Here is a 57,500-nt window from a genome sequence, read left to right as displayed (position 1 = left end):
AATGGAGACGTCAAAGAAGAAAGATGTAGGTGGGAAGCGGTGTATTGCAGTTGCCTTTAGCACCGCAAACACAGCCGGTGTTTCCTTGTTTACATTCCCGAAGGTGAAGCTTTTACTATGGAACAGAGCGGTCGAGCGAACATGGTTCCCGACCACATGTCAACCGGCAGGTTTCGGTGAGAAAATTGTGGTAATAAGTCGGCTGTTACCGTAGATATGAGCGGAGTTTGCGGCCTGCTGCAGCTGCGGACTCTCTTACATCCACCAACCGGAGACACTGGCGGTCACCACACTCGTGGCCACACCCCACCGACATTCAGGTACCACAATAATCTCACTAAAACACTAATAACACAATAAGCAGATAAGGGATTTTCCAGAATTATCCTAGTAAATGTGTCTAATAACATCTGAATCGCTCTCACTGTGTCACCACCTGCTGCCACCTAGTGATTTGTATCCAGTTTTCCTTTCTTTGGTGCAGTTGACCTTTTGACCTCACTCCAGTTCTCTTTCCCCTGCAGTTCCTGCCTTTCTCTCGTGGGCGGAGCTGCGAGACGTGCACAGCTGTTTCCAATTCCATTTGAGGATATTTAACCTGCTCCTCGGCAGCTGGATGGCACTCGGCGATTCAACCACTCCGAGATCTTCCATGTACTTTGCTACGCGTATTCCTGGTCGCTCCTGGTGCCATCCAGCCTGCGTCTTAGTTTGATAGTTGCACGTCTTGCAAACTCCAGCCTAAGTTCAGTTCGAATTTGAGTTTACCTTTTGCTTCGTCGTCCTTAGTTCTCTCCTTTATGGAGCACCCTTAGTTGTAAGTACGTTTTGCTGAGTAAAGAGACTTTTCTACTCACCTTTTGTTCGTCTGCATCCTTGGGTTCCTCGTAATACTTATTGCACCAAGCCGTGACACACTGCCCTCGCCTTTTTTATTTTTTTTCCTCCCGAGTCCTTCACTCTCACTTTCCTCATCCAGAAATCTTTCACCCTCGCTCAAATTAATGGGGCAATCGTCGCTTTCTCGGTCCGAATCGCTCTAGCTGCTGGTGGCCATGATTGTAAACAATGTTCAGATGTGAGGAGCTCCACAACCCGTGACGTCACACGCACATCGTCTGCTACTTCCGGTACAGGCAAGACTTAAAGGATATTTAACCTGCTCCTCGGCAGCTGGGTGGCACTCGGCGATTCAACCACTCCGAGATCTTCCATGTACTTTGCTACGCGTATTCCTGATCGCTCCTGGTGCCATCCAGCCTCCGTCTTAGTTTGATAGTTGCACGTCTTGCAAACTCCAGCCTAAGTTCAGTTCGAATTTGAGTTTACCTTTTGCTTCGTCGTCCTTAGTTCTCTCCTTTATGGAGCACCCTTAGTTGTAAGTAAGTTTTGCTGAATAAAGAGACTTTTCTACTCACCTTTTGTTCGTCTGCATCCTTGGGTTCCTCGTAATACTTATTGCACCAAGCCGTGACACACTGCCCTCGCCTTTTTTTTTTTTTTATTCTCTCGAGTCCTTCACTCTCACTTTCCTCATCCAGAAATCTTTCATCCTCGCTCAAATTAATGGGGCAATCGTCGCTTTCTCGGTCCGAATCGCTCTTGCTGCTGGTGGCCATGATTGTAAACAATGTACAGATGTGAGGAGCTCCACAACTCGTGACGTCACACGCACATCGTCTGCTACTTCTGGTACAGGCAAGGCTTTTTTATTAGCGACCAAAAGTTGCAAACTTTATCATCGATGTTCTCTACTAAATCCTTTCAGCAAAAATATGGCAATATCGCGGAATGATGAAGTATGAAACATAGAATGGACCTGCTATCCCCGTTTAAATAAGAACATTTCTGTAGGCCTTTTAACAGATGTCATCAGTGTTTGGACCTGACGTAAACAATGGAAACAAGACGGGGTTAATTTTAAAGCGAGAGCTGAGAGATGAAGAGAGCGAGGAAACGATCATGCACATCCTCACAATCAGCCACAATCACAACAATCATTTGCTGCACTTCCTGTGCGACTCTGTCTCATCTGATTGTGCGTTTCTGCCCAGGACTTGAATACTCGGACACGGTGCGAGGAGTTCCTTCAGCCCGGAAAATCACATCAAAGTTAAGCAATTATTGCATTTTTATTCTCACCGAAGAACTGTACATAAAAACATTTATAGTATGCGACAATACAAAGTATATTTAAGAAATCCTAGTAAGGAAAAACAAATATATATATTTTTTAAAAACATATATAAAAAATAGAGTAAAAAAAAAGAATTGCTAGTAATAAAAGCAGTAGTGTGTTTTAGTACAAGTGTTGATGGACAACAATAATAATGACTCAGTAGTCATGACATTGATTGTGATCAGACACCTTTTGGCTGCACACCGTCGCCGAGGGGCTTGGCGGCGTGAGGTGGTTGGAGCTTATGGAACTGGACGCCGAGGACCTGGAGCACCGCCCGCAGCTCAGGAACGCTCCGCCGGCCGTCGTCAGGAGACCGGCGGCCCAGCTCACAAACACCGCCCTGCCAAACTCAAAACTGCACACAAAAACTCAGTTCAAAGTCCGCTTTTTAATGCTTGGAGTGTGTGTGTGTGTGTGTGTGTGTGTGTGTGTGTGTGTGTGTGTGTGTGTGTGTGTGTGTGTGTGTTGTTATATTTCTACCCTTCTTGAGACACCAAGAAGGAAAAGTAGCTTGTGAACAAGTGGTGACATAAATCATGGTCCCAATAACATTGCATCTAACAAAAAGCCAAATACTAGAGTCCGTGAACATTGCTCCAAAGTCAGGATTAAATAAGGGTGGTCCCACAAAGGAGGGCTTTTTCAAATTGACCGTGTGTCGCTTTTAAAAGTGCTACCCATCAACATACGAAATAACAAGTGTGTGTGAAAACATTTGAAGTGTGTTGTTATATTTCTACCCTTCTTGAGACACCAAGAAGGAAAAGTAGCTTCCATATGAGGAGGTGTGAACAAGTGATGACATAAATCATGGTCCCAATAACATTGCATCTAACAGAGAGCCAAATACTAGAGTCCGTGAACATCCAAAGTCAGGATTAAATGAGGGTGTCCCAATAATTGACCGTGTGTCGCTTTTAAAAGTGTTACCCCTCAACATACGAAATAACAAGTGTGTGTGAAAACATTTGAAGTGTGTTGTTATATTTCTACCCTTCTTGAGACACCAAGAAGGAAAAGTAGCTTCCATATAAGGAGGTGTGAACAAGTGGTGACATAAATCATGGTCCCAATAACATTACATCTAACAGAGAGCCAAATACTAGAGTCCGTGAACATTGCTCCAAAGTCAGGATTAAATGAGGGTGTCCCAATAATTGACCGTGTGTCGCTTTTAAAAGCGTTACCCCTCAACATACGAAATAACAAGTGTGTGTGAAAACATTTGAAGTGTGTTGATATATTTCTACCCTTCTTGAGACACCAAGAAGGAAAAGTAGCTTCCATATGAGGAGGTGTGAACAAGTTATGTCACCACTTGTTAGTGGTGACATAAATCATGGTCCCAATAACATTGCATCTAACAGAGAGCCAAATACTAGAGTCCGTGAACATTGCTCCAAAATCAGGATTAAATAAGGGTGGTCCCACAAAGGAGGGGTTTTTCAAATTGACCGTGTGTTGCTTTTAAAAGTGCTACCCATCAACATACGAAATAACAAGTGTGTGTGAAAAGATTTGAAGTGTGTTGTTATATTTCTACCCTTCTTGAGACACCACAAAGGAAAATTAGCTTCCATATGAGGAGGTGTGAACAAGTGGTGACATAAATCATGGTCCCAATAACATTGCATCTAACAGAAAGCCAAATACTAGAGTCCGTGAACATTGCTCCAAAGTCAGGATTAAATGAGGGTGGTCCCAAAAAGGAGGGATTTTTCAAATTGACCGTGTGTTGCCTTTAAAAGTGCTACCCCTCAACATACGAAATAACAAGTGTGTGTGAAAACTTTTGAAGTGTGTTGTTATATTTCTACCCTTCTTGAGACACCAAGAAGGAAAAGTAGCTTCCATATGAGGAGGTGTGAACAAGTAGTGACATAAATCATGGTCCCAATAACACTGCATCTAACAGAGAGCCAAATACTAGAGTCCGTGAACATTGCTCCAAAGTCAGGATTAAATGAGGGTGGTCCCAAAAAGGAGGGATTTTTCAAATTGACCGTGTGTCGCTTTTAAAAGTGCTACCCCTCAACATACGAAATAACAAGTGTGTGGGAAAACATTTGAAGTGTGTTGTTATATTTCTACCCTTCTTGAGACGCCAAGGAAAAGTAGCTTCCATATAAGGAGGTGTGAACAAGTAGTGACATAAATCATGGTCCCAATAACACTGCATCTAACAGAGAGCCAAATACTAGAGTCCGTGAACATTGCTCCAAAGTCAGGATTAAATGAGGGTGTCCCAATAATTGACCGTGTGTCGCTTTTAAAAGTGCTACCCCTCAACATATGAAATAACAAGTGTGTGTGAAAACATTTAAAGTGTGTTGTTATATTTCTACCCTTCTTGAGACACCAAGAAGGAAAAGTAGATTCCATAGGAGGAGGTGTGAACAAGTGGTGACATAAATCATGGTCCCAATAACATTGCATCTAACAGAGAGCCAAATACTAGAGTCCGTGAACATTGCTCCAAAGTCAGGATTAAATGAGGGTGTCCCAAAAAGGAGGGGTTTTTCAAATTGACCGTGTGTCGCTTTTAAAAGTGCTACCCCTCAACATACGAAATAACAAGTGTGTGTGAAAACATTTGAAGTGCTCCCCCTCTGGCCAACATATGAAATAACAAGTGTGTGTAAGAAACTGAAATGTGCCCCCTTTGGCCTAAATTTATATATATATATATATATATACATACATACACATATATAGAGACATACTGTAATAACTTGAAGTAAATAATGAAGATTAAAAACCAATTACGAACAAAACATGACAAATAAAAAAAAAAACTAAAAGCATTTTTTTTCTCACAATGTGTCGACTTTTTTCTTATCAAATTTGGAAAAATTTCTCATATTCTTTCTGTTTTATTGGAATATTTTCTCGTAAAATTATAACTTTTTTACGTTTGTACAATTATTATTTTTAATGCAAAATGATGACATTTGTCATATAAAATTCAGACTTTTATCACAATATTGCCAAATTTTTTGTTGTTCTTGTAAAACAGTGACAATTTTGTGTAAAATTATGACTTTCGTCATCATTTTGCAGAGCAAAATTCCGATTATTATAATATTGCCAGAAATGTTAAAGTTTTGTTATAAAATTGTGACTTTTGTCAAGTAAAATTACGACTCTTTTCATAAAATTGCCAATATTTTGTGACTGTTATTGAGTAAAATTCCAACTTTTATCATAACATTGCACAAATCTTCAGTTTTTCTTGTGAAATTTTGACTTGTGTTGAGTAAAATGACGACTTTTATTATAACACTGCCAAAATTCTAAATTTTTCTTATGAAATTGCGACCTTTGAAATTGTAAAATTTCTAATTTTTTACAACAAACTTTTTTATATTTGTACAGTATTTATACATTATTAATGTTTTCAAGGCAAATCTTTATTTATATAGAAAGGGTGGTCCTAAAGAGGTAGGCATTTTTCAATTTGACTGTTTGTCGCTTTTAAAAGTGCTCCACCTCTGGTCAACATATGAAATAACAAGTGTGTGTAAGAAATTGAAATGTGCTCCATTTGGCCAAAATTAATTTAAAAAAAATAATAATTATATATATACACGTATATAGAGACATACTGTAATAACTTGAAGTAAATAATCAAGATTAAAAAACAATTACAAACCAAAAAAATAAATAAATGAACTACAAGCAGTTTTTTTTCAGTGTCGACTTTTTTTCTTATAAAACCTCATATTCTTTCTGTTTTATTGCAATATTTTCTTGCAAAAGTATTACTTTTTTTATGTAAAATTATTACTTTTTATTGCGAAATGCTGACATTTGTCATATAAAATTCAGATTTTTATCACAATTTTGCCAATTTCTTTGTTGTTCTTGTAAAACAGTGACAATTTTGAGTAAAAGTATGACTTTTGTCATTATTTCGCCGAGCAAAATTCCAATTATTATAATATTGCCAGAAATGTTAACGTTTTCTTATAGAATTCTGACCTGTCGAGTAAAATTACGACTCTTTTCATAAAATTGCCAATATTTTGTGACTGTTAGTGAGTAAAATTTTAACTTTTATCATAAAATTGCACAAATGTTCAGTTTTTCTTGTGAAATTTTGACTTGCGTTGAGTAAAATGACAACTTTTATTATAACACTGCCAAAATTCAAAACTTTTCTTATGAAATTGTGACCTTTTTTCTGGTGGAATTGTAAAATTTTAATTTTTTTATATTTGCACAGTATTTATACATTATTAATGTTTTCAAGGCAAATCTTTATTTATATAGAAAGGGTGGTCCTAAAGAGGTAGGCATTTTTCAATTTGACTGTTTGTCGCTTTTAAAAGTGCTCCACCTCTGGTCAACATATGAAATAACAAGTGTGTGTAAGAAATTTAAATGTGCTCCCTTTGGCCAAAATTACTAATATATATATATATATATATATATATATATACATATATATATTTATACATACATACACATATATAGAGACATACTGTAATAACTTGAAGTAAATAATGAAGATTAAAAAACAATTACACACCAAAAAAATAAATAAATGAACTAAAAGCAGTTTTTTTCTCACAATGTGTCGACTTTTTTCTTATAAAACCTCATATTCTTTCTGTTTTATTGCAATATTTTCTTGCAAAAGTATTACTTTTTTTATGTAAAATTATTACTTTTTAATGCGAAATGGTGACATTTGTCATATAAAATTCATACTTTTATCACAACATTGCCATTTTTTTGTTGTTCTTGTAAAACAGTGACAATTTTGAGTAAAAGTATGACTTTTGTCATCATTTCGCCGAGCAAAATTCCAATTATTATTATAATATTGCCAGAAATGTTAAAGTTTTCTTATAGAATTGTGACCTGTCGAGTAAAATTACAACTCTTTTCATAAAATTGCCAACATTTTGTGACTGTTATGGAGTAAAATTCCGACTTTTATCATAACTTTGCACAATCTAATTTTTTACAACAAGCTTTTTAAAATTTGTACAGTATTTATACATTATTAATGTTTTCAAGGCAAATCTTTATTTACATAGAAAGGGTGGTCCTAAAGAGGTAGGCATTTTTAAATTTGACTGTTTGTCGCTTTTAAAAGTGCTCCACCTTTGGTCAACATATGAAATAACAAGTGTGTGTAAGAAATTGAAATGTGCTCCCTTTGGGCAAAATTAATAAAAAAAATAAAATAATTATATATATATATACACGTATATAGAGACATACTGTAATAACTTGAAGTAAATAATGAAGATTAAAAAACAATTACAAACCAAAAAAATAAATAAATGAACTAAAAGCAGTTTTTTTCTCACAATGTGTCGACTTTTTTCTTATAAAACCTCATATTCTTTCTGTTTTATTGCAATATTTTCTTGCAAAAGTGTTACTTTTTTATGTAGAATTATTACTTTTTAATGCGAAATGGTGACATTTGTCATATAACATTCAGACTTTTATCACAATTTTGCCAATTTCTTTGTTGTTCTTGTAAAACAATGACAATTCTGAGTAAAATTATGACTTTCGTCATCATTTTGCTAGGCAAAATTTTGATTATTAATATAATATTACCAGAAATGTTAAAGTTTTGTTGTAAAATTGTGACTTTTGTCAAGTAAAATTACGACTCTTTTCATAAAATTGCCAATATTTTCTGACTGTTATTGAGTAAAATTCCAACTTTTATCATAACATTGCACAAATGTTCAGTTTTTCTTGTGAAATTTGGACTTGCGTTGAGTAAAATGACGACTTTTATTATAACACTGCCAAAATTCTAAATTTTTCTTATGAAATTGTGACTTTTTTCTGGTGAAATTGTGAAATTTCAAATTTTTTACAACAAGCTTTTTTATATTTGCACAGTATTTATACATTATTAATGTTCTCAAAGCAAATCTTTATCTATAAAGAAAGGGTGGTCCTAAAGAGGTAGGCATTTTTCAATTTGACTGTTTGTCGCTTTTAAAAGTGCTCCACCTCTGGTCACCATATGAAATAACAAGTGTGTGTAAGAAATTGAAATGTGCTCCCTTTGGCCAAAATTAATTAAAAGAAATAAATAATTATATATATACACGTATATAGAGACATACTGTAATAACTTGAAGTAAATAATGAAGATTAAAAAATAATTACAAACCCCAAAAATAAATAAATGAACTAAAAGCAGTTTTTTTCTCACAATGTGTCGACTTTTTTCTTATAAAACCTCATATTCTTTCTGTTTTATTGCAATATTTTCTTGCAAAAGTATTACTTTTTTATGTAGAATTATTACTTTTTAATGCGAAATGGTGACATTTGTCATATAAAATTCAGACTTTTATCACAATTTTGCCAATTTCTTTGTTGTTCTTGTAAAACAGTGACAATTTTGAGTAAAAGTATGACTTTCGTCATCATTTTGCTAGGCAAAATTTTGATTATTAATATAATATTGCCAGAAATGTTAAAGTTTTGTTGTAAAATTGTGACTTTTGTCAAGTAAAATTACGACTCTTTTCATAAAATTGCCAATATTTTCTGACTGTTATTGAGTAAAATTCCAACTTTTATCATAACATTGCACAAATGTTCAGTTTTTCTTGTGAAATGTCTAATTTTTTACAACAAGCTTTTTTATATTTGCATAGTATGTATATATTATTAATGTTGTAAATACACATCTTTATATATCTAGAAAGGCTGGTCCTAAGAGGGAGGCATTTTTCTCAGGTCTCAAGAAGGTCAGAAATACACGAATGCATGTGTGTGTGTGTGTGTGTGTGTGTGTGTGTGTGTGTGTGTGTGTGTGTGTGTGTGTGTGTGTGTGTGTGTTACCTGTGCAGATGATGAGACTCATGGACCTTATGAACAATCTTCTTGACGAACCAGGAAGTAACGCTGAAAGTCAGAATACCTACACAAAGAAAAAAAACATTATTAAAAAAAATATATAAATAAACAAATAAAAAACCACCACCACCAAATTGCGGCTCTTAAAGGGCCGGTAGCACACAAACAGGTGCAAATGAGGACAGCAAATCTATAATCAAAGTCTAAAATCAATAAAGTTTGGTTGAGAAAGTCCACGGTGTCCCTCCTTGGGCTGTCTGCCTTTGAAATAAATGGCTGTAGTCTGTTCCAGAGTCAAACTGTGGCCATCACAACAACTTTGTGGAGCTCAGAGTAGCATTTCACCATTGGTGAGTATCATAGATTGCATCACAAAAGTAAAACTATTCACCCTCTGATGAGCGACAAACGGCGCAACAGCACCCCCGGTGGTGTTTTATAGGTACTGCCAGGGCAGGGGTTTCAGACACGCGGCCCGCGGCCCGCGGGACGTTATTTCGCGGTCCCCACCTTAATATGAAAGTTTAATGTTAGTGCTTGACAGCGTTGTTATTTGGCTCCAAAATGGCTTTTTCAACATTCTGGGTTGCCTACCCCTGCCTTAGTGGAAAAGCGGCAAATGAGTGGGATATTGCCATGGAGACGAGGGATATTACTGACCGTGAGTAATAACAGTCCGCGATAACCAAGACCAATTCAAACAGTTATTTGTAGAGATGTCCAATAATATTGGACTGCCGATATTACCGGCCGATAAATGCTTTAAAATGTAACATTGGAAATTATCGGTACCAGTTTAAAAAAGTAAAATAAATGACTTTTTAAAACGCCGCTGTACGGAGTGGTACACGGACGTAGGGAAAAGTACAAAGTGTCACGAAGTGGTGGTGACGAACCCCAAGATGCAGAGATGACAGGCTTGGAAAATGAAAACATGGTTTTAATGTTCAGAAAAATAAGGCAAGGAAAACACAAACCAGAAACCAGGAAACAGCAAACAGGGACAGGACTCGGGATCCAGGGTATAGCTCTCAGCTTCCAAAAAAAAAGGCAGTCCACAGTAAACAGCAAACAGCAAACAATACTCCAGCACTTACTGGAGGGCAAGGCAGGTTTAAATAATGCCTCTCATTAGTGTTTAGGCAGCAGGTGAGCGGGTGAACACTAATCATAAGCGGGTGGAAATAATAAGTAACCATGGTAACTAAAACAAACAAGGGTGCACAAAAAGCAGGAACGGAAGGAGTCTTAGATTGAAAATAAAAAACATAATACAGAGCGCCAATAAACTTTAGAAGGCACTGCCTTTGCGTGCCGGCCCACTCACATAATATCTAAGGATTTTCACACACACAAGTGAATGCAGCGCATACTTGGTCAACAGCCATACAGGTCACACTGAGGGTGGCCGTATAAACAACTTTAAGACTGTTACAAATAAGCGCCACACTGTGAACCCACACCAAACAAGAATGACAAACACAACATAAACACAACAGAACAAATACCCAACACCCCTTGCAGCACTAACTCTTCCGGGAAGCTACGATATTTTACTTTCTTACGGCCCAGCCTCACCCAGACTCTGCACCCAGTGGCCCCCGGGTGAATTGAGTTCGAGACCCCTGTGCTAGGGTGACCCAAAAAGTGCTAAGTGGAAAAACATCTCACATTGTTTTTGTATGTAACGAATTTGACAAAAAAAATACACATTTTAATTGACATTTTTCTGTCTAAGAGTTTTTCTTTATATGACTTTTAGTCATAACCACAAATTACAGATATTTATGTTTAACAAGACAACATAAACAACTTGAAATCATGAATAGTTAATGACCAAACTAGTTTTCATCAATAGTTTGATATCGTTATGTACCGAGGAGCTAGGACGAATTTGGTGAGCAATTTTAAATTCTGCGGTTATCGCCACACTTTTTGTGAGGCCCCCCATTTTTTGTATGTATGGTTTTTCAAATCACCTGACATGCATACTGCGTATATGTACCGTATTTTCCGGACTATAAGGCGCACTTAAATCCGTTCGTTTTCTCAAAAACCGACAGTGCGCCTAATGTACGGAATAATTCTGGTTGTGCTTACCGACCTCAAAGCTATTTTATTTGGTACATGGCGTAATGATAAGTGTGACCAGTAGATGGTAGATGATGATATATATATATTTTAATCATATTTAGCCAAAGGGGGCACATTGCTATTTCTTACGCACACTTGTTATTTCATATGTTGACCAGGGGTGGAGCCCTTTTAAAAGCGATACACAGTCAAATTGAAAAATGCCTACCTCTTTAGGACCCCCCCTTTCTTGATATATAAAGATTTATTTTGATAAAATTAATAATGTATACATACTGTGCAAATATAAAAAAGCTTGTTGTAAAAAAATTTGAAATTTCACCAAAAAAAGGTCACAATTTCACAAGAAAAACTTAGAAATTTGGCAGCGTCGTTATAAAAGTCGTAATTTTACTCCATGCGAGTCCAAATTTCACAAGAAACACTGAACATTTGTGCAATGTTATGATAAAAGTTGGAATTTTACAACATTTTGGCAATTTTAAGAGAAGAGTCATAATTTTACTTGACAAAAGTCACAATTTTATAAGAAAACTTTAAAATTTTTAGCAATATTATAATGATAATCGGAATTATGCTGGGCACATACGAGATACGCGCAGACTGCAATATGACGCCGGTAAACAACACCACAATTTTAAATGTTGCATTGAAAGTAAAGAACATAACACACGGCGCTCAAAAATCTGTCAAAATTATTTTAGTATGACTTTGAAGTGAAGTAAATTGTGAAGCGAATTATATTTATATAGCGCTTTTTCTCTAGTGACTCAAAGCGCTTTACGTAGTGAAACCCAATATCAAATTTTTACATTTAAACCAGTGTGGGTGGAACTGGGAGCAGGTGGGTAAAGTGTCTTGCCCAAGGACACGACGGCAGTGACTAGGTTGGCGGAAGCGGGATTCGAACCTGCAACCCTTAAGTTGCTGGCTCGGCCGCTCTACCAACCGAGCTATACCACCTGCACCGCTTGATGGATTGTCGGCCCGTTACGACTACCGTAGTCGGAGATACAAGTCTTACTACGGTGTGTGTTTAAGGACCGCGAAATGGCACCCAGAGACATATTACATTATGCAATATTATGCAAAATCAACTTTTTTTTACCTTCTGATAACTGCTGATGTGTATTTGGGATCTGCATAAGTCCTGAAAATTTACGCGAGTCCGCCACTGTAGTCCGTGCCGACACCGTAGTCAATAATCTTCTTTTTCTCTATCTTCTTGTTATGCGACGTTCATCCTCCACTGTTGCCATTTCTAATATCAAGTAGTGTAAAGTTTCCAACGTATATCTCGCCATGAAAGCACTAAAACATACCGGTTTGGTGAGTTGACATTAATCACCCAAGGAACTTTAGTTATTAGAGAGTTCCGGTTGGACGGTTTTTCACGGGACACATTTCAGGCGTTGTTGTTGCACTCGTGAGCCACGAGTTATTGATTGAAGTAAAGTCTGAATGTCATTAAAGCAGTTAGCGCCATCTTTTGACACTTCTTGCACTGCCGTCCTTGCACGCTACACCGCTACAACAAAGATGACGGGGAGAAGACGCCGTCAAAGTGGAGGCACGTGAATAAGACCGCCCACAAAACGGCACATCCTGAAGTGACTGTCAGATAGCGACTTGAAGATCAACCATGCAACGTTTTGAGCAAAGAACCAGCATTTAATGTTATGTAGACCACAAGGAAGTCTTTTACATTTAGAAAAAATATATAACAACATGACCCCTTTATGCACCTTACAATCTAGTGTACCTTTTGCATGAAGAAAAGAGCTGAATAAAGCTGCTCATGGGCAGTGCGCCCTATGATCCGGAAAATACAGTACATACAAACCCAGTTTCCATATGAGCTGGGAAATTGTGTTAGATGTAAATATAAACAGAATACAATGATTTGCAAATCCTTTTCAAGCCATATTCAGTTGAATATGCTACAAAGACAACATATTTGATGTTCAAATTAATAAACATTATTTTTTTTGCAAATAATAATTAACTTAGAATTTCATGGCTGCAACACGTGCCAAAGTAGTTGGGAAAGGGCATGTTCACCACTGTGTTACATCACCTTTTCTTTTAACAACACTCAATAAACGTTTGGGAACTCAGGAAACTAATTGTTGAAGCTTTGAAAGTGGAATTCTTTACCATTCTTGTTTTATGTAGAGCTTCAGTCCTTCAACAGTTCGGGGTCTTGTTGTCATATTTTATGCTTCATAATGCACCACACATTTTCAATGGGAGACAGGTCTGGACTGCAGGCGCGCCAGTCTAGTACCTGCACTCTTTTTTTTAACGAAGCCACGCTGTTGTAACACTTGTCTTGCTGAAATAAGCATGGGCGTCCATGATAACATTGCTTGGATGACAACATATGTTGCTCCAAAACCTGTATGGACCATTCAGCATTAATGGTGCCTAAGTTACCCATGCCTTGGGCACTAATACACCCCCATACCATCACACATGCTGGCTTTTACACTTTAGGCCTATTACAATCCGGATGGTTATTTTCCTCTTCGTTCTGGAGGACACCACATCCACAGTTTCCAAATAAAATCTGAAATGTGGACTCGTCAGACCACAGAACACTTTTCCACTTTGCATCAGTCCATCTTAGCCGGGGGCGTTTCAGGATATTGTTGATAAATGGGTTTTGCTTTGCATAGTAGAGTTTTAACTTGCACTTACAGATGTAGCAACCAACTGTAGTTACTGAAAATGGTTTCATGAAGTGTTCCTGAGCCCATGTGGTGATATCCTTTACACACTGATGTTGGTTTTTGATGCAGTACCGCCTAAGGGATCAAAGGTCCGTAATATCATCGCTTACGTGCAGTGATTTCTCCAGATTCTCTGAACCTTTTGATGATTTTACGGACCGTAGTTGGTAAAATCCCTAAATTCCTTGCAATAGCTCGTTGAGAAATGTTGTTCTAAAACTGTTCGACAATTTGCTTACAAAGTGGTGACCCTCACCCCATCCTTGTTTGTGAATTACTTAGCGTTTCATGGAAGCTGCTTTTATACCCAATCATGGCACCCACCTGTTCCCAATTAGCCTGCACACCTGTGGGATGTTCCAAATAAGTGTTTGATGAACATTGCTCAACTTTATCAGTATTTATTGCCACCTTTCCCAACTTCTTTGTCATGTGTTGCTGGCATCAAATTGTGTGAACTGAATATGGCTTGAAAAGGATTTGCAAATCATTGTATTCTGTTTATATTTACATCTAACACAATTTCCCAACTCATATGGAAATGGGGTTTGTACATACATACATCCATCCATCCATTTTCTACCGCTTTTTCCATTTTTTGGGGTCGCGGGGGGCGCTGGCGCCTATCTCAGCTACAATCGGGCGGAAGGCGGGGTACACCCTGGACAAGTTGCCACCTGATCACATATAGACAGACAACATTCACACACTAGGGACCATTTAGTGTTGCCAATCAACCTTCCATCCATCCATTTTCTACCGCTTATTCCCTTTCGGGGTCGCGGGGGGGCGCTGGCGCCTATCTCAGCTACAATCTGGCGGAAGGCAGGGTACACCCTGGACAAGTCGCCACCTCATCGTAGGGCCAACACAGATAGACAGACAACATTCACACACTAGGGACCATTTAGTGTTGCCAATCAACCTATCCCCAGATAAATATATATATACATATCAGGGTTTCCCAAACATTCATTTATTTGCGGCGGCCCGCCACAACAAAATTACGGCCGCCACAAAAGCAAAACAAAAAAATTAATAATTAAAAAAAATATATGTATTTTTTTTTTCGGCTTTTGACTCATGCGCCACCGCCCATAAAAACAATGGGACTCTGTCTGTGAATGGAGCTTGTAGTTACAAATTATATAAATATGTAAATATTATATAAATATGTACATAAAGTGTTGTAATTATATTTCAACTCCGCGTTCTTCTTGGTCATCGCCCCCCCCCCACAAATAAATGCCTGACCTGTGTGAAATACTGCATATACATATATATATATATATATACATACATAAATATACATATATATACATACACACATATATATATACATACATATATATACATGTACACACACACACACATATATATATATATATATATAAAACAAAAAAAACGAAATGCTGATTATCGGTCCTGCTAGACACCGACCTCTATTTAATAATACAACTCTAACATTTGACAACCAAACAATTAAACAAGGCGACACGGTAAAGAATCTGGGTATTATCTTCGACCCAACTCTCTCCTTTGAGTCACACATTAAAAGCGTTACTAAAACGGCCTTCTTTCATCCCCGTAATATCGCTAAAATTCGCTCCATTTTGTCCACTAAAGACGCTGAGATCATTATCCATGCGTTTGTTACGTCTCGCCTCGACTACTGTAACGTATTATTTTCGGGTCTCCCCATGTCTAGCATTAAAAGATTACAGTTGGTACAAAATGCGGCTGCTAGACTTTTGACAAGAACAAGAAAGTTTGATCATATTACGCCTGTACTGTGTATACCTTTATATACATATATACATACATATATACCTATACTGTATATACCTTTATATACATATATACATACATATATACCTATACTGTATATACCTTTATATACATATATACATACCTATACTGTATATACCTTTATATACATATATACATACATATATACCTATACTGGCTCACCTGCACTGGCTTCCTGTGCACTTAAGATGTGACTTTAAGGTTTTACTACTTACGTATAAAATACTACACGGTCTAGCTCCATCCTATCTTGCCGATTGTATTGTACCATATGTCCCGGCAAGAAATCTGCCTTCAAAGGACTCCGGCTTATTAGTGATTCCCAAAGCCCAAAAAAAGTCTGCGGGCTATAGAGCGTTTTCATTTCGGGCTCCAGTACTCTGGAATGCCCTCCCGGTAACAGTTCGAGATGCCACCTCAGTAGAAGCATTTACGTCTCACCTTAAAACTCATCTGTATACTCTAGCCTTTAAATAGACCTCCTTTTTAGACCAGTTGATCTGCCACTTCTTTTCTTTCTCCTATGTCCCCCCCCTCCCTTGTGGAGGGGGTCCGGTCCGATCCGGTGGCCATGTACTGCTTTCCTGTGTATCGGCTGGGGACATCTCTGCACTGCTGATCCGCCTCCGCTTGGGATGGTTTCCTGCTGGCTCCGCTGTGAACGGGACTCTCGCTGCTGTGTTGGATCCGCTTTGGACTGGACTCTCGCGACTGTGTTGGATCCATTATGGATTGAACTTTCACAGTATCATGTTAGACCCGCTCGACATCCATTGCTTTCCTCCTCTCCAAGGTTCTCATAGTCATCATTGTCACCGACGTCCCACTGGGTGTGAGTTTTCCTTGCCCTTATGTGGGCCACCGAGGATGTCGTGGTGGTTTGTGCAGCCCTTTGAGACACTAGTGATTTAGGGCTATATAAGTAAACATTGATTGATTGATTGATAAAATGAAGTTGAACATTATCTCATGGGATCGATACCAGTATCGCCCATTGGGGAGGAGGCGTGGACAAACATCTCATTAGCATTAAAGCGGCAGACCCAAAATACAGTTCTGAGTGATCCTACCTGAGACCATGAACAGAATCCCTCCAATGCGGGCCACGGTGGACTTGACGGCCTTGTCCTCCATGAAGCGCGTGCACTTCATCCCCACGGTGGACACCAGCAAGGCCATGGCCGACAGGAAGATGCTGAGCAGCAGCAGCGCTCGCGTTATCTGGATCTCCACTGAAAGGCAGCAGGTGAGCTCTTAATACAGCTGTGGGGGAGAGGAAGAGAGGAAGACCGAGGTCGGCGCTGGACTCACATGGCAGCTCCAGGACGGACTCGTGCAGCTCGCAGGTGGTGCGGTGCTCGCCGCTGCAGCTCATCCACAGACCCTCGTAGATGCTGTGGGACTTGCCCTCAAAGTGGCGCTTCCACTCCACCATGACGGTGGCCATCATGGTGACGGCCAGGCCGCTCAGCGCCAGGAAGAAGCCGATGAGCTGCAGAGCAGAGTTGGCCATCACATGCAGAAGAGAGCTGCTGCTGAAGGCAGGACCACTCCTCTTTTATACCGCGCTGGGGGGGTGGAAGTCCTTCCTTTATCTGATGAGGAGCGGGAAAAAAACACAACATCCCCTCAACTTTGACACACTAAGTCAGGAAAGTTCAAACTCTTATTTTCTTCTCAACCTTCAGACGACCAGGGCCCTTATTTCACACACTTAGACACTTATCTCACACACTTAGACACTTATTTCACACACTTAGACACTTATTTCACACACTTAGACACTTATTTCACACACTTAGACACTTATTTCACACACTTAGACACTTATTTCACACACTTAGACACTTATCTCACACACTTAGACACTTATTTCACACACTTAGACACTTATTTCACACACTTAGACACTTATTTCACACACTTAGACACTTATTTCACACACTTAGACACTTATTTCACACACTTAGACACTTATCTCACACACTTAGACACTTATTTCACACACTTAGACACTTATTTCACACACTTAGACACTTATTTCACACACTTAGACACTTATCTCACACACTTAGACACTTATCTCACACACTTAGACACTTATTTCACACACTTAGACACTTATTTCACACACTTAGACACTTATCTCACACACTTAGACACTTATCTCGCACACTTAGACACTTATTTCACACACTTAGACACTTATTTCACACACTTAGACACTTATTTCACACACTTAGACACTTATTTCACACACTTAGACACTTATTTCACACACTTAGACACTTATTTCACACACTTAGACACTTATTTCACACACTTAGACACTTATTTCACACACTTAGACACTTATTTCACACACTTAGACACTTATTTCACACACTTAGACACTTATTTCACACACTTAGACACTTATTTCATACACTTAAGACATTTATTTCACACACTTAGACACTTATTTCACACACTTAGACACTTATTTCACACACTTAGACACTTATTTCACACACTTAAGACACTTATTTAACACACTTAGACACTTATTTCACACACTTAGACACTTATTTCACACACTTAGACACTTATCTCACACACTTAGGCACTTATCTCACACACTTAGACACTTATCTCACACACTTAGACACTTATTTCACACACTTAGACACTTATTTCACACACCTAGACACTTATTTCACACACTTATACACTTATTTCACACACTTAGACACTTATTTCACACACTTAGACACTTATTTCGCACACTTAGACACTTATTTCGCACACTTAGACACTTATTTCGCACACTTAGACACTTATTTCACACACTTAAGACATTTATTTCACACACTTAGACACTTATTTCACACACTCAGACACTTATTTCACACACTTAGACACTTATTTCACACACTTAAGACATTTATTTCACACACTTAGACACTTATTTCACACACTCAGACACTTATTTCACACACTTAAGACACTTATTTCACACACTTAAGACACTTATTTCACACACTTAGACACTTATTTCACACACTTAGACACTTATTTCACACACTTAAGACACTTGTTTCACACACTTGGACACTTGTTTCACACACTTGGACACTTATTTCACACACTTATACACTTATTTCACACACTTAGACACTTATTTCACACACTTACACTTATTTCGCACACTTAGACACTTATTTCGCACACTTAGACACTTATTTCACACACTTAGACACTTATCTCACACACTTAGGCACTTATCTCACACACTTAGACACTTATCTCACACACTTAGACACTTATTTCACACACTTAGGCACTTATTTCACACACTTAGACACTTATTTCACACACTTAAGACATTTATTTCACACACTTAGACACTTATTTCACACACTTAGACACTTATTTCACACAATTAGACACTTATTTCACACAATTAGACACTTATTTCACACACTTGGACACTTATTTCACACACTTAGACACTTATTTCACACAATTAGACACTTATTTCACACACTTAGACACTTATTTCACACACTTAGACACTTATTTCACACACTTAGACACTTATTTCACACACTTAGACACTTATTTCACACACTTAGACACTTATTTCACACACTTAGACACTTATTTCACACACTTAAGACACTTATTTCGCACACTTAGACACTTATTTCGCACACTTAGACACTTATTTCACACACTTAGACACTTATTTCACACACTTAGACACTTATTTCACACACTTAGACACTTATTTCACACACTTAGACACTTATCTCACACAGACACTTATTTCACACACTTAGACACTTATTTCACACACTTAGACACTTATTTCACACACTTAGACACTTATTTCACACACTTAGACACTTATCTCACACACTTAGACACTTATTTCACACACTTAGACACTTATTTCACACACTTAGACACTTATTTCACACACTTAGACACTTATTTCACACACTTAGACACTTATTTCACACACTTAGACACTTATTTCACACACTTAGACACTTATTTCACACACTTAGACACTTATTTCACACACTTAGACACTTATTTCACACACTTAGACACTTATTTCACACACTTAGACACTTATTTCACACACTTAGACACTTATTTCACACACTTAGACACTTATTTCACACACTTAGACACTTATTTCACACACTTAAGACATTTATTTCACACACTTAGACACTTATTTCACACACTTAGACACTTATTTCACACACTTAGACACTTATTTCACACACTTAAGACACTTATTTAACACACTTAGACACTTATTTCACACACTTAGACACTTATTTCACACACTTAGACACTTATCTCACACACTTAGGCACTTATCTCACACACTTAGACACTTATCTCACACACTTAGACACTTATTTCACACACTTAGACACTTATTTCACACACCTAGACACTTATTTCACACACTTATACACTTATTTCACACACTTAGACACTTATTTCACACACTTAGACACTTATTTCGCACACTTAGACACTTATTTCGCACACTTAGACACTTATTTCGCACACTTAGACACTTATTTCACACACTTAGGCACTTATTTCACACACTTAGACACTTATTTCACACACTTAGACACTTATTTCACACACTTAGACACTTATTTCACACATTTAGACACTTATTTCACACACTTAGACACTTATTTCACACACTTAGACACTTATTTCACACTAGAGTACTATGATTCATGACAATATTACAAAGAAATACAAGAAAATATTTTACGTATTATGGCAAAAATTAAACAACAAATGATAAAAAATATATACTTTCATTACACATGACAATAACAATATTATTTCATTATATGTAAGTACAAAAAAGTACATTATATCACATATAATTACAAAAATGTTATGATATACAATTACAGGACAAACTTCTGTAATATAAAATTACATTTATTTTATGTTATCATAAACATAATTACAAAGAATTATATTATATGTATAAGTATGTATATATTATATATATAAATACAATAAAATATTGATTTAATATATATATATATGTATATATATATATATATAATATATCTTAATACAAATAATTACAAGAAAATATATGTATAAATAATCACAAGAAAAATATTTTACAATCAATATATAAAAGAAAATATTTTATTGTATACAATGACCAAAAACATACTTTACTATAGATAATTAAAAGAACCTTCTAGATTATATTTTATTAAAAGGTAATATTTAGCTATAGATAAGTAAAGAAAAAGTACATTATATCACATATAATTACAAAAATGTTATATATAATTACAAGAAAAAGTTAAATTGCAAAAAATTACATTTATGTCATCATAAATGTAATTACAAGAAATGATATTATATGTACATATAAATACAACAAAATATTTTTTTATTATATAACAAAAAAATTGAATTAAAAGAAACTATTTTTTATCATATGTAATTACAGAAAAAGTATATTATGTACAGCTAAATAATATTTTTATTCCATATTATTACAATAAAATGTTATAACTTAGAGAAAAGTATTTTATTACATTTAATATATATATATATATATAAATTATATCATCATACATCGTATGTATGTATAATCACAAGAAAAATATTTTGCAATCAATATATAAAATAAATTATTTTATCAGATATAATGACCAGAAAGTTTTGTTAGAGAAATAAAAAAATTATATAATTTGTTATATATATTACCAACAAACGTACTTTACTATATATAATTAAAAGAAAATTCTAAATTTCATTTAATTAGAAGGTAATATTTTTGCTATAAATAAGTACAGAAAAAGTACACTATATCACGTATAATTACAAAAATATTATGATATATAATTACAAGAAAAAGTTAAATGATAAAAAAACTACTTTATGTTATCATAAATACAATAACAAGGAATTCAATTATGTGTATATATAATTACAATAAAATATTGTTTTATCATGTATGACTAAAAACATGGAATTACAGGAAACTATTATTTTATCATATATAATTACAGAACAAGTATATTATGTACAGCGAAACAATATTTTATTACATAATACAAGAAAATGTTAACTTAGAGAAAAATATTTTATTATAATGAATAATTATAAGAAAATTTTATTTTCCGATATAAAGTTACATTATACTGAATGTATATATATATATATATATATATATAAATTATATTATCATACATATAATTAGAAGAAAATATATCATATGTATATATAATAACAAGAAAATATATTATGTAAAGAAAAAAATATTTTATCATATAGAACTACGAGAACGTTTTGTTTGAGAATTACAATACAATATCATTTGTTATACATAATTGCAAATAAAAATATTTTACTATATATAATTACAAGAACTTTGCAAATACTGTTTCATTAAAAGGTAATATTTTTCTGTTTATAATTACAGAAAATGTTTTAAACATGGTAGTGGTTTGTTGGATTGATTAAAAAAAAAAAAAAAATATATATATATATATATAAAAAAAAAATTAATTAAAAAAAATCGATTTTTAAAAAATTAGAATCGATTCTGACTCGCATAACAAACGATTCGATTCGTATTCGAATCGATTTTTTCCCACACCTCTTATATATATATATATATATATATATATATATATATATGTACACATATATACACATAGACATATATATACACACACATACATATACATTTGTGTATATATTTGTGTATGTCTGTAAGAAATCCAAGTTGAGGCAAGTGAGTCCGAAGTTTGTTTACAGCAACAAACATTGTCTTCACTCGGACAATTAGCAAAGTATTTGACCATATTTGGAGAAAGAGGAAGTGGGTTTGTAAACAAATGAGATCTGTCAGTCCGATTGGATCAGATCCACCCTTTCCTGTAATAACTCCATCACATCTTGGTCCTCCTCTCACCCCCAAACATCTCTCTGTCTCTCATAAACACTTCACTTTTACTGTAAAAACACTTTGTACTGTACTGCGTGTGTGTGTGTGTGTGTGTGTGTGTGTGTGTGTGTGTGTGTGTGTGTGCAGGAAAGCATCACACTAAAACACTGTTAATCTCATCGTGAATATTGTACAGTAGTAACTATCTAAATCAGTGTGTGGATTTACTAAACTTATTACTATACTAAATGTGTCTTGTGAGTACTGTGATAATACTGTATACAGTACTGTGGTAATACTGTATACAGTACTGTGGTAATACTGTATACAGTACTGTGGTAATACTGTATACAGTACTGTGATAATACTGTATACAGTACTGTGATAATATACAACAACGTGGTCAGGCCACTAACATACTGGTTGTTTGTATTATTGCTATTATGATCATTAAGTAAACAGCATGAATATTTAAGCGAGTGTTGTACTACTACTGAGAAATATTGTATTACTACTGTACATTGCACCTGTTAAAAGACAACATTAGCAAGAAACTGACATCTAGTGGTCATTCTAAGTAGTACAATTATTTTTTAATTATAATAATGTTAATAATTATCACTATTATTAAATATAATAATACTGATGATTACTAAAACATGATGTTATATTGGAGTAGTATAACCATACATATATATATATATACATATATATACAGTGGGGCAAAAAAGTATTTAGTCAGCCAGCGATTGTGCAAGTTCTCCCACTTAAATGATGACAGAGGTCTGTAATTTTCATCATAGGTACACTTCAACTGTGAGAGACAGAATGTGAAAAATCCAGGAATTCACCTTATTGGAATTTTAAAGAATTTATTTGTAAATTATGGTGGAAAATAAGTATTTGGTCAACCATTCAAAGCTCTCACTGATAGAAGGTTTTGGCTCCAAATCTCACGATACATGGCCCCATTCATTCTTTCCTTAACACGGATCAATCGTCCTGTCCCCTTAGCAGAAAAACAGCCCCAAAGCATGATGTTTCCACCCCCATGCTTCACAGTAGGTTTGGTGTTCTTGGGATGCAACTCAGTATTCTTCTTCCTCCAAACACCACGAGTTGAGTTTATACCAAAATGGATACATGGATGATACAGCAGAGGATTGGTAGAATGTCATGTGGTCAGATGAAACCAAAATAGAACTTTTTGGTATAAACTCAACTGGTGGTGTTTGGAGGAAGAAGAATACTGAGTTGCATCCCAAGAACACCAAACCTACTGTGAAGCATGGTGGTGGAAACATCATGCTTGGTGCTGTTTTTCTGCTAAGGGGACAGGATGATTGATCCGTGTTAAGGAAAGAATGAATGGGGCCATGTATCGTGAGATTTTGAGCCAAAACCTCCTTCCATCAGTGAGAGATTTGAATGGTTGACCAAATACTTATTTTCCACCATAATTTACAAATAAATTCTTTAAAATTCCTACAATGTGAATTCCTGGATTTTGTTTCCACATTCTGTCTCTCACAGTTGAAGTGTACCTATGATGAAAATGACAGACCTCTGTCATCATTTTAAGTGGGAGAACTTGCACAATCGCTGGCTGACTAAATACTGTTTTGCCCCACTGTTTAGAACGGTACATAAACATTAATATATATATGGGGATATATATATATATATATATATACACAAACCCCGTTTCCATATGAGTTGGGAAATTGTGTTAGATGTAAATATAAACAGAATACAATGATTTGCAAATCCTTTTCAAGCCATATTCAGTTGAATATGTTACAAAGACAACATATTTGATGTTCAAACTCATAAACATTTTTTCTTTTGCAAATAATCATTAACTTTAGAATTTGATGCCAGCAACACGTGACAAAGAAGTTGGGAAAGGTGGCAATAAATACTGATAAAGTTGAGGAATGCTCATCAAACACTTATTTGGAACATCCCCACAGGTGTGCAGGCTAATTGGGAACAGGTGGGTGCCATGATTGGCTATAAAAACAGCTTCCCCAAAAAATGCTCAGTCTTTCACAAGAAAGGATGGGGCGAGGTACACCCCTTTGTCCACAACTGTGTGAGCAAATAGTCAAACAGTTTAAGAACAACCTTTCTCAAAGTGCAATTGCAAGTAATTTAGGGATTTCAACATCTACGCTCCATAATATCATCAAAAGGTTCAGAGAATCTGGAGAAATCACTCCACATAAGCGGCATGGCCGGAAACCAACATTGAATGACCGTGACCTTCCATCCCTCAGACGGCACTGTATCAAAAACCGACATCAATCTCTAAAGGATATCACCACATGGGATCAGGAACACTTCAGAAAAACACTGTCACTAAATACAGTTGGTCGCTACATCTGTAAGTGAAAGTTAAAGCTCTACTATGCAAAGCGAAAGCCATTTATCAACAACATCCAGACACGCCGTCGTCTTCTCTGGGCCCGAGATCATCTAAGATGGACTGATGCAAAGTGTAAAAGTGTTCTGTGGTCTGACGAGTCCACATTTCAAATTGTTTTTGGAAATATTCGACATTGTGTCATCCGGACCAAAAGAGAAGCGAACCATCCAGACTGTTATCGACGCAAAGTGGAAAAGCCAGCATCTGTGATGGTATGGGGGTGCATTAGTGCCCGAGGCATGGGTAACTTACACATCTGTGAAGGCACCATTAATGTTGAAAGGTACATACAGGTTTTGGAACAACATATGCTGCCATCTAAGCGCCCTCTTTTTCATGGACGCCCCTGCTTATTTCAGCAAGACAATGCCAAGCCACATTCAGCACGTGTTACAACAGCGTGGCTTCGTAAAAAAAAGACTGCGGGTACTTACCTGGCCCGCCTGCAGTCCATACCTGTCTCCCATGGAAAATGTGTGGAGCATTATGAATCAATCAATGATCAATCAATGTTTATTTATATAGCCCCAAATCACAAATGTCTCAAAGGACTGCACAAATCATTACGACTACAATATCCTCGGAAGAACCCACAAAAGGGCAAGGAAAACTCACACCCAGTGGGCAGGGAGAATTCACATCCAGTGGGACGCCAGTGACAATGCTGACTATGAGAAACCTTGGAGAGGACCTCAGATGTGGGCAACCCCCCCCCCTCTAGGGGACCGAAAGCAATGGATGTCGAGCGGGTCTAACATGATACTGTGAAAGTTCAATCCATAGTGGCTCCAACACAGCCGCGAGAGTTCAGTTCAAGCGAATCCAAGACAGCAGCGAGAGTCCCGTCCACAGGAAACCATCTCAAGCGGAGGCGGATCAGCAGCGTAGAGATGTCCCCAACCGATACACAGGCGAGCGGTCCATCCTGGGTCTCGACTCTGGACAGCCAGTACTTCATCCATGGTCATCGGACCGGACCCCCTCCAGAAGGGAGGGGGGGACATAGGAGAAAAAAGAAAAGAAGCGGCAGATCAACTGGTCTAAAAAGGAGGTCTATTTAAAGGCTAGAGTATACAGATGAGTTTTAAGGTGATAATGAAGCGTAAAATACGACAGCGGAGACCCCGGACTGTTGAAGGACTGAAGCTCTACATAAAACAAGAATGAGAAAGAATTTTACTTTCAAAGCTTCAACAATTAGTTTCCTCAGTTCCCAAACATTTATTGAGTGTTGTTAAAAGAAAAGGTGATGTAACACAGTGGTGAACATGCCCTTTCCCAACTACTTTGGCACTTGTTGCAGCCATGAAATTCTAAGTTAATTATTATTTGCCCAAAAAATAAATAAAGTTTATGAGTTTGAACATCAAATATGTTGTCTTTGTAGCATATTCAACTGAATATGGGTTGAAAAGGATTTGCAAATCATTGTATTCTGTTTATATTTACATCTAACACAATTTCCCAACTCATATGGAAACAGGGTTTGTAGATATTTATTATAGATGTTACACCATTGCCTACACATTCAATGTTTCGATTTTTTACAGTGTGAAGCATAAAATACAACAGCGGACTGTTGAAGGACTGAAGCTCTACATAAAACAAGAATGGGAAAGAATTCCACTTTCAAAGCTTCAACAATTAGTTTCCTCAGTTCCCAAACGTTTATTGAGTGTTGTTAAAAGAAAAGGTGATGTAACACAGTGGTGAACATGCCCTTTCCCAATTACTTTGGCACATGGTGCAGCCATGAAATTGTAAGTTTATAAATAAAGTTTATAAGTTTGGACATCAAATATCTTGTCTTTGTAGCACATTCAACTGAATATGGGTTGAAAAGGACGTGCTAGCTCACATGGAAACGGGGTTTGTAAGAGCATGGCATCCATTGCCCAGCCTTCAAATAAACGATGCTCTTCTCACAGTATGTCTTTTTTTGCAAGCTTAAACAAAGCACCTGATAATTGCCTTGTCAGGCGTCCAAGGTCGACTCCCTTCCAATGTTGGCCCGCGTGCTGCTCCAACCAGTCGGATATCATTCCTGCATCAGGCACAGCCGGCACGCTCACCCCCCCTGGCCAAACGTTTTTTTTTTTTTATAACACCGTGCGAGGACTCCCAGCTGCATGTCTCCAAGTCTAGCAGGGACAAAGAACATTGCCACAACTATTACATGTGTGCAAAGCGGGCTAAATGTGGCAATTAAGGCCGTTTATTGTGAAATGAGGAAGGGCGGGGCCTATTAAACAGGTGTCCTTGACATGTTGTGGACTTTTTAGATACATTATTGGGCAAACACTCATTTCTCCGTTAGAGGAGGCAACACGTTAAAACACCGAAATGATACAAAAGCAAAAAAAAAAAAACACCATAAAACAAACGCGAATAGGAATTACTGCCAGGCTGCAGCTATTTATTATTTGTTTGTGTTATTAGTTTGTCCGATTCAGAGTTTCCTCGTGATGTAATTGACACTTTGGCATTTTTATTACTGCCACACCTTGAAAGAACGTTTTTTTCTCTCTTGCAAAAACAAATTAAAGCAATAGAGAGGGGGGGTTGCCCACATCTGAGGTCCTCTCCAAGGTTTCTCATAGTCAGCATTGTCACTGGCGTGCCACTGGATGTGAATTCTCCCTGCCCACTGGGTGTGAGTTTTCCTTGCCCTTTTGTGGGTTCTTCCGAGGATGTTGTAGTCGTAATGATTTGTGCAGTCCTTTGAGACATTTGTGATTTGGGGCTATATAAATAAACATTGATTGATTGATATAATGTATCGTAGCCCCTATAAGAAATCACAAAGTCTGACGCTATTTTTTAACTTTTATTGCCAATCTTATGATAACGGTACAATTCCAACAGGTTTTACCTCCCATGCAAACACTTTCGTCGCCGTAAGTCCGCACTTCCCCGGACACACAACAACACTTCCTACTCAGTGGTTATAGTGTCTGCCCTGAGACCGGTAGGTTGTGAGTAGAGATGTCCAATAACATCGGCCGATAAATGTTTTAAATGTAGTATCGGAAATGATCGGCCAAAATGAGTTTCCGCCGCCGTGTGGCGGGTCTCTCCCTTAGAGATAGGGTGAGAAGCTCTGCCATCCGGGAGGAACTCAAAGTAAAGCCGCTGCTCCTCCACATGGAGAGGAGCCAGATGAGGTGGTTCGGGCATCTGGTCAGGATGCCACCCGAACGCCTCCCTAGGGAGGTGTTTAGGGCACGTCCGACCGGTAGGAGGCCACGGGGAAGACCCAGGACACGTTGGGAAGACTATGTCTCCCGGCTAATCTGGGAACGCCTCAGGATACCCCGGGAAGAGCTGGACGAAGTGGCTGGGGAGAGGGAAGTCTGGGTTTCCCTGTTTAGGCTGCTGCCCCCGCGACCCGACCTCGGATAAGCGGAAGAAGATGGATGGATGGAAATGATCGGTATCGGTTTCAAAAAGTAAAATGTATGACTTTTTAAAAGGCCGCTGTACAGAGTAGTACAAGGACCTAGGGAGAAGTACAGAGCAGTTGCGTCTCCCAGTCATACTTGCCAACCCTCCCCATTTTCCCGGGACACTCCCGAATTTCAGTGCCCCTCCCGAAAATCTCCCGGGGAAACCATTCTCCTCAATTTTTCCCGATTTCCACCCGGACAACAATATCGGGGGGGCGTGCCTTCAAGGCACTGCATTTGCGTGCCGGCCCAATCACATAATATCTACGGCTTTTCACACACACGAGTGAATGCAATGCATACTTGATCAACAGCCATACAGGTCACACTGAGGGTGGCCGTATAAACCACTTTAACGCTGTTACAAATATGCGCCACACTGTGAGCCCACACCAAACAAGAATGACAAACACATTTCGGGAGAACATACGCACAGTAACACGACATAAACACAACAGAACAAATACCCGGGCACGGCCACCGCTGCTGCTCACTGCTCCCCTCACCTCCCAGGGGGTGAACAATGGGATGGGTCAAATGCAGACAATAATTTCGCCACACCTAGTGTGTGTCTGACGATCATTGGTACTTTAACTTCCTTGTTGTCCGCCAATCACCTTTCAGACATGGACGGTGTGTTTGCAAACATGGGAAAAACTGACATCAAATCCAAAAGACAAACACAAAACATGAATATCAAATGGTCGTTACAGTATGAATTGATATATGTAGCAAATTATTTACGCACTATTGACAAGTTATGTACCGAAAACTTGACCACGGAAAAATACTTTCATCACTGAAAACCGCGCTACCGAAACCGGATGTAAACTAAACACACGCCATTGTCTGGAGCGTTGTCAGCATGTCTGTGATCTTTATTTATAATGCAGATAGTCCCGCGGACAGCCAGCTACAAAGTTTGCAAGTATTAAGAGGGCGGAGGCGGCTTTTAAGGAGCGAAAGTGAAACTAGAGCAACAGCGCCAAGCGAGTGTGACGTCGGTAACAAATGCACAAGAAAAATGGTTGCAAATTAAAAAAACAAAACAAAACAAAGACAGAACATAAGAAAAATGCAGCAAATTCACAGAAGACAACAGAAGTTATCCAGGCGGATTAAAGACTTTAAAGTATCATCGAACAACTAATTATTACCACTTTTGTTTTTGTTTGTAGTGCTGAACCTTTTCATTCTACCAACTTCCTTCTGGCCATCTTCTATACCGCAGATACACAGTTGGACTTCTCTTGGGGCCACTTCAAACATATTTTCATTTTGTTCAGTGGCCATGGATTAAGCGCTGGCTGTCAAAAGTCGGGACCAGGATGGACCGCTCGTGTGTGCATCGGTCGGGGACATCTCTGCACTGCTGACCTGTCTCTGCTCGGGATGGTCTCCTGCTGGCCCACTATGGACTGGACTCTCACTATTATGTTAGATCCACTATAGACTGGACTCTCACTATTATGTTAGATCCACTATGGACTGGACTTTCACACTATTATGTTAGATCCACTATGGACTGGACTCTCACTATTATGTTAGATCCACTATGGACTGGACTCTCACTATTATGTTAGATCCACTATGGACTGGACTTTCACACTATTATGTTAGATCCACTATGGACTGGACTTTCACACTATTATGTTAGATCCACTATGGACTGGACTCTCACTATTATGTTAGATCAACTATCGTCTGGACTCTCACTATCATGCTAGATCCACTATAGACTGGACTCTCACTATTATGTTAGATCCACTATGGACTGGACTTTCACACTATTATGTTAGATCCACTATGGACTGGACTTTCACACTATTATGTTAGATCCACTATGGACTGGACTCTCACTATCATGCTAGATCCACTATAGACTGGACTCTCACTATTATGTTAGATCCACTATGGACTGGACTCTCACTATTATGTTAGATCCATTATGGACTGGACTCTCACACTATTATGTTAGATCAATTATGGACTGGACTCTCACTATTGTGTTAAATCCAGAATGGACTGGACTCTCACACTATTATGTTAGATCCACTATGGACTGGACTCTCACTATTATGTTAGATCCACTATGGACTGGACTCCCACTATTATGTTAGATCCACTATGGAATGGACTCTCACTATTATGTTAGATCCACTATGGACTGGACTCTCACTATTATGTTAGATCCACTATGGACTGGACTCTCACTATTATGTTAGATCCACTATGGACTGGACTCTCACTATTATGTTAGATCCACTATGGACTGAACTCTCACACTATTATGTTAGATCCACTATGGACTGGACTCTCACTATTATGTTAGATCAATTATGGACTGGACTCTCACTATTGTGTTAAATCCAGAATGGACTGGACTCTCACACTATTATGTTAGATCCACTATGGACTGGACTCTCACTATTATGTTAGATCCACTATGGACTGGACTCTCACTATTATGTTAGATCCACTATGGACTGGACTCTCACTATTATGTTAGACCCACAATGGACTGGACTCTCACTATTATGTTAGATCCACTATGGACTGAACTCTCACACTATTATGTTAGATCCACTATGGACTTGACTCCCACACTATTATGTTAGATCCACTATGGACTGGACTCCCACACTATTATGTTGGATCCACTACGGACTGGACTCTCACTATTATGTTAGATCCACTATGGACTGGACTCTCTCACTATTATGTTGGATCCACTATGGACTGGACTCTCACTATTATATTAGATCCACTATGGACTGGACTCTCACTATTATGTTAGATCCACTATGGACTGGACTCTCACTATTATATTAGATCCACTATGGACTAGACTCTCATAATATTATGTAAGATTCACTATGGACTGGACTCTCACTATTATGTTAGATCCACAATGGACTGGACTCTCACTATTATGTTAGATTCACAATGGACTGGACTCTCACTATTATGTTAGATCCACTATGGACTGGACTCTCATAATATTATTTTAGATCCACTATGGACTGGACTCTCACTATTATGTAAGATCCACTATGGACTGGACTCTCACTATTATGTAAGATCCACTATGGACTGGACTCTCACACTGGTCCCCCACATCTGAGGTCCTCTCCAAGGTTTCTCATTGTACTATTGGGTTGAGTTTTTCCTTGCCCTGATGTGGGATCTGAACCGAGGATATTGTTGTGGATCGTGCAGCCCTTTGAGACACTCGTGATTTAGGTCTACATAAGTAAACATTGATTGACAGAAGGCCTACAAAAAGAAAAGAATGTTCTTGTCTTACATAAGGATTGTGAATGATAGCCAAAATAAAAAAACACAAATAAATAAAAAATATTCTGGCTTGATTCCATTTTGTTCCGTGAACTCGCAGCATTTCCCTAATGCACTTTTTTTTTGGGCATTTGCAGCGTTTTTCCAATCGCACGTGTTGCGACCAAATAGTTCCTGACTGCCTACCGGTTTTTCCTGCAGAGGCACCTCGGGGGGTTTTTTGTTGTTGTTGTTTTCAAATAAAAACGACAGATAAACTACAACTACAACAAAGTCATCAAAATAAAGGCAACGTTTGTTTTTTTTATACATGTGGTTCGTACGACACAATTGATGCCTTTTTCCTATTTTGCAGCCCATTGCAGAACCACCTGATGGACGGAAAGCCAAGGAGTGGAAGGAAAGGGGGCGTGTACCTGTCTCTCTCTCTCTCCGCCAGGTGGGTGTGTCATCATGTCTCAACACGGCGTCCTCGCCTTGATAGACGGCTGCACTCACGCCGGAGCTGCCAGGTGAGACACAAAGTGAAAAACACTCACCTGGGACGGACACACTTCTTCTGGATCATCACGGAGGTTGATCCGGATGGCGGGTGAGTCGCCTCTACACACACACACACACACACACACACACACACACACACACACACTAGTTGACCCCTGCATGCAGCCTAACCTTTGTCGCCCGTCTCCGCAGGAAGCGTCGGAGGCGCCGGCTCTTCTGTTGCCCGCACCGCTAGAAACTTTGCCTGGGAATTTGTCGGTTCAGAAATTTCAGTCATTGTTTCTGGTCGTGTGTGCAACGTGTGTGCCAAAGAACAAAAAAAAACACCCACCAGGTCCCACGCGGGCTTCTGCCGAGCGGGCAATTTTTGGCGATGTGGGCACGGCGGCGGTGTTCCCACACGCCAGGCGTGGAGCGAGTAATGTGAGGTATGTCGGCCAACCAGCTCGGCTCCATGACGGGCGGGACCCCTCCCCCCTCCCTTTGTTGACGGCCAATTAAAGGAAAGTATAAACAACATGCATGAAAACAATACTTTTTAGAAGGCTTTTCTAATTGCATCTAAGTTAATATCACATGCGCCTCAGGTTTATAACTAAGCTATTTCTGAATAATTACCATGTTGTCCAATTTATACTCTCAATATATTGCAGCTGTTTTTGTTTTGTTTTGACAGTAAAAGTTTATTGTGTCCTCTTCTTTTTGCTTTCACTGTTTTCACTGCTGGACTCTAAAAAAAGGTTCCGCAGCCTCCGAAGCAGAACCTCCAGCTTCTTCCCTCAGGCCGTAAGACTCTTGAACGCGTCATAATTTAATCATCTCGTGCCAGCAACTTGAGGGTTGCAGGTTCGATTCCCGCTTCTGCCATCCTAGTCACTGCCGTTGTGTTCTTGGGCAAGACACTTTACCCACCTGCTCCCAGTGCCACCCACACTGGTTTGAATGTAACTTAGATATTGGGTGTCACTATGTAAAAGCGCTTTGAGTCACATGAGAAAAGCGCTACATAAATATAATTCACTTACTATGCCAAGCGAAAGCCATTTATCAACAACATCCAGAAACGCTGATCGATAATTTGACCCCCTTAACATGCTTCAAAACTCACCAAATTTTACACACACATCAGGACTGGCGAAAATTGCCATCTAATAAAAAACCAAACCCCAAAAGTCAACATTGCGCTCCAGCGCCCCCTAGGAAAAAACCCAGACAAAACTGCTTGTAACTTCTGTTAGGAATGTCATAGAGACATGAAACAAAGACCTCTATGTAGGTCTGACTTAGACCAGGGCTTGGCAGCGGCCAAAGGCGGACCCGACCAATGCTGCTTGCAGCTTTAATTTGTAAATGATGGTGGAAAATAAGTATTTGGTTCTAACTGATGGAAGGAGGTTTTGGCTCAAAATCTCAGGATACATGGCCCCATTCATTCTTTCCTTAACACGGATCAATCGTCCTGTCCCCTTAGCAGAAAAACAGCCCCAAAGCACGATGTTTCCACCCCCATGCTTCACAGTAGGTGTGGTGTTCTTGGGATGCAACTCAGTATGGCTCGGTTGGTAGAGTGGCCGTGCCAGCAACTTGAGGGTTGCAGGTTCGATTCCCGCTTCTGCCATCCTAGTCACTGCCGTTGTGTCCTTGAGCAAGACACTTTACCCACCTGCTCCCAGTGCCACCCACACTGGTTTAAATGTAACTTAGATATTGGGTGTCACTATGTAAAAGCGCTTTGAGTCACTTGAGAAAAGCGCTACATAAATATAATTCACTTACTATGCCAAGCGAAAGCCATTTATCAACAACATCCAGAAACGCTGATCGATAATTTGACCCCCTTAACATGCTTCAAAACTCACCAAATTTTACACACACATCAGGACTGGCGAAAATTGCCATCTAATAAAAAACCAAACCCCAAAAGTCAAAATTGCGCTCCAGCGCCCCCTAGGAAAAAACCCAGACAAAACTGCTTGTAACTTCTGTTAGGAATGTCGTAGAGACATGAAACAAAGACCTCTATGTAGGTCTGACTTAGACCAGGGTTTGGCAGAGGCCAAAGGCGGACCCGAGCAACGCTGCTTGCAGCTTTAATTTGTAAATTATGGTGGAAAATAAGTATTTGGTTCTAACTGATGGAAGGAGGTTTTGGCTCCAAATCTCCCGATACATGGCCCCATTCATTCTTTCCTTAACACGGATCAATCGTCCTGTCCCCTTAGCGGAAAAACAGCCTCAAAGCATGATGTTTCCACCCCCATGCTTCACAGTAGGTATGGTGTTCTTGGGATGCAACTCAGTATTCTTCTTCCTCCAAACACGACGAGTTGAGTTTATACCAGTTGTATTTTGGTTTCATCTGACCACATGACTTTCTCCCAATCCTCTGCTGTATCATCCATGTATCCATTTTGGTATAAACTCAACTTGTCATGTTTGGAGGAAGAAGAATACTGAGTTGCATCCCAAGAACACCACACCTACTGTGAAGCATGGGGGTGGAAACATCATGCTTTGGGGCTGTTTTTCTGCTAAGGGGACAGGACGATTGATCCGTGTTAAGGAAAGAATGAATGGGGCCATGTAACGTGAGATTTGGAGCCAAAACCTCCTTCCATCAGTGAGAGCTTTGAATGGTTGACCAAATACTTATTTTCCAGCATAACTTACATATAAATTCTTTAAAATTCCTACAATGAGAATTCCTGGATTGTTTGTCCACATTCTGTCTCTCACAGTTGAAGTGTACCTATGATGAAAATTACAGACCTCTGTCATCATTTTAAGTGGGAGAACTTGCACAGTCGGTGGCTGACTATATACCTTTTTTGCCCCACTGTATATATTTATATATATATATATTTAATTATATATGCACCTTATTGCTTTTTTTTTTGTCATCCTGCACTAGCTTATGTAACGAAATGTCGTTCTTATCTCTGCTGTAAAGTTCAAATTTGAACGACAATAAAAAGGAAGTCTAAGTCTTCTTGTTTCACTGAGCGCTGGAATCGTGAAATAAACATGGTTGTCAGTCTGCAGACATCGTCACTTAATGCTCCAGCGTCGCTTGATTGCGGTTACTAATTTTCATACGCACACAGCTGAAGGCGCGCATTAAAACAGGTTTTTTCGCCAAACTGGTTTCATTAGGTGGAGTGAGAAGAAAAAAAAAATACTCAAATGCACATTGAGGATGTTAAAGATGAGTAAAGTTCTCAGGGTTCCTGCAGCAACCATGAATTAATGAACTTTAACAAGTTGAAAAACTTATTTAGTGGTCAATTGTACGGAATATGTACTGTACTGTGCAATCTACTAATAAAAGTTTTAATCAATCAAAGGTATGTAATTGAACACTTTTTAAAATGTAACAACTGTCCGCATAGAGCAGTGGTTCTCAGCCTTTTTTCAGTGATGTACCCCCTGTGAACATTTTTTTTTAATTCAAGTACTCCCTAATTAGAGCAAAGCATCTTTGGTTGAAAAAAAAAGGATAAAGAAGTAAAATACAGCACTATGTCATCAGTTTATGATTCATTAAATTGTATAACAGTGCAAAATATTGCTCATTTGTAGTGCTCTTTCTTGAACTCTTTGGGAAAAAAGATATAAAAATATGTCAAAGTTGTTGAAAAATAAACAAGTAATTCAATTATAAATAAAAGTTTCTTTACATAGAAGTAATCATCAACTTAAACTTTGGGGATTGTAATAGAGATCCATCTGGATTCAGGAACTTCATTCTAAACATTTCTTAACAAAAAAAGAAATCTTTAACATCAATATTTATGGAACATGTCCACAAAAAATCAAGCTGTCAACACTGAATATTACATTGTTGTATTTCTTTTCACACTTTATGAACTTATATTCATATTTTGTTGAAGTAATGTTCAATAAGTATGTTTATAAAGGATTTTTGAATTGTTGTTATTATTAGAATATTTTTCTAAAGATCTCTCGTACCCCTTGGCATACCTTCAAGTACCCCCAGGGGTACACGTACCCTCATTTAATTCAATTATAAATGCAGATTTCTCCACATAGAAGTAATCATCAACTTAAAGTGCCCTCTTTGGGGATTGTAATAGAGATCCATCTGGATTCATCAACTTCATTTCTTCACAAAAAAAGAAATTTTAACATCAACATTTATGGAAAATGTCCACAAAAAATCTAGCTGTCAACACTGAATATTGCATTGTTGTATTTCTTTTCACACTTTATGAACTTACATTCATATTTTGTTGACGTTTTAGACAATGAATATATTTATAAAGGATTTTTGAATTGTTGCTATTTTTAGAATATTTAAAAAAATCTCTCGTACCCCTTGGCATACCTTCAAGTACCCCCAGGGGTACACGTACCCCCATTTGAGAACCACTGGCATAGACAAAGTTTAAAAACGATGATGTTGAATAGTATAAAATTGCCAAATTAAGCAGTAATGTAATCATGTGATATAATAACACGTGTAACTTTTTCAAACCTGAACGCACATCTTTCAATACTGGGCTATTTTTAGGGTCCGCCAGGCCCTTTGCAAAGGACTCCACAGGAGTCCTTTGCAATGGGCCAAGGACCCTATTGAAACTGCTGTGTTTTATTATTATTATTATTAGGGTCCTTGGCCCATTGCAAAGGACTCCACAGGAGTCCTTTGCAATGGGCCAAGGACCCTATTGAAACTGCTGTGTTTTATTATTATTATTATTAGGGTCCTTGGCCCATTGCAAAGGACTCCACAGGAGTCCTTTGCAATGGGCCAAGGACCCTATTGAAACTGCTGTGTTTTATTATTATTATTATTAGGGTCCTTGGCCCATTGCAAAGGACTCCACAGGAGTCCTGGGTCCTTGGCCCATTGCAAAGGACTCCACAGGAGTCCTTTGCAATGGGCCAAGGACCCTATTGAAACTGCTGTGTTTTATTATTATTATTATTAGGGTCCTTGGCCCATTGCAAAGGACTCCACAGGAGTCCTTTGCAATGGGCCAAGGACCCTATTGAAACTGCTGTGTTTTATTATTATTATTAGGGTCCTTGGCCCATTGCAAAGGACTCCACAGGAGTCCTTTGCAATGGGCCAAGTACCCTATTGAAACTGCTGTGTTTTATTATTATTAGGGTCCGCAGGCCCATGGCAAAGGACTACACAGGAGTCCTTTGCCATGGGCCAAGGACCCTATTGAAACGGCTGTGTTTTATTATTATTATTATTAGGGTCCTTGGCCCATGGCAAAGGACTCCACAGGAGTCCTTTGCCATGGGCCAAGGACCCTATTGAAACTGCTGTGTTTTATTATTATTAGGGTCCGCAGGCCCATGGCAAAGGACTACACAGGAGTCTTTTGCCATGGGCCAAGGACCCTATTGAAACTGCTGTGTTTTATTATTATTAGGGTCCTTGGCCCATGGCAAAGGACTCCACAGGAGTCCTTTGCCATGGGCCCTATTGAAACGGCTGTGTTTTATTATTATTCCGCTCCTTCGCGCCCTAATTTGACCCCCTTAACATGCTTCAAAACTCACCAAATATGACACACACGTCGGTGTGGCAAACCTTCCCAACTTATTAAGTAACCAAACCCCAAAAATGAAAATTGCACTCTAGCGCCCCCTAGAAAAAAAACAAAAAACAGACTGCTTGTAACTTCCGTTCGGAATGTCGTACAGACATGAAACAAAACCTTCTATGTAGGTCTGACTTAGACCTAGATTTCATAATTGTATCTTCCGGGGCAAAAATCAACAAAAATTTTGCAAAAACCCATTCAAAGCTAAATTTTCGCAAAAAATTTGCCTCTTTGAGCTGTAATTTGACCCCCTTAAAATGCTTCAAAAGTCACCAAACTTGGCACACACATCAGGTCTGGCGAAGATTGCGATCTAATGAAAAAAACAAATCCCAAAACTCAAAATTTCGCTCTAGCGCAATTTTTGAATAAAACACAGCAAAAACTGCTCCTAGGAAGAAAACACAAACAAAATTGCTTGTAACTTCCAGTAGCAATGCCGGAAAGACATGAAACAAAAACTTCTATGTAGGTCTCACTTAGACCTACGTTTTAATAATCGACATCCTTCAGCAAAAATCAACAGGAAGTTAAAAATTACCCCTTCAACGACAAACGAGCTCAGAGGAGATAACGTTTGAAAAAAGGTTTACAAAACTTTTATATTTACAATTGCAATTGAAAGGTCAGTAACTAAATTATGCTAAATGTGTAAACGAACAGCAAACAGTAAATATTGAACATCTCGAAGTGCACTTTTTTTTTCTCAAATTGAAAAAACTGGGTCAGGTGGTTTGTTTTGTTGCCTTTTTTATTGCCCATTGCCTCTGGACGTACAGTTGTGATCAAAATTATTCAACGTCTCCCAAGCCTCAGCTTCGTCACTGACTTCATGACATTTGCAGCTAATATATCCTGCTAGGAAATAGAATTCATAATGCCTTGAACGCGCTGGAGATTCCCGGTACCTGAGGCAGAGAAACAGCCCAGAGCATGATTGACCCCCCACCATGCTTAACAGTAGGCAAGGTGTTCTTCTCTTTGTAAGCTTCATTTTTTTCTCCTCCAGACATAACGTTGATTCATAGGCCCAAAGAGTTCCAGTTTTGTCTCATCACTCCATAGAACGGTTTCCCAAAACCTTTGGGGTTTGTCCAGATGATTTTTGGCATACTGGGGTCTATTTTTCATGTGCCTGGTAGTCAGAAGTGGGGAGTGCGTGGGAGTTCTGGCATGGAGGCCTTCATCTCGTAGTGTGCGCCGTATTGTCTGGGACCAAACCTGCGTCCCCCCCTCTGCAATGTCCTGTTGTAGTTCCTCAGCTGTTTCCCGGGGGTTTTTCACCACTGTACGCTTCAAATACCGGACAGCAGTTGCACACAGCATCCTCTTTCTACCACGCCCAGGTAGTGTTTCCACTGTGCCTTTAGCTTTAAACTTGTGAATTATGCTCCCAACTGTGTCTCTTGGAATGTGTAATGTCTTTGCTATTTTCTTATATCCATATCCTTTCTTATGAAGAGGAATGACCTCCTCTCTTGACTTCTTTGACCACTCCCTGGACTTCACCATGTTGCAAATACACCATTGACCATCTACAAGAAGCTGAGCATCACAGTCTTTTTCAATCAGTTTAATTGTTGCTCGTTATGGTTCTAATCACATCTACAGGTGTTTTCAACACCTGATTGAAAAGACCTTATTCAAATTCTGTTCTTAAGAGTTATGATCTTCAAGGGGTTGAATCATTTTGTCAATGAGGTATTAAGAAAAATGTCCTTTTTTGGTATTTTGTAAAATACAGTGTTACAATTTAAGTTGCATTTGTCGATTTGACACATCTTTATTTGATATGACTATAAACTAAATACAGAATAAATGTCCAACTTGCTAAAACACCAAAATTGTGTGGGGGTTGAATAATTTTGATCACAACTGTACGTAATGCTTTTTTTTTTTTTAAAGCCATTTCAGGGCTTAATATTTGTAAAAAAAAATCGATTAAATTACTTTGAAATGAGCAGCAAAAACCCTGAGTTCATTACAAAAAAAATACATAAAAAATGCATACCGGTATGTGATTTATTTATTATGGTATTTGCCATGCAGATTGGGCTCCAACTCACTTGAAAGAAAAGTGGAGACCGTATAAAGAAGCTTTAAGTCCCGGGTAAAGTACGCATCACGGTTGTTATTAGAATATCGTAGGAATCAAATAAAAACATGGAAAGAAAATAGCGAGAAAGCGTCACAAAACAAGATAATTTAATTCCTTGCAGGAAGATGAATGAATTACCATGAATTGATTAAGTTGAGAAACTTGTTACCATTTAGTGGTCAATTGTAGGGAATATGTACTGTAACGTGCTATCTACTAATAAAAGTTTCAATCAATCAATCAAAGGTATCTAAGTGAACACTTTTTAAAATGTAACAGTTGTTTGCATAGACAAAGTTTAAAAATGATGTTGAATAGTATAAATTTGCAGAATTAAGCAGTAATCATGTAATATAATAACACGTGTAGAAAGGGGTGTTACCATTCAGTGGTCAATTGTACGGAATATGTACTGTACTATGCAATCTACTAATACAAGTTTCAATCAATAGATCCACATGTTCACTTCTGCAAACAACTCTTCATTTCCGGGTCTGCGCCAACTCAGCTGCGCACTTGACCTCCCGCCCCAGCACTACAGCTCAGAAGCCCTTATGGTAAATTACAAATAACTTTTATACAAGTCCAGTTTGCTGCCATCGGTAAAAAAATAAATTGGACATGCCCTAAATATTATACATATTTTCTTAATTATTGTAAATGTTATAAAAAATATTTTACCCTTGAAATGCTGTACTTATTTTTACCTGGTGAGATATTCCAGGTTCAAGCTTGGTATCCATTGTTTTTTTTTTTTAATCTATTAAAGTTTTGTTTGTTTGCCAGGCTTCCGTCAGTCTACCCCAGGGCAGCTGTGGCTACAAAAGTAGCTTACCACCACCAGGTGTGAATGAATGATTGCTTCCTGCTTCTCTGTGAGCGCTTGGAGTATCTAATAATAGAAAAGCGCGATATAAATCTAATCCATTATTATTAGTATTATTATTGTGTGCAACTTTCCAGCCTGTAGACCAACTCGAGGGGATCTACCTCATTTATATATATCATTTATATTTATTTATTTATTTATTTATGAAAGAGACATTTTTGTAAACAAGTTAAATGTGTTTAATGATAATACAAGCATGTGTAACACATATAGATGTCTTTCTTTCACGAAGACAAGAATATAAGTTGGTGTATTACCTGATTCTGATGACTTGCATTGATTGGAATCAGACAGTAATGATGATAACGCCCACATTTTCAAATGGAGGAGAAAAAAAGTTGTCCTTTCTGTACAATACCACATGAAAGTGGTTGGTTTTTGGCATCTAATTCATCCAGCTTCCATACACTTTACAAGAAAAACATTGGCGGCAAATTCCGTAGCTTGCTTGATTGACATTCACGGCACCTGAGGGTCTTGTGAGATGACGCTGGCTGCTGCCAGTTCATTATTATGAAAAAATGACAGAGAGGAAGGCGAGAAACACTTTTTATTTCAACAGACTTTCGCGCCGTCCCTTCCGTCAAAACTCTAAAGGCCGACTGCACATTTCCTATCTTCACAATAAAAGCCCTGCTTCATGCTGCCTGCGCTAACAAAATAAGAGTCTCGGAAAGCTGGCGTGCACAAGTGATGTGCACGCCAGTTTTCCGAGACTCTGTATTTAGTTAGCGCAGGCAGCATGAAGCAGGGCTTTTATTGTGAAGATAGGAAATGTGCAGTCGGCCTTTAGAGTTTTGACGGAAGGTACGGCGCGAGAGTCTGTTGAAATAAAAAGTGTTTCTCGCCTTCCTCTCGGTCATATTTTCATAATAATGATCTTGCAGCAGCCAGCGTCATCTCACAAGACCCTCCGGTACCGTGAATGTCATTTAAGTGACGTCTTGGTGAAGATTGATGATCACTCATTTTTAGGTCTATTTTTTTTAAAAGCCTGGCTGGAAATCGACTGACACACCCCCCACGGTCGACTGGTAGCTCGCGATCCACGTAATGGGCACCCCTGATCTAGAGCCATAGGTTCCCTACCCCTGGATTAGGGGGTACTTGAATTAAAAAAAATGTTCACTGAAAAAAGGTTGAGAACCACTGCTCTAAGGGGTGTTATTCAAATGTTTTGGAGTCCATGAGAAAACAGCGATATAAAGGTAGCTCACACACCTGGCAAACACTTGGCGGTTACTTGATTAGAGGCGTTCATTTTTTTTCTAACAATACTTGGAGCAATTAGGAGGCAGGAACACCTGTAGTACAGGTTTGAGTTAGGGTGGGGTACCTTGACGGCAATTACCTCCATTCATTGCATAACTTATCGGGTTCAGGGTCAGGACTGCAGCCTATCCCAGGTGACGGAGGTGAGAGGCGGACCACAGCGTGGACGAGTCACCTGTCAATCACAGGACACAGTCAAACAGGACATAATGTACATTATGGTCAGCAAAATGCAATCTTTTAAGGGTCACATGATTTATTTACACATCTTTTTTTTTATACATATATTTGTTCAGTATCTAATAAATTAAAATGTATTATGTTTGCAGATGATACAAATGTATATTGGATTGAGGATAATAGAGATTGAGTTGATTCAGCAAAAAAAAAAGGTTTGATATTATTAAGTTATCATTAAATGATAAGAAAACTAAATGTATGGTGTTTAGTGGTGCAAGGACAAATTGTGAAGCAACATATTAAACTAAATAATAATTGATCATAAATTATGTTGGAAACTGCATATTGAATATATAAAAGGGAAAAATATCCAAATCTATTGCTATTCTTAATCAAGCTGAATAAATAATGTCTGCATATGTTATATTGTTATTTTTCTATGTTTATCATATTGTGTTGAAGTTTGGGGAAATGTTTACAAAATAAATGTAGACCCAATAATCAAACTTCAAAAGAGATTAGAATATTACACTGTGGAGAGGCTGCAGCGTGCCCTGCCCAAGATGGCGGCAAGGAGGCGGAGAATGCAGGGAACGATGCTACGAGCGAGATCGGGTCCGTGGCTTGCACACCGGCACACAATTATCTTATCTCCTCTGGCTGTGTAAAAGGGGAGAAAGAGGAGGGATCAAGGCAGAAGGAGTTGGAGAGCCTGCAACGACGAACAAAGAGCAACAGAGAGCGAGCCGCAGACGAAGACAGAAGCGAGCGAGGAGCGAGCAGGAGAGAAGGAGCTGAGAAACGTCCCGACCTGAAGACAAAGCTTGTGTTATTTGAAAAAATAAACAAGAGTCAAACCTGCTCAGCAATGTCCTTCCTGAATGGTCGGTGGAACCCGCACGACGGCAGGAGTCCGTCACATACACAAAGCGTGCCACTATGAACATACCAATCCATTATTTATAAGTTCTATCCATCCATCTTCTTCCGCCTATCCGAGGTCGGGTCGCGGGGGCAACAGCCTAAGCAGGGAAGCCCAGACTTCCCTCTCCCCAGCTACTTCGTCCGGCTCCTCCCGGGGGATCCAGAGGCGTTCCCAGGCCAGCCGGGAGACATAGTCTTCCCAACGTGTCCTGGGTCTTCCCCGTGGCCTGAAACAGATCTCTAGGGAAGCGTTCGGGTGGCATCCTGACCAGATGCCCGAACCACCTCATCTGACTCCTCTCCATGTGGAGGAAAACTAGTTTCTTGTACCCGTGATCTTGTCCTTTCAGTCATAACCCAAAGCTCATGACCATAGGTGAGGATGGGAACGTAGATCGATCGGTAAATTGAGAGCTTTGCCTTCCGGCTCAGCTCCTTCTTCACCACAACGGATCGGTACAACGTCCACATTACTGAAGACGCCGCACCGATCCGCCTGTTGATCTCACCATCCACTCTTCCCTCACTCGTGAACAAGACTCCTAGGTACTTGAACTCCTCCACTTGGGGCAGGGTCTCGGAGATGGCACTCCACCCTTTCCCGGGCAAGAACCATGGACTCGGACTTAGGGGTGCTGATTCCCATCCCAGTCGCTTCACACTATAAGTTCTAATGTGTTAAAATTTTCAGACATTGTGTTATTAAAAGCATTGCAAATGATGTTTGGAGTAAAAAATGACAGCCTTCCAGCTTGTATTCTTAAGTGATTTCAATTAAGGAGGAGTAAACTATATTGATTTTTGAAATAGGTCAATCAATCAATCAATGTTTATTTATATAGCCCAAAATCACAAGTGTCTCAAAGGGTTGCACAATAAGTTAAGTAAGAAGGAATAAAAATTACAAATGTATTTCAGTTTTAGGATTTAAATGGTGGAACAAGCTCAGTGATCAGTGGAAGACATGCAGTTCTTTGTTAAGGTTTGAGAAAGCCTTGAAAGGGGAAATAATGGAAAATTAAAAAATATAGAACAATTACTTTCATCACATTTATTTTTTTTGATGTTCCAGGTAATCTTTTTTTCAGTAAAGGTACAGGACAGGCAAATATAAGCTTTGGCTTCAGCCTATTCATTGTTGTGTATAATTTACAAATATGTCTAATCTGGACTGTTAAACTGATCACACACAATGGTTGATTATATGACCGGAATAAACTTATTTAATTTCAAAACACTTAAATGTGGTCTACATAAGATGTAGAGCGGCTTCTTGGCTCAAAATGTTGCAAGGATTACGTTTTGCAGACCATCTTCAAGCCGTTTTCCGACCAGTCTCTTGTTTACATGCTAAAGGCCTCCGTCAAGCCACGCCCCCTTCAGATGAGGCTCCACCCCGTCAGCCATGTTGTAGTTTTTAGCACCTCCATATGGAGTCTGCTGACAAGTAAATATTTCAAGCATAGAATACTTTGCATCAGAAAATGGCCACAGCGGAGGATGCATGTGCATGTAGGAGCCAGTCTGCCCCACAACAGCATTGAGAAAAGTAATGGCGGACTCATGCAAAGCTCTTGGGGCGGACTACCACCATGTATGGAGATACAAATTCCACACGGTTCGTTCAAAGGAAGTATGAAAAAAGGCAAGATTATTTGCCTTCTTGGTTCCATTTCACATTTTTAGGATCTTAAATAAAAAGGTACCAACAAATTAAAAAAAAACATTTAGTTTTGCGTAAATGGACCTCTTTAAGTTGAAGTGGGGTGGCAATTTGTTGTTTGGTGACACCCTGTGGCCGAGTTCATCTCATGACGCGGACACATTTGTTACTGGATACTTTCTAATACGGCTTGGAGACTTTGTGTGTTTAAGTAATATGAAACAATTATGTACTTGTTTGATGATTACCACCCATGTCTCGCTTATGTGCTTAGCTGTTGTGTAGCTGCTAGCTCTAAGTAACCTGTAGCCTAGCCCTGGGTCGGCAACCCAAAATGATGAAAGACCCGTATTGGACCAAAAATACAAATTAAAAGCCATATTACATACAGATAGTGTGTCATGAGATATAAATTGAATTAAAGCTGCAAGCAGCGTTGGTCGGGTCCGCCTTTGGCTGCTGCCCCCGAGACCCACGGCCAGATAAGCGGTAGAAGACGCCTGGGTGCCACTATTTAATGCATTGTGAAAGTAATGCAGTTGTTGTATTGAAGTGAAAATATCAAACTTCCTGTTGATTCTTGCTAAATTATGTTAATTATTAAAATGTAGGTCTAAGTGAGACCTACATAGGGGTTTTTGTTTCATGTCTCTTTGGCATTCCTACCGGAAGTTACAATCAGTTTTGTCTGTGTTTTCTTCCTAGGAGCAGTATGTCTGTGTTGTATTCCTAGGGGGCGCTAGAGCACAATTTGAGTTTTGGGGTTTTTTTTTTTTATTAGCTCGCAATTGTTGGCAGTCCTGATGTGTGTGTCAAGTTTGGTGAGTTTTGAAGCATTTTAAGAGGGTCAAATTACAGATCGAAGAGGCAAAAATGACATTTTTTAGGAAAATTTGCACGGGTGTTCTTTGAAGGCACGTAAAATCAAAACTGGAGCAGTATTCAAAACTCTGATCTATACTTTTAATCAGAAGGGTTCAAACTCTCTCCTGTGCGAGTTTGAAGCCGAAACGACAAACGCACTCGGAGGAATTTTCGTTTGAAAAAAGGTGACGGGTTTTCACAAAACTTTTATTTTGAAGGGGTAATTGCCAACTTCCTGTTGATTTTTGCTGAAGGATGTCGATTATTAAAACATAGGTCTAAGTGAGAACTACATATAAGTTTTTGTTTCATGTCTTTCCGGCATTGCTACTGGAAGTTACAAGCAATTTTGTTTGTGTTTTCTTCCTAGGAGCAGTTTTTGCTGTGTTTTATTCAAAAATTGCGCTAGAGCGAAATTTTTAGTTTTGGGATTTGTTTTTTTCATTAGATCGCAATTTTCGCCAGTCCTGATGTGTGTGCCAAGTTTGGTGAGTTTTGAAGCATTTTAAAGGGGTCAAATTACAGCTCAAAGAGGCAAAAATTGCATTTTTTGCGAAAATTTTATTTTGAAGGGGTTTTTGCCAACTTCCTGTAGATTTTTGCTGAAAGAAGTGAGTGTATGAAAATTGGGTCTAAGTCAGACCTACATAGGAGTTTTTGTTTCATGTCGCTATGACATTCCTAACAGAAGTTACATGCAGTTTTGTCTGTATTTTTTTCCTAGGGGGCGCTAGAGCGCAATTTTCATTTTGGGGGATTGGTTGCTTAATATGTTGGGAAGGTTTGCTATACCGACGTGTGTGTCAAATTTGCTGAGTTTTGAAGCATGTTAAGGGGGTCAAATTACAGCGCGTAGGTGCGGAATAATAATAAAACACAGCAGTTTCAATAGGGTCCTTGGCCCATGGCAAAGGACTCCTGTGGGCCAAGGACCCTATTTAAAAGGACTTAAAGGAAACTAAATGAGCACAAATATAGCCACAAATGAGACATAATAATGCAACATGTACATATAACTAGCCTAAATAGCATGTTAGCATCGATTAGCTTGCAGTGACCAAATATGTCTGATTAGCACTCCACACAAGTCAATAATGTCAACAAAACTCACCTTCGTGCATTCATGAACATTAAAAGTTTGGTAGACAAAATGAGACCGAAAAGGAAGTGACATAAAACACGTCTTAGAAGGTCGGAGAAAGTTGTACATGTAAACAAACCATGGTGAGTTCAAGGACCTCCAAAATTAGTAGGACAAAACGGCGCTCGCCAAATACTCGAGTCAGTGAAGCATGTTTAATATAAACACTGTGCTTTATAACAATTAGAGAGGTTTGTGTCATGTTTGTCCTCCTTCAGAAACCATATCAAAACAAAAAATATGTTTTTTTTTTCCCCTCATCTTTTTCCATTTTTCATACATTTTTGAAAAAGGGCGGCGGTAACGCGGGTTGGTGACCCCCGTCCAAACATTTTCAATTTCTGTAAATGACTTTAGTAAATTACAATGAATTGTGTGCTTATTGGAGGACATTTAGATGTGAATAGTATAATATTCAGGGTGTAAGTAATATGCAACTATAATTATTTGATACTTGTTTATATTGACTGTTTTATTGTTCAATGATTATTACCTACATCCAGCGTGTGTGCTCAAGTACAAACCTTGTTTCCATATGAGTTGGGAAATTGTGTTAGATGTAAATATAAACAGAATACAATTATTCGCAAATCCTTTTCAACCCATATTCAGTTGAATATGCTACAAAGATACTTGATGTTCAAACTCATAAACTTCATTTTTTTTGCAAATAATAATTAACTTAGAATTTCATGGCTGCAACACGTGCCAAAGTAGTTGGGAAAGGGCATGTTCACCACTGTGTTACATCACATTTTCCTTTAACACCACTCAATAAACATTTGGGAACTGAGGAAACTAATTGTTGAAGCTTTAAAAGTGGAATTTTTTCCCATTCTTGTTTTATGTAGAGCTTCAGTCCTTCAACAGTCCGGGGTCTCCGCTGTCATATTTTACGCTTCATAATGTGCCACACATTTTCCATGGGAGACAGGTCTGGACCCGCTCTTTTTTTTTTTACGAAGCCACGCTGTTGTAACACGTGCTGAATGTGGCTTGGCATTGTCTTGCTGAAATAAGCAGGGGCGTCCATGAAGAAGACAGCGCTTAGATGGCAGCATATGTTGTTCCAAAACCTGTATGTACCTTTCAGCGTTAATGGTGCCTTCACAGATGTGTAAGTTACCCATGCCTTGGGCACTAATGCACCCCCATACCATCACACATGCTGGCTTTTCAACTTTGCGTCGATAACAGTCTGGATGGTTCGCTTCCCCTTAAGTCCAGATGACACGATGTCGAATATTTTCAAAAACAATTTAAAATGTGGACTCGACAGACCACAGAACACTTTTCCACTTTGCATCAGTCCATCTTAGATGATCTCGGGCCCAGAGAAGCCGGCGGCATTTCTGGATGTTGTTGATAAATGGCTTTCGCTTTGCATAGTAGAGCTTTAACTTGCACTGACAGGTATAGAGACGAACTGTACTTAGTGACAGTGGCTTTCTGAAGTGTTCCTGAACCCATGTGGTGATATCCTTTAGAGATTGATGTCTGTTTTTGATACAGTGCTGTCTGAGAGATCGAAAGTCACGGTCATTCAATGTTGGTTTCCGGTCATGCCGCTTACATGGAGTGATTTCTCCCGATTCTCTGAATCTTTTAATAATATTATGGAGCGTAGAAGTTGAAATCCCTAAATTACTTGCAATTGCACTTTGAGAAAGGTTGTTCTTAAACTGTTTGACTATTTGCTCACGCAGTTGTGGACAAAGGGGTGTACCTCGCCCCATCCTTTCTTGTGAAAGACTGAGCATTTTTTGGGAAGCTGCTTTTATACCCAATCATGGCACCCACCTGTTCCCAATTAGCCTGCACACCTGTGGGATGTTCCAAATAAGTGTTTGATGAGCATTCCTCAACTTTATCAGTATTTATTGCCAGCTTTCCCAACTTCTTAGTCACGTGTTGCTGGCATCAAATTCTAAAGTTAATGATTAAAAATGTTTATCAGTTTATAACATCAAATATGTTGTCTTTGTAGCATATTCAACTGAATATGGCTTGAAAAGGATTTGCAAATCATTGTATTCTGTTTATATTTACATCTAACACAATTTCCCAACTTATATGGAAACGGGGTTTGTGATTTTTACCAGTCACTGTGGAGAAACTGGCATGAATTGGGAACACTTAACTTAGCAGTGAGCGAGTGAACACATATGTGTTTCCTGCTTGAAAAATATAACAAGTTTGAACAACTTGTCTCTGCTACGGAGGAACAAGCGAGCTCACCGGTGAATGCTGATACACTTTATTCCAATTTGAGGTGCAGTAAGTAAAAGCAATGGCTTTCTTGTCGGTAAAAATGCTCTTTTCCCTCCAGCATGTGTTGATTGCTCTTTGAAAAGAAAATGTACCAACTCATCCTGAGCGGTTCACAGTGAACACAAGGTGGCGCCCCAACACCTCCCATCAGCTTGGAGAAACCAGACGTATGGCACATGGGAATAAGACAGCACCACGGAACCAGCTAGAGTCCACAGAGTTCACCTGAAAAGCAACTGAAGGATTTTATTTCACGCTGACCTGATTCAATATGAACAGAACATGACGACGAAGCAGAAAAAAAACAGTCAAACAAGTCCCTTTACGTCACTTCCAGTGGAAGCCTTTTTTGTTCCCTGCTGACAACAAAAATATTACATTTAAATTAAATTGAAAAAAAGTTCCCTTTTTAAAACGGACATAAATATGAGATGTTTTTTTCGATCATTTGGTCGGACAGGATAAAAAAAAAATGGACATACTTTAAAAAAAAAACAATAAATCTCACGATAGTGCATGCAGTGAAGGGTATTACAGTTGACGTTATGGAGAGCCGTGGGAGTTGGCACCTTGTTTTACGCACTTTAGGATGGATGGCTTGGCATGCACCTCCGTCTGCCACTTTCAGGTGGAGGGCGAGCGGGAAAGAAACAGTCTTTGTACCAGGACGACAAGGTACTGAGGCCACCGCGTCGCAGGACTCAGCTGGCACGTCCCCACCGCCACAAAAAAAAAAAGGTGTCAAAAAGGCATAAGCACATTTGCACCGGTAGGAATTGTGGGATGTGAAACGAGGCTTGCTGTATATACGGGAGATCCCCTGGTCCAGATTTAGTTGCACCATCTCTGCTGCAAATTGCGGATAACTTGTTTCTTTTATGCCAACTTTCATTAAAAAAAGGTTTGATGGCGCTATCTGCAGGGCGGGGATGGGGAAATGTGTTGCGGCTATGAAAACAGCAGAGGGCGCCGCCTTCAAGTCGCTCAATATTTCCCGGCGGGAAGATATTTTTACAATATTTCAAGTGTTTTTGACCTAAATTAAATATTTTTCACGCATAAAAAGGCTAAATGAACTAAAAATATCAATACTGCGGATGACAACAAAGCGGTCAGTCCACTGTTCAGTATCGTGGCCACTGATTGGCTCAGCCTTTCTGACTTGTATTACAGGAGGGCAATGACTAGAGTGTTACTTCCTGTTGAGAGGACTCTCATAATGGTGGAAAAAATTTCAGTTTTTTTTTTATGCAGCAGCTATGAAAATATTTGATGTACAATTAATATTTCTTACTTCACGGAAATGTATTTAACACAACCAGGCCCGGAACCAATTAATAGCCATAGATGATTTCTTTCTTTATGTGTGACAAGCATAGGAATGGTACCGTTCCCATTTGAACCAATATTGTACCTAGGAATCGATACCGGTACTAAACGGTACCAATTTTCAGTACTTTTATGTGTTAATAAATGGTATTAATTTGGTAATACATTTATTTTTTATGTAACATAATAACTACTTTTGATTCTTATTTGCAATGCAGTCGCAGTTCCAAGACAAGAGTACTGTAAAGGTTATCCATGATATGTTGTCTAACTAGGAAGTAACTTTTTTCATGAAGCTGACTGTGTTATGTTGCGCCCTACAAAGTGTTTGTACTGTTAGTATGGTGATTATTACACACCAGCTGTGTCATCTTAGTTGTAGTCTTCATTACTAAATTTGGAGGTGTTGAAATCACCATGTAAAACCGTTAATGCTAATAGTAGCCTGTCTATGGCGAATCCCATGTAACTTTGCAACAAGCTAGAGCATTTTGGAGGCGTGGATCCTTAATTTACATTGGAGTGCTTTCTACCAAGCACACTTGCTTTGCTGGTGTTGAAAATGTCAAAAATGACTTAGAGGGAGTTTGAGTCCGCCCTGAGTGCTGCTGGATGGATTGTTTACGTGGAAATATGGCACCGTTTTATTTTTACGTGAATCGATACTCTGTAGTATTGGCAGGAATTTGTTGGTATTAAATTCCCTAAACATGAAAAATAGGCATTATCAGAGCTTTTTATAGTTGCGTACATTGGCTGAAGGTTAAGATCTGTGAATGGTGACAAACCTCAAATAGTGGACCATAATAGCGGGGATCAGCTGTATACATAAAAAAAAAAAAAAAAAAGACAAAAAGATGAGTGCGGTTCCAGCACGCTCGGAATCTCCTTGTTTCCTCGGCATGGGACAGAAATAATAATCATAATTCAACTAAAAATCCATTACCAGCTCATTAAGATTGTCCCAAAGGTCAACAGAGTGAATGGTTGAAGACAAGAGGATAAATAAGATGGCGTCTGGAGCCTGAGTCACCGCTTGTAAGAGGCACCTGTTAAAAGAGGAGACATCCATCAGGGAAAATGGAAAAGTTCTCGCACTTCACTTTACACAATCTTTTTTATGACACCTGGCATCTTCTGGCTGCTTTCGTCCTCTTAATGACGCTGAGTCCAGGGCAGTTTGATTAAAGTAAGTAGGGCGACCACTAAAATGTAAACCTCAACTGCTGTGACTTTGTCCACGGACAACGATCCATCATCAAGGATCTCTTTTAACCTGAGTCAGTTTTCCTTCCATTTGTGCGAATTTCTACTAATATTCTTCTTACAGTTTATGCTCCTATCCAACAAAACTGCTGTGCTAATTTGAATGCATGTTTTGTGCACGCACAAACATTTTTGCAGTGGCTAACAATGTCAAAAATAAATATATTAATGTGTGCATTTTGTTAGTTGCTGTGGTTGTACTGCTGGGTGGCAATCATGTGACCGAGAGACACGTCCAGGTTTAAGGTGTGGTGTAGAGTATATATATATATATATATATATATATATATATATATATATACATACATACATACATACATACATACATACATATATATATGTGTGTATATATATATATATATATATATACATACATATACACATATATATGTATATATACATACATATATATATATATGTGTGTATATATATATATATATATATATATATATATACATATACACACATATATATGTATATATATATATATATACATATATATATGTGTGTATATATATATATACATATATATATATACACATATGTATATATATATATATATATATACACATATACATGTATACATATATACACGTATGTATACATATACACACATATATATACATATACACACATATATATATGTATATATATATGTGTGTATATGTATACACACATATATTTATACACACACACAGTGAAGGGGAGATCATATTTCATTATCGATAATAAAAGTCTTAAAATGGATCATATTAATAGTTATTCGAATGACACCCTGTTTGTGTCCTGGCTACACAGGACTGTCTCAGAAAATTAGAATATTGTGATAAAGTATTTTATTTTCTGTAATGCAACTAAAAACATGAAAACGTCATACATTCTGGATTCATTACACATCAACTGAAATATTGCAAGCCTTTTATTATTTTAATATGGCTGATTATGGCATACAGCTTAAGAAAACTCAAAAAACCCTATCTCAAAAAAAACAAAGTAAAAAAAAAGATTTATAACAGCAAAACAAAATCAAACATTTGAAAATGTCAATTAATGCACTCAGTAGTTTGTTGGGAATCCTTTTGCACAGATTACAGCATCAATGTGGCGTGGCATGGAGGCAATCAGCCTGTGGCATTGCTGAGGTGTTATGGATGCCCAGGATGCTTCAATAACGGCCTTTAGCTCATTTGCCTTATTGGGCCTGATGTCTTTCAGCTTCTTCTTCACGATAACCCACAAATTCTCTATGAGGTTCAGGTCAGGGGAGTAATACCATGGTCAGTACACCAGTTACTGGTGGTTTTGGCAATGGGGACAGATGCCAGATCATGCTGGAAAATGAAATCATCTCCATAGAGCTTTTCAACAGATACAGCTTCAATAGCCGTATTCCCATGGTCAAGCCACTCCTGAACTCTAGACAACGGAAGTTCCCTCAGTCAGCAATGGTTTGGGGAGCCATGTCAGCTGCTGGTTTTGGCCCACTGTGTTTCATCAAGTCCAGTATCAATGCAGCTGTGTACATGCTTCCATCTGTTGTAAAGCTCTATGGAGATGATGATTTAATTTTCCAGCATGATGTGGCACCTGCCCACAGTGCCAAAACCAGCAGTAACTGGTGTACTGACCATGGCATTACTGTCCTCCATTGGCCTGCCAACTCTCCTGACATGAACCTCATAGAGAATTTGTGGGTTATCGTGAAGAAGAAGCTGAAAGACACCAAACCCAATAATGCAAATGAGCTAAAGTCTGATATTGAAGCATCCTGGGCATCCATAACACCTCAGCAATGCCACAGGCTGATTGCCTCCATGCCACACCGCATTGATGCAGTAATCAATCAATCAATCAATCAATGTATTTTATTTCGGCAATCTTCACATAAATCCATGCAAAAGGATTCCCAACAAACTACTGAGTGCATTAATTGATATTTTTAAATGTTTGATTTTGTTTTGCTGTAATAAATCTCTTTTTTTACTTGGTCTGAGAAAATATTCAAATTTTTTGAGATAGGTTTTTTTTTAGTTTTCTTAAGCTGTATGCCATAATCAGCCATATTAAAATAATAAAAGGCTTGCAATATTTCAGTTGATGTGTAATGAATCCAGAATGTATGACATTTTCATGTTTTTAGTTGCATTACAGAAAATAAGGACTTTATCACAATATTCTAATTTTCTGAGACAGTCCTGTATATGTATATGTATATATATATATATATATACACACACACACACACACACACACACACACCTACATACATACACACATATTACATATACACACACACATATACATTTACAAGTATAGAATACAATATATATATTAGAACTGTTGCTACCTGCAAACTGAAGAAATAAATTAAAGTCCCTACTTGGCAAGCAGACACTGTTCATTTATTGCTGTGCCTTCTAAAAGAACAGACTGTTCAGAAACATTGGCCGATCTAAGTCTAAGACTAGATGTGACCGATCTAAGTCTAAGACTAGATGTGACCAATCTAAGTCTAAGACTAGATGTGACCAATCTAAATCTAAGACTAGATGTGACCAATCTAAATCTAAGACTAGATGTGACCAATCTAAATCTAAGACTAGATGTGACCGATCTAAGTCCAAGACTAGATGTGACCGATCTAAGTCCAAGACTAGATGTGACCGATCTAAGTCTAAGACTAGATGTGACCAATCTAAGTCTAAGACTAGATGTGACCAATCTAGGTCTAAGACTAGATGTGACCGATCTAAATCTAAGACTAGATGTGACCAATCTAAATCTAAGACTAGATGTGACCGATCTAAGTCTAAGACTAGATGTGACCGATCTAAGTGTAAGACTAGATGTGACCAATCTAAGTCTAAGACTAGATGTGACCAATCTAGGTCTAAGACTAGATGTGACCAATCTAAGTCTAAGACTAGATGTGACCAATCTAAGTCTAAGACTAGATGTGACCGATCTAAGTCTAAGACTAGATGTGACCGATCTAAGTCTAAGACTAGATGTGACCAATCTAAGTCTAAGACTAGATGTGACCAATCTAGGTCTAAGACTAGATGTGACCAATCTAAGTCTAAGACTAGATGTGACCAATCTAAGTCTAAGACTAGATGTGACCAATCTAAGTCTAAGACTAGATGTGACCAATCTAAGTCTAAGACTAGATGTGACCAATCTAAGTCTAAGACTATTGGTGACCCATCTAAGTCTAAGACTAGATGTGACCGATCTAAGTCTAAGACTAGATGTGACCAATTTAAGTCTAAGACTAGATGTGACCAATCTAGGTCTAAGACTAGATGCAACCGATCTAAGTCTAAGACTTGATGTGACCGATCTAAGTCCAAGACTAGATGTGACCGATCTAAGTCCAAGACTAGATGTGACCAATCTAGGTCTAAGACTAGATGCAACCGATCTAAGTCTAAGACTAGATGTGACCAATTTAAGTCTAAGACTAGATGTGACGAACCTCGGTCTAAGACTAGATGCAACCGATCTAAGTCTAAGACTACATGTGATCAATTTAAATCTAAGACTAGATGTGACCAATCTAGGTCTAAGACTAGATGCAACCGATCTAAGTCTAAGACCATGAACAGATGAAGTCTACTCAGATGAGAGTTAAAACATCTTCCAAGACCAACCAAAGAGTCCAGTGGTGATGATTGAACGCCCTGAGACTACAATATCTAGGAATGACAAATATTCCTGGATACAGAAAGACAGTTTGGATGACAAGAGGTGATGTCAGGCTGAATGGTTTCCCGAGTTAAGTGTGTCGTACCTTTGTGTGCGGCCTCTGGCCTGGCGTGCGCCCGTTGAGGAGCGGCGTGGTCAGGGTAGCCGTAACCAGGGTTTAAATTCACGTACTCGTGGGATTGGGGCTGGGGATGCCTAAGGCCGAATTGATATACAAAAATAATACATAGGGTTAAAGAGTACAATGACTAACTATTGTGCTGTGTGCCATTACCTGGAAGGCTTGTGGTGGTTCTTGTGCCTCTGGTGGTCATGGTCGTCTCGGGTTCGAGGTCGGACAACGTCCTCTGGATTTAGCTGGAATCCGACAAAGATGGAAAAAGCCACAACATTAGGTACACCTGCACAATCTAATGAGACCCATGTTACCTTTGCCTCACCCTGTGGTCTCCCTCTGGGCGCCTCCTTTCCATGGCCATCTTCTCCATGGCCAAGCGCTCCCTGTCCCTCTCCCTCTCCTTGTCCTTCTCCTCCCGCTCTTTGCCCCGTTCTCTGTGTTTCCTGTACTCCTTCTTCTCTTGTTCCATCAGCAGTCTGGCAATCTCCTGTCAAAGTGCAAGGACTTTCAGATGTGGAGCCACACACTGGACATCATGTTTTTATCAAGGCCTTTTACCCAAAACCAATTATTAGTGATAAAAGAGGCCTGGAGTCGACAATAATTTGTAGTAAAAAAAATAATTTAATTTAAACATGAATATTATACATTAGCAAACAGCAGGACAAGCTTTAGGTGTTTTTTTCTAGCATTATCTTTTAGCCAACGTGGGACCAGTAATGACTTGTTTTTTGCAGCGCTAACGTGTTTAATTTAGGAGAAAAAAAACATCACTTACATGTGTGTAAGACAGTGGTACCCAAATTACGGCCCGCGGGCTGGATACAGCCCGCCCGCGTCCAAAATCCGGCCCGCGGGAAGCCCAAGTTAAAAAAAATTAATTATTTTATTTTGTTGTTTTATTTTTTCGATCTGTCCTTTCTAATCCATTTTACTGTTGTAAAATGTATTTTCCCATCAATAACGTGACATCAGCGGCAAGTGGGCGCTCTTGCGTCAATTAGTGTGCGAGGAATATATATATATATATATATATATATATATATATATATATATACATACGTACATACATACATACACTATAAAAACAGTACAACTTTTTATATTTTCCTTGGTTTGTTTTTTATTGTAGCAACATGGTAATTAACGTTTTGGAGACTTGTGTATGCGTGTGCATGATATATATACACACATATATACACGCATACACACATATATATATATATATATATATATATATATACACATCTGTGTGTATATATATATATAAATAAATAAATGATAAATGGGTTGTACTTGTATAGTGCTTTTCTACCTTCAAGGTTCTCAAAGCGCTTTGACACTACTTCCACATTTACCCATTCACACACACATTCACACACTGATGGAGGGAGCTGCCATGCAAGGCGCCAACCAGCACCCATCAGGAGCAAGGGTGAAGTGTCTTGCTCAGGACACAACGGACGTGACGAGGTTGGTACTAGGTGGGATTTGAACCAAGGACCCTCGGGTTGCGCACGGCCACTATACCACTGCGCCACACATATCCATCCATTGATTTCCTACCGCTTGTCCCTTTTGGGGTCGCAGGATCTTATCTCAGCTGCATTCGGGCGGTAGACAAGTGGCCACCTAATCACAGTATGTATGTACATATCTATATGTGTGTGTATATATATATATATATATATATATATATATATATATATATATATATATATATATATATATATATATATATATATATATATATTTAACAAATAGTCAACAAAAGAAGGAGATAACGTCTGCAGTAATTAACCACATAGTGAAGAACATACATTATTTGATTTCCTATTATGCAGCTCATTTTTGTTTGACACATTTTTTTGACATCATGCACAAAAGTGCACTTTATTTTTTTTTAAC

At 38.5% G+C, this 57,500-nt stretch overlaps 2 protein-coding genes and 1 long non-coding RNA gene across 5 annotated transcripts in view; 1 reads left to right on the top strand and 2 right to left on the bottom strand.

The window, feature by feature from the left end:
- Nucleotides 1-2,113: 2,113 nt before the first annotated feature.
- On the bottom strand, nt 2,114-32,697 carry LOC133540453 (claudin-1). Of its 2 annotated transcripts, XM_061883063.1 has the most exons (8): nt 32,619-32,697; nt 32,459-32,531; nt 32,200-32,288; nt 27,001-27,181; nt 16,975-17,258; nt 16,734-16,895; nt 9,014-9,092; nt 2,114-2,537 (listed from the first exon to the last, which is right to left on the bottom strand). In XM_061883063.1, the coding sequence occupies exons 5-8, from the start codon at nt 17,174-17,176 to the stop codon at nt 2,336-2,338; spliced, it is 645 nt and encodes a 214-aa protein (XP_061739047.1). In that variant the 5' UTR covers nt 17,177-17,258; nt 27,001-27,181; nt 32,200-32,288; nt 32,459-32,531; nt 32,619-32,697; the 3' UTR covers nt 2,114-2,335. The 2 variants fall into 2 exon arrangements, with proteins under 2 accessions (XP_061739047.1, XP_061739048.1); XM_061883064.1 differs by lacking the exon at nt 27,001-27,181.
- On the top strand, nt 32,254-39,713 carry LOC133540454 (uncharacterized). The gene is made up of 2 exons (XR_009803638.1): nt 32,254-32,375; nt 32,480-39,713. It is a non-coding gene; the product is annotated as an uncharacterized LOC133540454 (long non-coding RNA).
- A 9,428-nt stretch (nt 39,714-49,141) lies between these two features.
- The window catches only part of ccdc50a (coiled-coil domain containing 50a), a 47,262-nt gene continuing 38,903 nt past the window's right edge, over nt 49,142-57,500 (bottom strand). For both annotated transcript variants that reach the window (XM_061883061.1, XM_061883062.1), the window contains 4 exons: nt 55,915-56,079; nt 55,749-55,831; nt 55,560-55,669; nt 49,142-51,549 (listed from right to left, as the gene is read on the bottom strand). In XM_061883061.1, the coding sequence (XP_061739045.1) occupies nt 51,530-51,549; nt 55,560-55,669; nt 55,749-55,831; nt 55,915-56,079 (378 nt within the window). In that variant the 3' untranslated portion in view covers nt 49,142-51,529. The remainder of the gene's footprint in view (nt 51,550-55,559; nt 55,670-55,748; nt 55,832-55,914; nt 56,080-57,500) is intronic.

This window comes from Nerophis ophidion, linkage group LG22, assembly GCF_033978795.1.
Source record: "Nerophis ophidion isolate RoL-2023_Sa linkage group LG22, RoL_Noph_v1.0, whole genome shotgun sequence".
In the NCBI taxonomy this organism is placed as follows: Eukaryota; Metazoa; Chordata; class Actinopteri; order Syngnathiformes; family Syngnathidae; genus Nerophis; species Nerophis ophidion.
This window is presented reverse-complemented; position numbering and strand designations above follow the sequence as displayed.

What these genes read in the sequence shown, in the direction of transcription:
- LOC133540453 (XM_061883063.1), bottom strand. Translation starts at nt 17,176, where the DNA reads ATGGCCAACTCTGCTCTGCAGCTCATCGGCTTCTTCCTGGCGCTGAGC. An exon ending in GATTCTGTTCATGGTCTCAG is followed by an intron (nt 9,093 to 16,733) that starts GTAGGATCACTC and finishes TTCTTTGTGTAG; the next exon opens with GTATTCTGACTTTCAGCGTT. An exon ending in GAGTCTCATCATCTGCACAG is followed by an intron (nt 2,538 to 9,013) that starts GTAACACACACA and finishes TTTTGTGTGCAG; the next exon opens with TTTTGAGTTTGGCAGGGCGG.